General features: G+C 42.1%; 1 long non-coding RNA gene across 1 annotated transcript; it reads left to right on the forward strand.

Annotated features, from left to right (window-relative positions):
* Window positions 1-28,178: 28,178 nt before the first annotated feature.
* LOC119871639 lies at window positions 28,179-46,417 on the forward strand. Its single transcript, XR_005358355.1, has 3 exons — window positions 28,179-28,713; window positions 43,245-44,659; window positions 45,939-46,417. It is a non-coding gene; the product is annotated as an uncharacterized LOC119871639 (long non-coding RNA).
* Window positions 46,418-72,089: the final 25,672 nt, after the last annotated feature.

The following is a 72,089-nucleotide window of genomic DNA, read 5'->3' on the forward strand; positions in this document are numbered from 1 at the left end:
TCCTCTCAACGATCTCCTGCATGTAGTCGAATGAATAATTATACTTTACCTGCAAACACAGATTTTCCCTTTCAAAGTGCATTCACATTTGAGACGCTTTTTATATGTTCCCTGCAATTAGGCAGTCAGAGCAAGGACTGCATGATCGCCCCATTTTTATGTAAGAAAATCAACACCTGGGAATCCCAGAGTCCCCTGGGAGGTGAATGGCAGGGTAAGGACTGGAGATCCCATCTCCTCCCTCTGAGTCCTTTGCTCAAGTGAGTCTGTCTCTTCAACAGCATACTCAAAGAGGCCTCAAGGAAAGCAGATGGCCCCGGCTGCCCACGGCTCTGGGTTCTCGCCGGGCTGCTTCTGTAGGCACAGCGGAGAGCCCTTTGCGCCAGCCTGAGTCTTGCTTTTTGTCCACTCTCCCTCTCTGCACTCTCATTGTCTATATTCATTTTCATGTATTTTTTTTCTTTTTTAGGAGAAAGCAGAAGACAAATCAAGGGGCTAAAACCATAGTCACAAACTTGATCCTGTCCTGTTTCTCTCTAGCGGGCACAGGGGCACTGCCTCCCACATTCACTTCCCCTCTGTCCAAGGGGGTTGGGGGGTGACTGGAAGGAACAATAATTTCTGTAGTAACTCTTCTTTGTTGAGCACTGACTCTGTGTTAGGTGTGATGCTAGGTGTTTGACATACATTTTTTTCCCCGTACTCCCTTCAACTGCTGGAGAAAGAGGATTTCAGGTCCATGACTTCTTCCCTAAAACGCCTGAGGCCAGGTGTGTTTCAGAATTCAGAATGTTTTAGATGTTAGAAAGGTAATATGGTTCACCTGCTATATATTATCCATTCCCCCAATCCCCATCAGCAGGGTCTGTAGCAGCATCATATTATCAAACACATCCATATTTTTGTAATGAAAAGAGAAACAGTCACAAGGGAGGGATAACATAAAGGCTATAAATAGCTTCATGTATAGATCAGCTTTTGCTGCCATGTCAATGTGTGCCAACCTTGGTAAAGAAACTTGGGGTTTTCAGAGCTCTTTGGGTTGTAGAATCACAGACAAGGCATGGTGGGTCTGTATTATTCTGCTCACTTTACAGATCCAGATACAGAGGTTCAGATAACTTCTGTGACTTGTCTAAACCACAGGGCTGCTGAGTGCCAGAGCTCGGATACAAACCCAGGCCTCCTGATTCTGGCACCTGCTGCATCAACCACAGGCTGCCATAGTACGTTTGTCTCTGGAGGCACCAGACATGATATTTCTATTAACAGGCAGCTATAGCTTCCAGGGGCAGCAGAACTTTCGGAATCTCTCAATCCAGTTTTAAGAAGATGCACAGTTGGCCACGCCTGGACACTGTTTGCTCTAAATCCTTGCTACTAAAGGATGGCCCAAGAACCAGCAACATCGGCATCACCTGGGAGCTTATTTGAAATGCAGGACTCAGGTCTCACCCAAGTCACCTGAAGCAGAAATGCATGCTAACAAGCTCCCTCAGTAGTTTTTGGCACAATCTAGTTTGAGCAGCTGTGGCCTGAAGCTCTTCTGTTGCCTAATTTAATTGACCCCAACCCTCACAACAACTCTGGGAGGTAGGTACTGCTGTCTTCCATCTCAGCTAAGAAAAGTGAGGTCCAGAGAGCGTAAAGAATTTGCCCAAGGTCACACAATGAGTAGGTTCCAGACATGAGCAAGGGTTGGCCTGATTCCAGGGCTCTGGTTGTTCATTACTACACTGTCCTTTTCCTTGGCAGCAGGAAAGGAAGGAGAAGATACTGTCAGGGTGTTGGGTGGGCCTGCTTCTCTTGATCGGCAAGGAGAGGGATGAAACCCAAATTGCAGAGTGGTGGTTTGGAAGGAGCCTTGCCCTCCACCATCTCCGGCCCACCATCCCTCAGCAACTCTATCTGACTATAGCAGTCAGCAGACTTGTTTACACCTGTTCTCACTCTCCTCTTCCTGGACACATAGTATAATTTCACTTCTTTTTTGTTTTTGTCTCTGTTTTTGTGGAACACAAGCAGGTCACATGCCTCACACTGGCCAGTGAAACATGAGCGAAAGTGCTTGCATCATCTCTGGCTGATGTATTCAATTCTCGGTGCCAGACAGAGCAGCACCCCCTAGTCCTGGGCATCGTGCTCCTAGAAGCACACATGGCGAAGGAGCCCCTGTCGGCCTGGAGCCCTTAGTGATTACAAGGAGCAGAGCCCCCACTAAACACACATTGGACAGATAACACAATGAGAAACCACCTTGGTGTGGTTAAGTCTCTGAAGTCTGGGGGGTTATTTGTTACCCTGGCGTAACCTAGCTTATCCCGGCTGACTCTCTGACTCATCTTCCTTTGCTCCGGAGGGACTGATTTACACTGCAGGAATGCCAGCCAGCAGCTCCGTGGGTGGGAAAAATGTACCTGCTTTTATGTACCCAAGCTAATAGCCGCTCTCTCTCTACTGCCTGTGAGAGTTTGTCTCTTTCTCCTGCTTTCTTTCTCGGTGCCAAATTTATTTCTGATTTGTTTTCCTTGTTGAACCTCTACAACTCCTTATTTTCCAAGGCTATTTTTAGTGGCTCTATTCTACCCTGAAGGAAATAGTTCACATCTTGGTGCCCAGGGCTTTTTTAGCTCCTTTTAATGGAAGAGGATAGCACATATCAACAATTCTTTTAGCCACCGAGTCATTTCCCCAAGAGGCTCAGAGAAAAACAAAATGTTTCCATCAAATGAGTTTTGGATGTTAGTCTCCAACCTCCTCATTGTGCATGATCCTTCCCGGTGTGAGCAAGATCTTAACTTTCCATTGCTTCCTTCCTTCTGGAAGTTAAAGCCTGGGTTCCTTAAGTCTGATGATTTTCCAGGCCGACTAGATCAGTCTTTAGGAGCGGGGCTCAAAAACCTATGTCTTTTTTTATAAGGTTTTTGAGTGATTCTCTATAGACAATTTGATGACAATTTGGGAAGTCTTGGGTTGGCTATGCATCCTACGTACGGAGCCACATGTATTTGTTGTAACTCATCCCTCTTGTTCATCAAGAAGTCATCATTGATAAAAAATATATATAATTAAAAACAACATTCCCTACAGATATTTATAGCTATTTTATTTATAATTGCCAAGCTTGGAAATAACTAAGATGTCCTTCAGTGGGTGAATGATTCTATGAACTGTGCTATATGCAGATGATGGAATATTATTCAGTGCTCAAAAGAAGTGAGCTACAAGCCTAGAAAGACACAGAGAACCTTAAATGCATATTATTAAGTAAAAGAAGCCAATATGAAGATGCTACATACTGTATGATTCCAACTGTATGGTATTTTGAAAAAGTCAAAACTATGGAGAGAGTGAAAGGGTCAGCATGTTCCAGGGGTTGGGGTGAGAGAGGGATGAAGAAGCAGAGCACAAAGGATTTTTTGAGCATTGTAACTATTCCACAAGGTAATATAATGACGGATGCACGGTAGTACACACGTCAAACCCCACAGAATGTACAGTGTCGAGAATGTGAACTGTAGACTTTGGTGATAATGATGTGTCCATGTAGGTTCATGGTCTGTAACAGATGAACCACTCTGGTCGGAGATGTTGACAGTGGTGAGGATGGCACAAGAACGGGGGTTGCAGGGGTCTAAGGGAACTTTTTGTAGTTTCTATTCAATTGTGTTGTGACCCAAAACCTGCTCTAAAAAATAAAGTCTACTGAAATGACAACAACATTCTCCTCCATGCTTCTGGAGGAAATGATGTCTTCTCGAGAGTAAGGCTGAGGGGGAAGCTGAACCACACTAGTTCTTTCATGGCTCTGCTATGTGCCCTTCATCTCGCCAGGAAGGCCGGTCAGGATAAAAAGAAGGGTCAGAGTGTAGGAAGCACATAGGCCGTGGACTGGAACAATGAGGATGAGCAGGAAGGCCGTGTTTGAGGGCAGGTTGTGACCCATTTCTTGTCCAGCAATCTGCAGCCAGGCTGCTCCACTCTGTCATCTCAAGGGATGTCAGGGAAGCAATGGTTTTGTATTTTTTCTATTTGTTCTGCAGGGGCCATGATCATTACAGCTTATGGAGACCAGGAAGGAAGTGAGGGATAATCAGGCTAAAGGGCAGTGTGTACCACAGAAGCATCTGGACCAGTCCAAACAGAACATAGACAAGGAGTTAAGAAGTATACAGAATTCAAAAGGGAGGAGATCAGAAGCCAGGTGAAGAGACTGAGTCATGGGCAGGACGCTGGAACACTGGACCAGTGAGAAAGCCTCTTAGCAACTTTCTTTTGTAGGGGGAGCCTGCAGTGTGCACTGAGATGCTAGGGTCTGGAGGTGACCGTGACAGTGAAAAACAAGTGGGGGTAACCTCCCAGGAGGAGGAGAGAGGTGAGGTGTTCAGAGTAAGGATGCTACTGGCTTATCATTGCAACATGTGAGCAAGAGTGAACCAGTTTTCAGCTGCCAAAGCAAGGCTCTCTCATGCCTGGGAAGGAGAAGAAAATAGTCAAAAGACAGGGAACTGAGGGTCTCTATTAGGCCCCAATGCTGTCTCGTGGTTATTACCTGCAAGAAATCCTTTCCTCTTAGTCTTAGTTAGGTTGATCTATCTGTCTGTCTGTCCATCTCTCTATTTGTTTTTAGTCCCAGTTCTCTTTACATTTACTAGCCCTTGAAACCTTTCCCTTTGATACAGCTGGGGAATATTCTAAGAGAGTATCTGTCAATACTGAGAATAAATAAAAATAAAAGGATCAGCCTCATTTGTGAATAGCTGTGAAAACATAAGAGTCTGCCTGTCACAAAGGAAGCAGAAGTCTGCTGGCTTAGTGTTTGGATTGTAGAAACACACTAATGGTAATAGTAGTACTCTCATCGTGATCATAGTGAATAACAATAACAATAATAGTACTTAATGACTGTGGAATCTAACGCCCATGTTTAAAGATTTGCTGCTGGACAGGCCTGGCACGGGGTGAAGTTTCTGGACTGTCCTGTGGTGCTCCAGGTTGACTCTGCATGGTAAATGCACTTTCAGCACAGGTATAAGTCACATTACAGTGTGAACAAATGTGGATGTCAGTGCAATGCCTGTTTTAGGGGAAGTGCTCTGTAAATCGTATTTTAATGGCAGAATGAGAGTTAAATTTGCTGATGCCAGACTTTAAGGTGGAGGGAGTGGGGTGAGGGGTGGTATTTGGGGACGTGCAGTGCAGACTGTGTGATGTTGGGGCTTATGAGTGGCTCCTCTGCAGCCCTTGAAATCCTACTTTAACAAATGAAAACCTTTGCAAGGTATAAAGGACTCTCAGATACCAAACAAATTACTTTTCTTATTACAGGTGACCAAGAGCAGATGCTTATGCCAAAGAAAGACCAGAGGGAGCTGGAGGAGTAAAGGCTGAAAGGTGAGTTATTAACAATTTCCAAGTACATGAAGTGCCAGAGAGCAGAAGTTGAGACCCAGCTGTTCTCAACAACCACCAAAGCCAGAAAAAGTAAACACTAATGACAGCAGGAGGAGGAAGTTAAAAAAGACATAGAACAATATTAAGTATGGGAGGAGGTGGGAAATAGTAACCAATCACGCAGTCATTCAGCAAACCTTTCTTGAGCACCTACCAGGCAGTGAGCACTAGGCTAGGTCTTGGGAGTGTACAGGTAAGACCCAAACCCTCTGTTCCCAAGTGGTTCATGGAATCATGAGCGCAGGAGCACCTCAACCCAGTCACTACCTCCTCCCCAGCTATGTGCCTTCCTCCCTGTCAACGCCTCATAGATATTCATGGCACGAATGGTTGAAACAAGACTGAACCAGTAGGAAAGACAAAGAAGTCCTCAGGTATCACGGATCCTTTTCTCCAGCCTGGAGTTGATGGACTTCTTTCCCGAGGCGGGAGGGTGGGGGACAGAGGTCTGTGTTTAGTTGAGGATGCCCTTCTCTCTAGGCCTCAAGTGCTGTTTTTGGAGAAAGTTGTCCAATTTTTTGAGGAAGGCCAAGCTTAACAAGTCAGACCAGAAACTTCACCAACCTTCCAAGTCAAGTTCACGGGCTGAGCATTTTTATTTAATTAAATATTGTCACCAGGCATCTGCTGCTCCAAGAACGCAGAACACTACTTTCAAAGCGGATACCGTTTTTGGAGCTGTGCATTCCAAATCTTGACAACTGGAGTCAAAACAGCGCCTGGCAGTATGACTGACAACCACACATCGGCGAGCGGCTCCAGTCACTCAACGCAGAAAGAGCTGGAAGGCTTCCACCTCCCTGCCTGCCTCCGCCACGAAGCGCCTCGCACACCATGTGCATCTGGCTGGCCGTCCACTGGGCAGAGGTGGCGGCCTGTGGTCGTGTGAAGCCCAGCCTTCTTTCTGTGCCTGCAAAGCTGTCCCGTTCCCTTGAAGCTCCCCGGACCACACCCACACAAAGCCCTTTCCACCCACCGGGGCTCCTTCCTGTTGCTGTGCCTTGCTTTTTTCTTTCTTCACAGCTCGATAAACCCTTCTCATCTCATATTTATCAAATGCGATCACAAAGGGACCACTTAATTAACAGGCTGCCATTGTGTGGAAGATGATTTGGAAGCTTACAGCCATTTAAGAAACCTCACACTGTTCCAGACGACAAAAACAGTAGGATGCACCATCTGGGAGGGAGCTTCTGCCGAAACAGACGCCAGTGTTTCCATGATTAAGAACCTAATATTATAACATCATAGTATGCTGTGCCATTCGGTTAGCAGAGGCAGCCTTCCGAGCAAGTGTTCTCAGGTCTCGCCTGCTTGGATGCAGCCAAATCCCTCAATATCAAAATATTTGCTCTGGCAAGGGGCCCTGGTTTATATGGCTCTTGTATCTATTCCCCCCTCGAGCCTATGCAGGGTGGACACGTTGAAAGAGCTTAATTAGAACTTGCGGAGGAATTTGTTGGCTGTGATAATGCGTAGGGTGAGGGGGGCGGTCACTGTGGGTTATGAAGGCAACCTCAAGTGCATTCACAGTTCCAAGGGTTTGTTTTAAGACTGACTGATGTTTGATGTGTGGATCTGAACTTCGTTTCAAAGCAAAACGCCAGAATTGGCCTTTCGCCAGCCTGTCTTACCTTAACGCTCATCTCCAACTACTTCATCCTTTGATTTTTTTTTTTTTACTGAGCACCTACTATGTGCCAGGCATCGTGCTGGGCTTCATTGAAGGATGGAAAAATTAATAGGATGTAAATATTGCCTGCAGGAACTGAAAAAGTTTACCTGATCCCCCTAAAATATAACTGCTACTCTCTCTTCTATTTATACAAGAAACAGCTATTCATTACAGGAAATTTAGAAAACAGAGTCAAGCAAAAATTTAAACATAAAAATTACCCATAATCCTCAGAGATAAGCCTCTGAGAGCATTCTTTTTTTGTATTTCCTTCCGGTCTTTTTTTCCTTGCTGTTTCTGCATTATATTCTGTGTAGGCAGTTCCTGCCTTCTTTCTGAGGCTGTTGTTATGTCTACATTTCTGGTGACTACTTGCCCATGGTAAAAGTCTCTTTTCCTCCTTTCTGGCTAACCAAATCTTACTTTGCACTAACTTCTGGCTCTACTTGCTTCTGGGAGGTTAATCTCACCCCCAAAGAAAAATCATGGGATTACAGAGCTTGTCATTTGGATCCTGTTTTTTTTTTCCCCCTGAACAAGCTGTGGACATGGGCAAATTGCTTATCTTCTCTGAGCCTCAGGTGTCTCTTCATGATGATGGAGATGAGAACCTTGCAGAGTTTTGGTGAGAGTTAAGTGAGGCGAAGTGAGTCAAGAGCAAGGTCAGTAAATGGGGAATCTGTTTCTTCCCTGGCTCTCTGCACATCCAGAGCGCCTGGAGTGTGCTGCTCCCAATTCTGCCCCAGTTATAGATACCCCAATGTCTTCCACGGTTTCTAGGACACAATCCCCAATTGCCACGGTGGTTTATAAGACCTGTTGACCAGCCTCATTTTGGAGCAAGCTCCCCTTCATTCACTATGCCAGTCACCTGACCTTCTCCCCCGAGAGGGGTTTGCATGCGCTGGTCCCTCTGCCTGGAACACTCTTCCGTTCCATCTCCACCTTCTTATCTACTTCACATCTTTCACATCCAGGCTCAGTTGTCACATTATTAATGATTCTTGCCCAGGCTATCCAGAGTAGACCAATCCTCTGCTCCCTTCTCATAGTGCCACATGCCTGTGCCTGGGTATTTATTTATTTATTTATTTATTTATTTATTTATTTATTTATTGTCTTAAAAACAATTAGCATTTTCCTTCCCAGAATTAGTCTCCATGAGAGTGAGCATCATGTCTGTTTTTGTTCTCCAGTGGATTTCTGGTGCCCGTCACAGCACAGAACATGTAGGCGCTCTATGCATATTGTTGAAGAATTAGGCGATACTGTTTTCCTGTTGCTGGCACCAATGAATGGCAGCCTCTTAAGGACCAGGGCTGTGGCTTCTGCTCCCATGGTGCTCGCAGTGGACCACTTGATCCCACCCTGGGCCTCAAAAATGAGGCTACCTTAGCATTGGTCTTGTGAGCAACTCCCTGACTTTTCAAGAGCGTCTATAAAAGAGTCTGGATGAATTTCTATGCCATGCATGCCACTTCCCAGACTATTCCTTTTTCTCTCTCTCCTTTTCCTTACAACAGAAAATCTATCAACCAGGCCCAGCTTAAATACTGCCACCACTGTGAAGCCTTCACTGGTGTCCCCTTCCTACAAATGTGGCATCTGTTCTGCCCTCTTTGGTGCAAATAGAAAGGACTTCACTCTGCTCCTTGTGAATGCAGCTGGCCGTGTGCTGAGTTGTTAGCTGGTCTACCCTCTGGCTGAGCCGCAAGTCCTTAACACGTTTCCCTCCGGATCTGGCTCCCACTTCCTGTTCCTCCCCAGTCTTCCCTTCTCCTTTGCCCCCATGATAGCAGGTCTATGTAATGTTTCTCAGTTCTTCAAACCTACCATGATCTCATGCTTTGGGGCTTAGGCAGATGCCGTTCTCAGACTGAAATGCTCTTCCTTCCTCCTCTCCATATGCTTAACGTCTCATTGTCCTCTACACCATGGCGCCAAGGCTGCTTGCATTGGGAAGCCTTCCTCGGTTGTCTGGGTTGCCTCGGTTGCCTTGGATGCCTGGGTGCTCCCTCTCCATATTGTGTCTCTTGAGCACTTCTCACTCCTGGGTTTTCTGCCTCCCTGCAGCGCATGTGCTCCATGAAGGCCCGGCCTAGTCAGGGTTACTTTGCTTACCCAGCAGTTATTAGGTGCTTAGTAACTACTTGGTGGATAAATGAATTAAATCTGCCTTGTCACCTTTGTAGCCTTCATTCTGCCCCCTTGTCACTATTCTCTGCCCAAAGTAGGGCTGAGAAATGTTTGGGGGGGAGGGGAAAGGAGGGACCTGAGGACACTCCAGTAAATACTCCTGGAAGCGGCATGGAAAGGACTCATGCCAGCGCAGACCACTCTCCTGCGTCTCTGTGTCACTAGCACAAGGCCCAGGCACGGAGTAGGGGTTCTAGAGTGTCCGTCAAATTACAATTGTATTGAATATATTGACAGACTTGGTTGTACCAGCTGGGGCACCTCCGGCAAGTCCCTTTCTCTCTCTGGCTTCAGTTTCCGGATCTGCAGAGTGGGATTTTAAGGGCCAAGGGAATTAAGATCCATAGAGTGTTAGGACATAGAGCCGAGCACCGAGTGGGAGCCACCGGCCACTGGGCCACCTGTGACGACGCAGAGTTCTTCATCCTGACAAGGCTGGCTCTGAGCTCTGAGCGGTAGGACCCAGGCCTGGTGGCCCTGGGGACTCCGGGCTCCTCCACCTGCAGCCCCACCCCCCCACCCCTGCCCGGCCCAGCCGCGGCTCAGCGCCCGGTCCTCGCCGTTTTGCTTTCGAGACACACCTGGCCGCCGCCCGGCCCCGCCCCGCCCTCGCCCCCGCCCCCGCCCGCACAGCCCGAGCTCCTGGAAGTTTCCGCGCCGCAGTGAGTCACCGCCCTTTTTTTAGCATCCGCGTCGGCTGTGCGGCGTCACTCGGCGGCTCCCGAGAGCCCGGCGGCTGGCGCTGCCCGCGTCAGTGCAGGGGAGCAGGGCGCCGCGGGGCGCGGGGGGCGCGGGGGGCGCGGCGGGGCGGGGACGCTCATCCCTGCGGGGGCGCCGGCCCTGGACCGGTGATGGAGCGGGAGGAAACCCGGGAAGCAGCCATCCGTGCCTCTGTGGAACTGTTCTCAGCCCCTCAGGCCTCTGGCCACCTACCATCCACCCATCCAGGCATCCGTGCACATCCTAGGTCACTGAAGATCCTTTCTTCCTCCCATCCATCCATCCATCCATCCATCCGTCATCCATCCATCCACCCAGCCCACCGCATCGTTCATCCATCCGTCTGCCCCTCCACCTAACCACCAGCCTTCCCATCCGTTCAAGCTTTTACTCACAACTAAGTCACTTAAGACCCTCTCTTCCTCCCATCCATCCATCCATCCATCCACCTACCCATCCACCCATTCCATCGTTCGTCTACCCTTCTGCTACTCCACTCAACCACCTGCTTTCCCATCCAGGCATTTGACATACTAAGTCACTTACGGTCCTTCCCCCTCACATCCACCCATGAGTAATGCACTCATTTATTTACCTCCCACCTATCTATTTGTCCATCCTTCCGTCCCCCTATTCATCTACCTACTCATCCATTCAAATTGGCATCCGCTATGCTGGATGCTGACAACACAAAGATGATTAGGGCAGCATCCCCACCCTTGCAGAACTCAGAATCGGCATGATTTAATGTGTTCCAGGAAAAAAATCTTTGTTCCTAGTCCTCTCCAAATTAAAGAAATATATGTAATAGAGTCCTATTACAGTGGGATAATAATAATAATAATAATAATAATAATAATAATAACAGCTGCTAATATTTACTGAGCATGATTTGCCAAGCTTTTCACGTGCAATAACTCACTGGATCCTCATACCAACCCAGGAGGCAGGTACTATTATGATGCTCAATATTCAGATGGAAGAAACAGAGACTCACAAAATTTAAGAAACTCCTATGGAGCTATTAATGACCAAACAGGATTAAAGACCGTACTCTGACTTCAAAACCAGTACTTCTAGTTGCTTTACTGGCATTTGTTACTAGAGAGAGGTAACACATTAAAAAGATTTAAGTGATCAACCAGAGAGAGCTTATATCCTCTCTCTAGGTCTCAGTTTTCTTTTCTGAAAAAGTAGGGAGAGATAATGTATATACAGAAATAATGTATATGCTCAGCCTAGCAACCATTTGCAAGGACTAAGGTGACTGATGAGCTTATTACTGACCAATATTAGAAAATCAGAATGGGGTCCAGAGGAAATGAGACATATCTCTTACTATCATCCATGTTCATTACAGAGCAATTAAAAGTAATAAAAAAATCCTCTCATGATTCTATTATCTAGAAATAACAGCTGCTAACATTCGGTTTATGTTCTTTAAAATGTTTACTACCCATATTTATGGACTATACAAGTTTTTAAAAAAAATGTAATAGGCCATGGACATCTTTCTATTGCCTTACCACACTTTTAAGAAATCTATAAAAAGAAAATAAGCTGCCATCTTGGTTGCTGCTCCTCTTTTGCTTATTTCCCTCCTCCCCTCTTACAGTTTCTTCCTTTCCTCCTTCCTCATTTTGGCCAAAAGTCCTAATTGCAGACAACAGAATCCACTCTAGTTAGTTTACACAGAAAGCAGTTTACTAATAGATAGATCAACGGTGTTTATTACTATTTTTGTTGTTCGAGGATTATTATCAAATAATTCATACAGTTGTTGGGTGGGCTGGATACACAGTCTGGGATGAGCTTCAAGGAAGACAGTAGCTCTGCAAATGACAAGATAGAACCAGGCCACCAACAGAGCCTCACAATGAGGAAATAGCTGCCATGGCCACTGACTTAGAATCATGTCCCCTCTGCCACCACCCACTGGCAAAATGCATGTCCCCCACTCTGCCATCTCTTCTGGATTCAGTTCCAAATAAAAGTCCTGTACACATACATCTAAGTGGCAGAACTTAAATCACAATGGAACCCTAGGAATTCCCTAGGAATCTGGAAAATACAGATTTTTTTACTTTCTAGCTTTTGTACACTAGAGTGGGATTGAAGAGGGCTTCAAGCATGCCAGTCCATAGGACCAGCTCCTGGTTATTATACTAGAGAAGTTTGTGAAGTTTATCTTGTTGAGTGTTCTCATTTTACCAAGAGGGAAACTGAAGCCTATAGGTGGGCCTTTCCAAGGCTACCTTATAAGTTTATGTTGAAAGAGAATTAGAACTCAAGGTGAAGCAGGACAGAGTAGGACCTCTAGGACACTGGGGATGACAGGGTTTCCCTGTGCCAGATTTAGAACTTCACAGAATTAGATCTAGTCTGGTGGGTAGCCTACAAACTCACAAATGTAAGAAACATCACTGTCTTGGCTTCCTATAAATCAATCTAATTCTGAGCCTGAAGTCCTGAGGCTGACAGGAAATTCTATCCCGGGAGAGGTCCCCTCCCTTCTCAGGGTTGTCAGAATCAGAGAAGCTCACATGGTAGATGATTGTCATAATCGCTAATATCCTCTTTTCCCATCCTCTTTGTTTCCCTGCCAGGCTGGGAGCATGGGAGGTCCATCTGCACCACAGCCCCATGAAGTTGGTACTATCCTCCCTATTTTAAAGATAGGGAAACTGAGGCTTGGAAAAGTGATTTGATTCCTCCAGGGTAAAACCACTAATGAGCAGCTGAGTTAAGGGTAAACCCCAGCTGTGGTAACAGCTGCTTCCCATGAAGCTCTACTCCAGTTAAACACATTTATCTACCAGACTCATTCCCAACCCCATGCCTGTGTGCATGCCATCTCCTGTGGTCATACAAACTATTCCCTACATCTGAATCGAGCCTGTTCTCTTTCTCTTTGGGGTTGAGGGGGTGGGAGGAGAGCTTAATTATTTTGAATGATAAACAAAAGCACCTAGGAGTTGCAACTGCCAACTACAGTGAGATGAAAAGAGACTGTTATTGTTGATTTGTTTATTTATTCATCAGATGTTAACTGAGGGTCTTCTGTGTTTCAGCTACTATAGGCTATACACGGAGATACAAGGTGAAAGACGAATTAGACACAGACTATGATCTCATGGACTGTGTGGGCCAGTAGGAAAGACAGACAGTAACCAGACAGCTGGAATACAGTGAGACACCTGCTGAGCTATGACAGAGTACATCAAGTTTGACATGAGAAAGGAGCACCCGACTCAGTCTGGAGGTCAGATTTATCAGTTATGTATTAGCAAACTAAATCTGCATCACAAATCACCCCCAAACTTGGTGGCTTAAACAAGCATTCATTTAGCTCATGAGTCTGGGTAAGCTGGTTGGTTCTTCTGGTCTCACTTAGGCTTACTCACATATCTGCACTCAGCTGCAGGCCAGCAAGTTGGCCCTGCTGGTCTTGGATGGGCTTGCTCATATATTTGGGCATGAGTTGGATTTTGGTTGGTTAATGATGGCCTTGGCTGAGGTCTGCTCTGCTTCACATACCTCACCCTCCAGCAGGTTCACTGGGGCAGGTCCTCATGGTGAAAGAAGAGGAGATAAAATGAAGTGCAAGCGCTCTCTTCAAGCCTCTCTTTGTGTGACGGCTGTTAAAACTACATTGGCCAAAGCCAGCCACATGGTCAAACTCAGAAGCAAGCTGTGTGGAGATTCTACTTCTTAACCAGGAGAGCTGTTAAGCTGTCTCACCAAGGGTGGACATACAGGTAGGAGGGGAAGAATTCAGGCCAGTTTTGCTATCATATTAGGGAAGATTTTCTGGGGGAGGTTAACTGGGAATTTGTAGTTGTTCCATGTGGCTAAAGGCCAGGAGAGAAGAGGAGGGTAGCAGAAGTGGAAAGGTAAGCAGAGACAGACCATGAGGGGCCTTGTAGTTACAGTAAAGGGCGTGGATCTTATCCTGGTAATAGTGGGGTTGGGAGTAGATGGGAACTTTATGAGTTTCAAGAAGATTAATGTTTGTGTTATCAAAAGAATACTCTGTGGACAACAGTTGGAGGCAAGAACAGCAGCGAAGAGCTTTTGATAATAATCCAGATTAGAAGTGACGGTGGTTCAAACCAAGGTACTAGTAGTAGGGGTGGAGAGAAGTGAATGTAGGTGGGAGATAGGACTAGCTTATTAACTGGCTGTAAGGATGAGAGAAAAGGAGTCAAAGATGAGGACACTTTTCTGGCTGGCTCTACAGAACGGATGGTGGTTGATCATTAAGACAGCAGCATGTTGGTGTGCAAGAGGTTTGGACATGCTGAGTTTGAGGAGTGTGACAGCTGGCATAATGGCTGTCCAAAGATGTCCACATCCTAACTTCTAGAACCTGTGAGTACGTTACATTACATGGCAAAGAGACTTTGTAGATGTGACTAATTGAAGAATTTTGAGGTGGGGACATTATCCTGGATTATTTAGGTGGAACAGTGCAATCACAGGAGGGAGGCCAGAGGGTCAAAGGCAGGAGTAGGAGATGTGACCAAAAAGCAGAAGTTGGAGTGGTGTCAAGCCAGGAGCTAAGGAATTTGGTGAGCTCTAGGAGCTGAAAAGGACAAGACAGTGGATTCCTTCCCGAAGCCTCTAGAAGGGACACAGCCCTGTTGATTCTTGATTTTAGCCCACTAAGACTGATTTCATATAATAAACTCGTGATATTTTAAGCTGTTATGTTTGTGGAAATAGAAAACCAATGCCAGAGGCGAGTGGGCTATCCAGGGGGGATGTGCTGGAGCCAAGGAGAAAACATCCAGGATGTAGACATGGACTGCATGGAGAGCTGCTGGTACAGGGACTGGATGATCCCATGGGATATTGCAGAGAATGTGGAGTGGGAAGGGAGGACAGTCTGAAGCAAGCTCAATATAGGGGGGACCTTCAAAGGAAAATGAGAAGGTGGACCTGGAGAAATACAAGGAAGTCTAGTGGCGGGAAATCCAAGGGTAGATTTTAAAGAAGGAAACTGTCTCTGTGCACCCCCACAGAGTGATCCCAAAGGTGATGGAAAGTGTCTGTTGGATTTGATGGTCAAGAGCATATGTGGTCTTGGCGATAGCAGTTTCAGAGGCCAAGCAGGACTGAACCAGCCTGTCTGCAGGGAGACATAAGTGGGAGGGGAGGATCTGGAGATACAGAGAGGACTACTCTCTTAGATCATCAGCTTTGATGGGGAAAGATAGGGGATCAAAGGAGGACTTTTTTTTTTTTTTTTAACATGAGAGAGAGAGAGAGACATGAATAAGTTTAGTTGCTTCTGGAAGGAGCCAAACCAGAGGCTGGGGGGCAGTCAAAGATGAAGGATGGATGGAGAGTCTATGATAAGATTGGGTCTCTTAGGGGGCATGTGTTGGTGGTGGATCCAAAGTGCCAGTGGGGATCAGCCTCGGATTCGGGAGGATGATCTTTCTGTCAGGCATAATGGGAAGGAAGCAGAGACAGGTGTGTAAGTAGGAATGGGTGTGGAGGACAACTTTGAACATACTGGTTAAAGTGTTTAGACATTTTAGGACAATTCCTTTCTGCCTCGCTATAGTAAATTGCCACTGAAACTTCACTGCTTGGATCAAGAAAATAGAGACAACAAAGAGACTGGGTGAGTGGTCAGTGGATCAGCATAGAAACCAGGGCCAGAGCTGAAAAAAATATTTCTTAGGAATCACAAGAACATAAAATATGGGAATTGCCATACTGGGACAGACCCATGGTCCATGCAGGCTGATGCTCTGCTGCCAACAGAGGTCCCATGGGATGGGCACCAAGAGGACATAGTCCTGCTGTACCCACCCTTGTTCTTGGTTTAGAGACAGAGAACCATGTCCCCCTGACGTCAACCATAAAGGTTAGGTACATCCCAGCACCCATTTATGGCTCTGTCATATATAAATATATCCAACTCCTCTCCAATTCCCTGCACCATCCCCCTGGGGGTTATGTGTTTCATTAGTTTATTTCCCACTGTGTGACACAGAAGTTTAACATCTCTATTTCCATCTTACTTTGTCTGAGATTCAAAGAGTGATCATATATCCCAGGAGGCATCAAATGCAATAATGCAAATGAAGCACATTGAGCACATAGTAAACCCTGACACGTCATAGGCAACTCATAAAGGCTAGTGATGAGGAGGAGGAGGAGAAAGACAAGGAGGAGGATAAAGATGTTGGTTCAGTCCTCACAAACCATTATACATTATCTTTCCCATTTTATAGAAGGGCAAGGTAAGTTTGCATCATTGATAAAGAAGATCAGAGGAGAAAAAAATTGGGGTTCATTGAAAAGTTGAAACTTAGGGCATGGGCTAGAAGCTGAAGACACTGTGGCTTAGGAACATGCTCTGCCCACCTCCCGTAACCATACCCCCACCCCCACCCCAGGCCCCGGGTTGTACCTGTTGGCCGCTTCCGTGGCAACAGGTGCAGGGGCTGAACCCAACTCAGCTGAGCCCCGGGGCCAACCAGCCTGACATGGATCCTTCAGGTTCAGAGCTCAAAAGGATCCATTTTATTTATTCTACCCTCATGATGGAAATGGCCCAAAAAATGTCCTTGTGCTTACTAAGCTATTTCCCAGCCAAAGCCAGCCAGAGAATGTTAATTATCTCATCCTTTTTCCCCCTCCATGATGAATTATTGACTTCCAGTTCATGCTATCTTTAATTGCGAAGTATTCCAGAATGAGCAGGTTATCAAAAATGTGCAAGGGGGAGAGATTTGGTTCAGCACTGGGAGGATGAGGTGGGAAAATTTATCCTTATTTATTTACATGGTAATGGGATGAGATTTTGCCAGCTTGCTAATGGGTTCTTAAAGAGAAACAGGCTTCCTGTGGCCTAGTTAGAACGATTGGTTGCTCTGCTGCCACATAAAACACCAAATCAGGAAGGCAATGGATCCCTTTTTCTAGATTATTTTTCTGTGTGGGCAAAGATCTGCATTATTTGCATGGCTCGAGGGATTTTGTAATTTATTGTGGGAGGCGAGGTGGTAGGGTGGACGCAGCTGCTGTCTGGTTTAGAGAGACCAGCCCCTAACTCTGCCACCAACCAGTTCTCTCAGCCTCAGATGGTACATTTAATTGCTCCTAAGTGTCAGTTTTTCTATCAGTCACATGGAGATGGTTATGCTTTGCCCTAAAGCAACTTAGCAAGTTCATTGTAAAGACAAGATTAAAAAGTTGATTTTAAGAGCGCTTAACGATTATGAGGATCTTGTATCTCTGAGGAGCACACGTGACTTTTCCGGAAAGCAAGAGACAGGTCCTAATCACATTTAAAAATAAACCCTAGCATTTTCCAAGTGCTTGTCCAATTACTCCAAATAACGTTCATTCCAGGGGCTGCTAGTGGGGTGAGTCACGTGATGAATGTATTAGATTGTGGAGCAGCCAGAGACAGGCTGCCATGTCTCCTTCCCAGATGGAGGGGGAGGCAGCCAGGTCCACAGATAACCCCGAATCTCTCCCTGTAGCCATTGGTTTCTCTTCCCTAGAGGTGCCGGGAAATCTCTCCGGGTCTTTCCTACTTCATCTTCTTTATCCTTTTGCTCTTCTCATTTATTAAACAAGTGTTTGTGGAGTGTCCCTCCTATATGCCAGGCACTGGGTAGACACATCATCTGGGAGGAGGAATGAAGTTAAAGTAACATAAAAATAAATATGCCATTACGGATGGAGGGAAGACAGGGGCTTTGAAAGAGAGGTACGGGGTGTGGGGTGGGGTGGTGGCATCAGTGTACATCAGAGGGTCAGGCCTCTCAGAGGATATCCAATTGGAACTGAGGCCCAAAAATGTACTGTTCAGATAGGACAGTAGAGGTACTGTTCAGTAGAGAGCACTCCAGTCAGAGGGAGCAGCATATATGAAGACAGTGAGCAGCGAAGGGTTTGGTGTGTTGGAGGACTGAGAGGGCTGGGGTGTGTGTGAGTGTGTGTGAGAGCGTGCACACACATATGCAGGGATGGATCATGCAGAGAGAGTTGAGGTTGGGGGAAGGTGAAGTAGGTCTGCGTTTGAACCCTGCCTTTGCTACCCGTATTCAGAATAATCCTGGGCCAGTCCTATCACCTCTGAGCTTCCGTTCTCTCCTTTGTAAAAAAAGAACAGATGGCAGGTAGCTCATGAGGCAAACTGAGGCTCAGAGTTGACCACAATAAAACCAAACAAAACAAAGTTCACCACACTAGCCCCTGAGGCTCTCTTAATCTGGTTCATGTTACCTCTTAGAATTTCTCTCTGATTGGTCTTTCCCTCTCTCCCTTAGTTCCAGCCAACTGGCCTCTTTGCTGTTTCTCACACACACTAGATATATTCTACCTCAGGGCCTTTGCACTTGCTGTTTTCTCTGCTGGCAATGCTTTTCACCTGGAAGTCTTACATCTCATTTTCTTCAGTCTTCATTCAGACATTGTGTTCTTAGCAAGGCCTTCCCGACCACTTTATTTAAGATTATTACCTCCATTCTATTCTAAGCATCCATCCTTGCTCCTGGCTTTATTTTTCTCCATAATTCTTAGCACCATCCAGCCCACTAAGCATGTATTTTGTGCATTACCTGCCATCACAACCAGAAAGGGAGAGTTCATGGCAGTATCCCTCGCACCTAAGGAATGTGCCTGGCATATATTAGGTCCTCAATTAATAATGTTGAATGTTTGCAAAGATATTTAATAAGTAGAACAATGCTTCACACCTGTTAAACAGATGCATCACTTTTAGCTGATTTTTCTTCCTAATCAGAAAGTGCTGTGCCATTTGGACTCATAGAAGCTGGACTTTTCTGCTGCATTTGAGTAAATGCCAGCTTTGCCAACTCTGTGCCTATACCAAATACCCCCTTTCCATGAGGTCTCATGTGAGTCTCATTTCCTTCACAAATCCTTCCCTAACTTACTTTCCCAGGCTGCAGGGATCTTGCCCACCTCTGACCACTTCTGTCATTGTCATGATTATTTCTTACACGAGTCTTATTATTGAATATTCTTATGACATCTCCTGCTCTCTCATTTAACCTTGTGATGACTGTGTTTTCCAACCAAAGCTTAGAACCATGGATTTATAGAATTTTAGAGTAGAGAGGGATCTCAGTGATGCTTTTCTTCAGTTTTACATGGCAGGGCACTTTCTGTAAGCCTCTGGAGCTTATGTTCAATTTATTTTAACTCCCTTATTAGGTTGTTCGGGAAATGTTTATGGAATGCTGCTATGTGCCAAGTCATGGATTGGGAACTATGTTATGATGGTGAACTTGACATAGTTTGAGGTCTCAATTTCTGACATGCTGGTGCTTTCAACACAATAGATGCTGAATAAATTTGTGCCAAAGGAATGAATGAATGAGTATTCATGACCGATTTGAAGTTGATTACAGTAAACAGACTTAAAAATAATGAGGTTACCTTTATCAACTATACATTGTCAGTCTTTTTGGAATAATAAATACAATTCCATGGAGATATGGGATGGATAGTGTGGAGGGTACTTGAGTGAAATGGAGAGATGCTAAGAGGCCCAGACGAGGGAGTTGCATTACCGTCCCCACAGGAGACTCATCAAACTTTATTGGAAGGGCAAGGGTGGAGTGGGGGGTGGTTACTGTTGGCTCAGAGGCGAATCAATTCTCAGTGTCAGGGAGGTGAAAAATGCTGCGCTCTGGCATCTCAGATCTACTCGGGAAAACCCTGAGATCCACCAGGAGGTTATAATCTTCTTGCTTGGGACCCCTTCTCTCGTTGACAGAATTCTCTTACTGTCTTGCAAGTGATTGCTTATGGGAAACAGTTTTTTGCTTGGCAACTGCACACACTGTCAAATTCATTTATTTAGCTTCCAGTTTGCTCCCCGAGGGGGACATTGTACTGCCAAGTGGCTCTGCCTATGTGCCAGGCTCCAGTGGCTTCCAGCACCTGGGGGTCTGATTTCCAGCGATGCTATACTCCATCACTCAGCTTGAGAACATCTTAATTTAGCACAAAGTGTGACTGCCAGGCTGAAAGCTGTTAAGGGCAAAGAGTTTTCAGTGGTGGTCACTGCTAGCTGCAAATGTGGTCAATCTCTGGATCTTGGTTCCTTAGAGACTGTGACCCATTTGGAGTTGTTCCTCATTCCGATGTGATAGCTTCACCATCATTGTCATCATCACTACCACCACCACCATCACCAATTACCACTACAGTTTAAGCCCCATCAGATAAGTTTGTAATTATCCCTTAACAGGGGCAATTTTCTGGGTGGAGAAGCCCTGATCAACAAAATATTGGTCCTGTAGCAACCTCTGTAAGATTTTTCAACAAGGAAGATGTTTCTATTCCACCAAAATCAAACCAAGAATCCAAAATCTGTAAACAATGCTACAAAACTGGCAGATGCAGAAATAAAGGTGGGAGAAAACTTGGGGAAGTGTGAGTATTTAACAAATGAACCTGGGCTATGAATCAGAAGACCTGGGCTCTAGTCCAGGGAGTTTTGTTTTCATTTGGAGACTCTGCTGGGAGTATCAGTAACTTGGCCTCTTTGGGCTAAAGTCAATGCTTCTATCAATCGGAATCAATAATGCTTGCCCTATCCTACCTCAGAAAAAAGGCGGTGAGAATTGAGTAAGTTAGTGAATGGGCAAGCTTAGGAAGAACAAATAAAAGGAGGAAATGTGAGATGTTCTATGATAAGTGTGTTAGATTTTATATTCAAGATGTTATATTGAAGTGAGGCTAAGGACTTTAGCACTAAGGATTCTCGATTATAAGTGACAGAAACTCAACTTGCAATGGATTAAGCAAGAAGAAAAGGGACTAGATTGGCATATATAATCGAAAAGTCCAATGTTGAATCTTGCTTCAGGCACAGCTGGATTCAGTACAAAAAGATGCAGTGAGGACCCTGACTCTGGACCCCACAATCCTCTTCTCTGTGTGGTATGCCCATTCTTAGGCTTTGCACGATGGCAAGGGAGCCAGAACAATAAAGCCTCTCAAGTACAAGCCTGGTGGTAAAGTGTGAATGCCTCCTTCCTCGGCCTTGCAAGTGAAGTCTCCCAATTAACTTTAATTGAACCCAGTCAATTTGATATGAGTCACATGGCTATCCTGAACTAGTCACTGTGACCAAGGAATGGAACTGGTTTAAACCTAGGTGTCAGGACCAAGTTCTATCCCTGGAATACAAAGGTGGGAGCCCCATATACATCACCACATGGAAATCGAGGGAATGTAGTGATGAAGTGTCAGAACACAGCAGATATCCACCAGAAAGACTTAACCAGTGAGAAACACTTTAGTGGAAAAAAAATCTAAATCATTCATTACCAGTAGCAAACAACAATCTGTTTAAATAAGTAGACTAAATAAACTCTCTTTATTACCCTACTGTTTCTCACAGGTATGTGCTTACATCTCACTGATAAATGTTATGCATGTCACATCTTATATTTTCTAGAAAGGACTCAAGCTCACCAATCGTTTTCTTCAAATGGCAGGAGTGATGAAGGCTGGAACAAATATCTTCATGCTCTCTACCTCACTCTAATTCAAAGTGCTTATTTGTTGATTAACCATGCAGTGATTATGCTATGGTTTGCATTTATATTTGTATTGTTATTTTAACTCATATAATTAAAAAAATTTTTTTACTGAGTTCCTGGGTTGTCTTCCCATCCAGTTAGTGATTCCTTGAAGGCAGAGACTATATTTCATGCTTCTTTGCCTAATGCTCTATGCGCAAAAAGTATTTGTTGGTTTTCTTTAAATTAAATATTCTAATCAAATATTCTTCATCTGAGCTACAAACTCTAATAAACAAAAATACCATGTAAAGGAAATGTAAATACCACTAGGATTTTAGGCTAACAAATTTATTTTCACATTAAAAGCATAACCATGGAAGCTTATTTGGTGACTGCAGGATGGGATTGTAGCTATTTAAATACCTTTGATAAGATGGCAAAATTATGATACAAGTGTTACTCATTTTTCCAGGTCCATGGGAGCCAAAACTAATCAATCATACTACTCTTTTCTATGAATCTGGATGTAGCTTTAGAATTTGTCTCCATATAGCACTTTAGGAGGGCATTACTAACTGATTAAGGTGTTGGCCCAAGAATGGGTCCCATTTGTCATTCTGCAAGTCATATTTTATTCCTTGAGTGGTTGCTCTCTTTGACCAAATTGAGAGCTTTAGGGGGTGCACATGTGGAGCTAGATAGAATTAAAGGGACATTTGCTCAGCTAGCCAGAGCAATCAATTCAATCCAGCAACCTGAGATGACAGAAGACAGTGGCAAAGCACCCTCACAGTTGACATTAAACTATATACTCTTTATTACCACTATTACCACTTACTCCTGAGTGCTCAAACCAAGTCTCTAGTAGTTACTAGTATATCAAATTCTCTTTGATGTTTAAGAGTCAGATAAGATAGATTCACTTATATGAATTTGTCTTAGAAAACTCACTCGCTCTTTGGCAAATCTGAAGTAGAAACTACTATGTACCACGTTATGCAGGGAAAACTTTTGGAGGGACTCAGGAGAGCTTTTATAGAAGACATGGCATTTCAACTGGTCTTTGCAGACTGTGTAAAACTTGTCCTGGGAAACAAAGTGTATATGTAGGGAAGGGGGGAGGGGTAAGACTGTTGGGTTAGAGAAGAAAGCAACATTTTTTGCAATATTTGTCAAGGAAATACATGAGTATGACAAATAAAGTATAGTTTGTGATTCAGGAATAATGAGTCATCCATTGTGGCTATAATGCCTACATTATATGTGTATGTGAACAATATGTGTCAGGAGGTCAAGGTGAAAGAATAAAGTGAGATCACATTTTGAAGAGCCTTGAATATCATATTAAGGAGTTTGGGTTTAGCTAATGAAGAACAGGAACCAACTGTATTATATATAGGAGAGAGGTTAATTGGAAATGAATAGATTGCCTTGGTTGCAGCATAGAGTATGGCCAGGAGGGAGATGGGTGGAGGGAGGACTCCACCCCCATCGCTGTCCTTTCCCACCCATCTTCCTGGGCCCCAGGTGCTCTCCCACCCTCCCTGGGTTCAGGCGGGTGCAGGAGCTATTCTGTATCCCCTTGTCTGCCTTAGACCCACAATCTCCCCTCTCTTTTACCTGCTCCTGTAAATATTCCCCTTCCCCCAATAAAACTTGGTGTGCGTTCTCCATTTAAAAAAAAAAAAAAAAAGAAAGAAAAAAAAAAAAAGGTAGGGAGATTGGCAGAGGGAAGCCACTACACCTGTCCAGATAAGCAGTGATGAGAATCTGAAGTAGGACAGTGATCATGGTATGGGGAGGTAGAATAAAGAAGGTCATCAAGTTGATGTGATGTTGAAGGGTGGGAATCAATGAAATTTTTGAGATTCCTGGCCATCAAGATCAAATTGAAAGAGGGACAAGTTGCTAGGGCTGTCAGAATAAGTAAAAATACAGAGCACCCAGTTAACTTTGCATTTCAGATAAGCAACAAGTTTTTTTAGTATATATAAGTGACCCAAATACTAGATTTAACTGGGAATTTTGTATTTTATGTGTCAACCCAACAAGTTGACCAAAGATTGACCAGAATTCATTAGCTCTGACAATCAGAGAGTCACTGATATACTCTTCATAGGCAGTTTCATTACAGCAGTGTGAGCAGAATCTGGGAGTTGGTGGGTGGATGAGTGAGCTGGTGACAAGGAAACAAAGATGGTGAGGAAGTGAGGGCAGTGAGGAAGTGAGATTAGTGAGGGAGCCAATTCTGTGCAGGATTTTGGTGGCAAAGGAAGGTGAGAAATAGAAAAGTAGCCTGAGAAGAAGAGAAGATCAGGGAAGATTCTTTGTTTTGTTTTAGAAAAAGAGGGAGACTTTTATGTTTGTAGGCTGCCAGGGGAAAAAAATGCAAAGAGGGAAATCAATGAGAGAAACAAGAAGGAGGAGATCATCCCTGGAGTGGAGTTCTGGAGGAGGATTAAGAGAACAGTGGAGACAGGTCAGCCTTGGACAGGAAATGGAATAGTCGAGCTGGGAGGCAAGGAGAAAGGATGAGCCATGGTATAAATAATCTGGAAATGTAGGAGAGAAATTGAAGGAGAGCATGCATGACAGCCTTTTTTCCTTTGTGATCTAGGAAGGTTCATCATTTGATGAGAGCTGGTGGCAGAGTTTCTGCGAGAGCAGGTTTTTTAATCTAAGGAACATGGTAAAAGGAAATGTCTCAAGTACTAGAAAAGGGAGGGCTGAAAAACATGGATCCAAAAAATCAGTACCTACTGCCTGAGGCCAGAAAAGATTGGCATGGATAGATAGGAATGTGTGGTGGAAAAAAGGGCATTCAGTTTGGAGGTAGACAGGCCTGGGTATGGGTTCTGGTTCTATATGTATTTAGTAGCTTTTTCTAGGTCATTCTGTGTAACATACAACCCCCAGGTCTCAATGGCTTACAAAAACATCTTCCTCTCTCTTTCTTCGCTTCCTCCTTCCTCCTTTCCTCCCTCCCTTCCTTCCTCATGTTACATGGTAGTAACTGTAGGTGAGTTGTTATACCTTTTATGCAGAGAGTGATAGGGTTCAGTCCATTTCTTATTCCAGGACTTGGACTTGCAGATCAGAAGCTTTTGGGGCGTGACTCCTCATGACAGAGGATACAGGAACAAGAAACCAAATTGAACCAGGCAGTCATATCTTTTTTTCTTGGATGACTTATGCCATGTTTGCTCATGTTCCATTGGCCAAAGCAAGTCAAATGGCCAAGTCCAACATCTATGGTGTAGGGACATGGACTTCACTACAGGGAGAGAGAAGTGAATATTTACAAATAACAATATAGTCTACTATGTAATCTGAAGATTTTGTAATTATGGACAAGTTACTTCAGTTCTCTGGGCTTCAATTTCCCCATGTGTCACACAGTGATATTAGCATCTGTTTTCTAAGATTTGGGGGAGGATTAAATAAGATTAACGTGTGTATAAAACCTACTACAGTGACTAGCACATAACAGATGCTATAAATATATATGAGATTGCCTTGCCTTGGTGTTGAAATTAAATAGCTCCATAATCATAGGAAATTAAAATAAATTTTCTGCTCTACATTTTCCTTCTTTCAAATGACTGGATGGCCTGTAGGACCCTTGTTGGCTCTAAAATTTTCTCTTTTTAAAAATCTTGTACCAAATAATCCAACAGTCCCTTATCTCAAAAGAACCCTCTGGCTTAAGAGGAAACTACAAGTTCATCAGTGGTTTCATTTGGTCTCTATCTCCTTGGCCTAGCCAACTAGCAAGGGCAGAGAGAAGACTTGTTCACATAAACCTTAGAAATCTGGGGATCCCTGGGTGGCTCAGCAGTTTAGCGCAAGGTGTGATCCTGGAGTCCCAGGATCCTGCATCGGGCTCCCTGCACGGAGCCTGCTCCTCCCTCTGCCTGTGTCTCTGCCTCTCTCTCTTCTCTCTATGTATCTCTCATGAATAAATAAATAAAATCTTAAAAAAAAATAGAAATCTATGGGAACCAAAGGGCATGGGACATCATCTCATCATCCATTAGCAACATTGCTTACGCTTACAGAAAGGGTGTTGCTTCACAGAAAAAGGTCAAGATATTCTCACTTCACCTGGAGGAGTTTAGGCACCTTGAATAATAAGCGCTGTTGGTGAGATGTGAAATCTGACAGCCAGGGAAGAAATAGTTGAAGAGGAGGCATTGAAAATGCCCAGAGTCTTCCCAGGTGTCACCTGCTGCCTTGTAAATGTGAGAAAGCCTTGAAATAGTGTCTGGCAGAGCTCCGGAAACTACCCACCATATGTCACGGACTGTTCCTCAGAGTGGGAGCAGATAGAGGCATGTCTGAACAATGTTCAAGTGACCAATGATATCAATTAGGATTGTGAGTGGCCACAAGGTACAGAGACCAGACCACAATGGCTTACACAGAACAGAGGTTTATTTTCCCAGGTTGCCTTACTCTGGGAAGTAGATAGACAACTGTTTCGTGATGACATCAATGTCATGGGAATTTCTGGTGCACATCAGTCTAGAAGAAGGTTGTAGTAGAAAGTTTTAGTAAGTGGCAGACTGGAATTTAAGCATAAGCCCAAGGATCTCAGAGGTGCATTCCAAGTTTAATGTAGAGCCTAAGGGTGTTGATTAATGCTACTTTAAATACCTAGCTTTAAAACCAAGTAGAGTTAATTGGTCAAATATATAATTCCCTAGAATAGTTTCTATTCTAGTTTGGGTTTGTAAGTAATAGAATAAAACACAAGATTCGGTTCAAGTTTAAAGGTAAATAGACTTTAGGGTGCCGGGATGGCTTAGTCAGTTAAGTGTCTGCCTTCAGCTCAGGTCATGATCCCAGAATCCTGGGATGGAGCACCACATCCGGCTCCCTGCTCAGTGGGGAGCCTACTTTTCTGCCCCTCCCTTCCAACCCGTGCTCTCTCTCTCCGCATTCTCTCTCTCTCTCAAATATATATATATATATATATATTTTTTTTTAAGTAAACAGACTTAATATATAGGGGAAAGGGATGATCACATGCAGGGAAAATCTGGTTAAAAAAAAATCATGATAACCTAAAGGGGAGGTGAGGTGAGGAATGGGCAAAATAGGGGCAGGGGAGTGGGAGGTATGGGCTTCCAATTATGGAATGAATGTCACAGGGATGAAAGGCACAGCATAGGGAACATAGTCAGTGATGCTATAGCTGAGTGGTACTCCCCGTGACAGATGGGAGCTACACTTGTGAGCACAGCATAAAGTATAGAGAAGTTGAATCACTGTGTTATATACCTGAAACTAATGTTACATCGTGTGTCAACTATACCACACACAATAAAAAAGAAATCATGACAACCATTCTCCCATCTTTGTCTAAATCTCTATTGTTTCTAGTGGGATAGCCATCACTCCCATCTCTCCAGTTAATCTAGTCTTGGTGTGCAGCAGTCAAAGGAATCTTTCACGAACATTAATCAGATATCACTGCTATGCTTAAAATCCTCCCACACTTCACTTGCATTTACAGCAAAATCCAAACTCTTCACTGTGGCCAAGTTGGTAAGCCAGCCCTTCTTCTCCAATCCCATCCGGCACAGCTGTCCTTTCATCTTCCATGTTCTAGCCACACTGCTCACAAGGCTAGTTTCTGCCTCAGGACTTTTGCTTTTGTGGGGATATCCTTCCTCCAGGCCACTCTTCCCTCAGAGGAAAGGTTTGAATCATTTTCTTTTCTTTTTTTAAAAGATTTTATTTATTTACTCATGAAAGACACACACACACACACACACACACAGAAAGAGAGAGAGAGAAAGAGAGAGAGAGAGAGAGAGAGGCAGAGACACAGGCAGAGGGAGAAACAGGCTCCTTGCAGGGAGCCAGATGCGGGACTCAATCCCAAGACCCCAGGATCACGACCTGAGCCAAAGGCAGACGCTCAACCACTAAACCACCCAAGTACCTGGGTTGAATCCTTTCAATGCAAATGTCACCTTCTTAGGGATCTCCCCCCAGCCCCAACACCCTATCTGAAGTAGCCCTCCCTACTCTCTTATTCATTCTATCCCATTATCCTACTTTAAACATTCTTCTTATTACTACCTGGCTTTATAGCATTTCATTGTTTGTGCTTTGCCATCTCCAGTAGACTGTAAGCTTTCTGAGGGCAGACCATAGCACATGTATACACTCAGGAGTATGTGCTAAATAATTTCCTATCAAGTTTTTCAGACTCTCTAATCATTCTGAAAAGAAAGATATTATCATGAACCCTGAATCAAGGACTCAGGACTCCACTCTTCCTGGAGGAGAGGGGGATGGTTGAATTTGGAAGAAAGAGAAGGATCAAGGGATTGAAGGACCTGGATCAACGGTGCCCAGGTAAAGCCACAGGTAAGGTTTGGGTGCCTTAGCTGGTGTTCATTCCTCTTCCAAACTGACGGCAAACACAGCCCACATCTCTGCCCCTGGCAGAACACAGATGGAACGACCTTCCTTTAAAAAAGTATTATCAAGGGCATGGAAGTAAAATACTCTGATGACTTCATCAAAGAAAACATGTGACTCTTGCATAGACCAAAATAAATTCCCAGACCGAAGGGGTGTGGCCGAGGGACAGTTCCCGGGCTGAAGAGAAAATGCAGGACCTTCCAAGACATTCTGTGAAAAATGCTCTTTGGATAAAACTGCAACTTAAAAATAACCTCCGTTGGGTGTGGAGAGGAGAACAACTGAAATATTGGGGCCAGAGACCCAGAGTGAAGGCCAAATTTGAGATAAGAAAATGCTAGATTCTTAAGATCTTTGGAAAGCACCCTCCCCCATTTATTTACAACAAAGTTTCTTAGAAACAAATATGAGGAAATGGACAAGTTGTGATTTTTAAGGTGTTAAACCCCTATGCTAATAAACAGATCATCTTCCAGTGTGATGAAGGAAGAAAAAATTGGAGAAAGACAGATCTATGCTCCAAGATAAACAAATATGACACCACTACTAGAGAACAAGATAAAGTCCAAGTGAGGTGGTTCTGGTCTTTGGAGAGCAATAGGCATAAGGAAGCCAAACAAGAAAAATTGAGAACTGTCATGAGGAATGGGCTCACCTGGGGAAGAATCCAACTCTGCCACTCTTCCTGTGTGATCTTGGGTGAGTCCCTTCACTTCTCTGACCCTCAGTTTCTTCATCTGTAAAATGGGAAAATGTCTATTTACCTCTGAAGGATAGTGTGGAGATTAGAGGAAATACTGCATAAGAATTGCCTCACAGTTGCCTAACCTGAATGTTAGAAAGCTTTAAAAAACTTTGGTATGTTATTTCTCTCCCTTCCCCTTGGAGGGTTGGGGAAATTGGAGAGCTTCAGAATTATGATGAATAAGATATAAAACAAGATGTTTGCTTTCCTATTTGGGGAGTATAATACTTATCTATTGCCATAATAATGATGTGGAACAAACCATTAGAAAACTCAGTGGCTTAAAGCAGTCAACATGCATTTAACTCACAAATCTGTAAGTTGGCAGGTTAGTTGGGACTTAGCTGGGCAGTTCTTCTGATTTAGGCTGTATATCTGGGGGATGACTGACTACTGGCGGGTCTAGAGTGGCCTCAGCTGCAGTGACTGGCCAGCTTGGCTTTCTTCCAGCAAGCTAGCCTGGGCATGCTCTCATGGTAAAGGTAAAGGAGCGAGCATGAGCACACCCAATTGTGCAAGTCCTTTTCAAGCCTCTGTTTGGTTCACATCTGCTGGCATACCATTGGCCAGAGCAAGTCACATGGTCAAATCCAGAGCCAGAATGAGAGGCCACTACAAAGTTGCGTGACAAAGGACATGGTTACAGGAGGGATAAAAAAACCATGAATGCAGTGAATCTACTTCAGGGAAGCTAGACACACATACATACATACATATATAAATTAATTTTATATAAATACAAAATAAACATACATATATAATTAACATGAGATGAAAGATGATAATTATAATCCCATAGCATTTCACTGGTTCTAAAGAACTTTCCCTCAAAATCTAGCTTAATCACCCCATGTGAACAGGGAGCAGACATCACTATCCGCATTTATAGATAAGGAAAATCACGCAGTAACGAGTGAAGCATGAACTTGAACTTCTGATGACAAGCTTCCCCTTCCTCCCATGACCTCTAGATCAAGAGCCACATGAGTGGAGCATGCACAAAAGGGCAGGGACTACCATGAACCCAGGCAGTCAAGGAGCGGTTGTAGAGACCAGACTCACTTGGGACATTGATAAATGCCTAATGATGAGTTCTCAATCTTTAAATGAACCAAATCCCATTGCGTCTGGACAATTTTATATAGAAATTACCAACTCTATAAATTGATAAAAGAAGTATTTAATCGGAATACATTTATTGCCAGTTTCAAATGTACAATATTCATTTGATTATTGAATCAAATAATTTTGGTAAGTCAATCTTTAAGAACCAAATCAATCTTTAAGAACAATGAGGCCATTGTCGGGAACTCTGGGGCTTGAAATCAGTGACTGATATCAAACGGGGGGCCAGTGCAGTCTTGGGGTCAAGTGTGTTCCTATAGTTTGTTTAGCCTGCCTAGTACCATGAACTTCTGTTATTCTTCTACCCAGTCGTTTCCTCCCACTTTCCATCTCCCAGTCCTGGTCTCATGGCTCTGGAAGAGTTGGTCCCACTCCCCGCTACAGAGGTAGGTCTGGGAGCCAGGGCCGGGGTGCCTGAGGACATAGAAGTTCTTCCTGCTTCCTGGGAGAATTCCAGCTCCTCTGGAGCTGCTGGGGGCTAGTGCACCACCACACAGACAACCCTCCCAGAGAAGACAACCCAGTGGAAAGCCTTGCCAAGAGAAGGAGGGCCTTGGAAGGTGATGCCACCACAGAAGTGTCTAGATCTAGCTAGAACTTAATCCAGCCCAACCCCTGGACTTTTCTGTTATGTGGTCCAGTAATATTTGTCTTTCAGACCAGTTTGACTTGGATTTCTGTTTCTTGCAACCAAAATATTTCTGACTAATATACCCTAGTAATAAGGAAATCTGATTCAAACAGATAAGTAGTTGCAAATAATAATAGTTTTGAAAGCAATTCATCTTGCAATGTCAGGAAATTCTTAAAAAACTAGAAGTTTTACTCCAAATCTATACACATTTACACATGAAAGCTTAACCTGACAGCACAACTTAATATATATGGTAGATTCTGATTTAGTAAACAGCACATTTATGGAGATGTTTGTTTATTATAGATCTTAAAGTTGTTATATGTATTTAAAAGTGAAATTTGAAGAATACTTTTTAGGAGTCCTGAGGTGTCCTTTAGATCTCTTCAGTTCCCAGAATATGGTTGATAAACTGTTGACGGAGCAGAAGAGAAAGGGATCCAAGAGAATATTCCAGGAATGTGGCATCTGTCTTTTAGCATCAGAACAAAATGAACAGTGTCACTAAGAAAATTAATTCATTGCCAAGCTCCACTTAGTTGTTCTGATTGAAGCCAGAGCATTCCCTAATCATCCGGTGCACTGGCTGTGGGGCAGTGGTGGTGGTGTGAGGGAGGTGGGGGGGGGGGGGGAAGAAGGGGGTGAAAGCACACTACTGACTATTGCCTCCGTCTTTCATTTCATGAGCTCTCATCTCCCATCCTAGGATGACACACTCTTTCATCCGCTAGGGGCTTTGTAGCAGCAAGAGCAAGAGATTAACCAGTATGGCTCTGACCCTAAACTTTGTGAATTATGGTGTTTATTGCACTCCAATCAACTACAGAGTGAAAAGGACGAAATCTCTAGGGACAGGAACAATCTCATAATCTGTGAGATTTCCCAAAGTGTCCAATAGTAATTGGGGTCAGGAAACCAGAAGAGAAAGCCTAGAGCTGGTCTAAGCTTCTTCTATATGATTAAATTCCACTGGAGGCAGGTGGTGCATCCACCTTGCTCTCACAAGGGAAAGCCAGAACTCACTCTTCTCTCTCCTCCCCCTTGGACATGCTCTCTCTGCACCTCTTTTGTGCACACACTCTGGCTCCCCTATTCTTCCTGCCTCATTCTCTTCTCTTCATATAGCCTTCCTGTTGCATGATGTTGTCCCAGCCTGGATCTGCCTGCTGCCCTTCTGACCCATGGATCCTTCCTTATTGCTTTTTCTTTACTGGAACTCAACTCCTCTGTGTCCCATGCCCTCCAGATCTTACTAGGTGCGAGACGCTAATTCAGAGTGCTTTCATATACAGTATGCCATCTGATCCGCACACTGACCCTGGGGCAGGTCAGGCAGCTATGATGGTTTTTCTCTCCATCTCAGAGATGAGGAAATTGAGATGTAGACTTAAGCCACAGAGCAAGGAAGTGACAGAGCTGACTCAAATTCCAAGTAGGTATTTCCCCTCAGTATAGATAAGAAGACACTAATTACAATCAGTTAGGATTTTTTCAGAATAGCTTTTCATAGTGTAGGAATGGTATACAGTTGGTAGTGAATAAATATTTCTTGATTGATTCAAAAGGTCAGCCCTGTCCTGACCAAATCAACTTATAAATTTGGTCACTTAACAAACTTTTATGGAGCATTTATAATATTTTAGTCATGGTGATAAGTGCTGGAGAATTCAAAACATGGTCCATCTTTACCAGCCTTAATCTGGTGGGGAGAATAGAATGGAGTGATTCCCTATAAGAAAGAGGAAGTAGCGGTGGAACTCCAGGAGAGAAGAAATGTACCCTATTCCTCCATGGCCAGGGAGGGCATTGGAGGCAAAGATGTAGGGAAAGAATTCATGGAAAGATAACTCATAAATTATGTTTGGAAGAATTTTCTGGAAGCAACAAGGAGAATCTCTGGCACAGGGCACAACTTGAGTAAAGGCATGAAGGTATGAAAGTACATGCAGACTCTAGGGATGCAAGTAGCTCAGAGTGGCTATGGGACCATGTGTATGGGAGTGAGAGTATGGTGAGGGGTAGGCAATGAGGTTCGAATAAGAGGGAAACTGAAGGCATGTTAATGAAACTTGACCTCCTGGGCAATGAGATCATTAAAGATTTGCTTATGGTTTGCTTTTTAGAAGTAGAAAGTGGGCATGATCCTATTTGTGTTAGAAAGAAAGAAAGAAAGAAAGAAAGAAAGAAAGAAAGAAAGAAAGAAAGAAGATGAAGAAAGAAAGAACAGAAAGAAGAAAGAGAAGAAAGGAAAAAAGAAAAAGAAGAAAGAAGAAAGAAGAAAAAGAAAGAAAGAAAGAAAGAAGGAAAAGAAAGGAAGGAGGAAGGAAGGAAGGAAGGAAGGAAGAAGGAGGGAGGCAAGGAAGAAAGGAAGAAAAAAATTGTTCAGGGGGCAATTTGACGATTGTATGAAATACATAGTAGGTGGAAAGGAGGCACATGTAGGGAGAGGGATTCAATATACCGCAAGTCATGTATGCAGTTTTTGTTTTTTTTTTCCTACTGACCAGACAGCAAAGTGAGTTTAGAAGTGGTTGGAAGGCATTGGTTGGAAGTAACTGTTGTTGGAAGTAACTGTGTGGTTAGATGTGCTGTTAGCATTAGACCAGGAGCTCAGACATACCATCCCTCATATACTTAAAGGTCTAGATTAAGTGGAAAACTCATGTACTGTTTAATTATTAACTGGTCTTGTGTCCAACACCCCTGTGTAGACTCTTGACAAATTGGGCTGGAACACTGAGCTAAGGCTCAACACCAAAGCTTTCTCGGTACACACACAATGACCTTACCCACTATTGGGACACAATTAGCATCCTCAAGTGGTGTCTATCAGATAATTCTTTCCTGGAGAAAGGTTGAAAGGGAGAGGTTAGGAGAGAAGGGCTAAGACCTACTCCTTCCCTTCCCACCCCCAACTGCTGTAACACCAGGGCTCTAAAATGATTTGACTTTATTTTTGCAAAATATAGCTGGAAGAGGTATTCATAAGAACAGCAACAAAACTTTATTGTAAAAGCTTATTTTTCTCTAAAAAAATAAATATACAGAAGTTTCTTTCTATTAATTGAAGTAGCAAAAAGAATGAGAAATTTTATCCTTGAGCCAAATATGATTTGGGAGGGTTCCTTAAGAATATGAGATGAAATATAAAAGCATGGCAACCCATGCTGTTGACTCAGGCCATGAGTTCACGGAAGATGCACACAAAGCTTACCACTTTGAATAGTGCCTAATTCAGTCAAGCAAAAATGGAACTTTTATGAAAGCATTTGCATGCCTGAAATGATGAAAATGGGAGTAGAGGATTCTGATCTTGTTCTGGCGACCTCTGGAAACCTCAAATTCAAAAGCGTGAAGGTCTAACCCCCAGGGACACTTTGTGCTATCTCAAGATAAGATTAATTAAAAGAGGCTGGGGATGTTTGGGGAATTCTCCCTGAACTGTCAGATCGCAAGATTTTTAAGTCTGCACTCCAACTCCCTCTCACTACAGGATTCTTTGATCTCTTCTCAGGTCTGTTCATCGCTAAATGGTTTTTTTTTTTTTTTAAGATTTTATGTTTATGTTTATTTAAGATAGAGGGTGCAAGTAGGGGGAGGAACAGAGAGGGAAAAACAGAGGGGAGGAAGGATCCCAAGTAGACTCTGCACATGTTGAGTGCAGAGCCTAAAATCCTCCCTTCTTCCCCAAATCCTGAGGCAATGACCTGAGCTGAAACCAAGAGTCAGATGCTCAACTGACTGAGCCACCTGGGTGCCCCATTGCTAAATGTTTTAAAATGATCTCTTATGTTGGAGTAAACTCTGTTGTAAAGGAAGGTAGACCAGTCTTTCCAGAACATATAGACTGTTGCCATTGCCAGATACAGAAAGTCAAATGGGTGGGTCATGAGGCAGGCCTTTGTGGGGTACATCTGGGTCTTCTGCGCCCAAGGGAGAAGCTGGGTCTGAATAGGATCCCATAATCACAGAAGGACTCAGAGTTTTAGGGGATTTTGGAAGATGAGAATGGTGATAGATCCATTTTTTGAATTTACTCCAATCTCCACATGCCAACAAATAGAGCATGATTCACATGGTATCAATGCCTGTGTGTGAAGAAGGAAGAAGCCATGGAGTAATCTGTAGGCCTAGGAACAGGGAAATCTTAGTGAAGGCAGCAGATACTTACTGAAAAACACAAATCAATCTGAGAGTGACAGCTGAAGTGGGGGGCATTCTGCCCCAGAAGTAGTGGGGCCTGTCAGGGGTCTGGAGACAGGGTGAAGGAGCTGCAGCAGTCTGGTTCCTATGCTAGGGACTCCCCAAACTGACCACCTAGGTGCTCCTTCCTGTACTGGGGAAAACTTTTGGGAACAGAATAAAGCTGAACAGACCATAGAGATGAAGGAAGAGAAGTTCAGGTAAAAGTTGGGGAGTGTGGTGAGGGGACAGTCAGAAAATCCTAGAAAGCAAACCAGAAAAATTGTAAGAGAAAGAAAGAACTGGGAGTGGGGTACCTCCTCCCCCATAATTCATATGTTGAAATCCTAACCCCCAATGTAATAATATGAGAAGATGAGGCTTTGAGAGATGATTAGGGCGTGAAGGTGGAGCCCTCATGAACAAGGTCGGTGCCCTTATGAAAGGAATCCCAGAGAACTCTCTCGCCCTCTTTCTACCATGTAAGGATACAAAAAGTCAGCAGTTTGCAACCTGGAAGAGAGTCCTCTCCAGAACCCAACCATGCTTGCACCCAAATCTCAGACTTCCAACCTCTAGAACTGTGAGAAATAAATTTCGTTATTTACAAGGCATCCAGTCTATGACGCTTTGTTCTAGCAGCCTGGACTGACTAAGACAGTTATTCCCCCAAAAGTCAAGATCATGGCTACTTTGGGTGGATGGCTGTGATTGAATCCAGCCCGTGGGTGGGCTTCTGAGATTTGTGTGGCTTTCTATAACTGTGCTTTATTTTATCATGAAAGAGTAATTATAGGAGAGAGGAATCAAGGGGACATTGGGTCCCAACTAATATTGCGTACTAATACTCACATCTTTTGAACATGTATCCTATGCAATTTCCGTGCTAAGCACTTCTCCACAGTGGTCATTTGCTGGGAGTCAAGAGTCAACTGGCTTGATTGGGCTGCTTTACTAGCTGTGTGACTTTGGGTAACCAATTCTTTTTGAGCCTCTGTATGCTCATCTATAAAACAGAGTAATACTAGTATATCTTTCCTAAGGCTGTTGGAGTAAGTGAGGTTTGTGTATAAAGCCCTTAACACAACGCCCAACTCATAGTCCATGCCCAATCAGTCGGAAGCATGGCCACATCCCTGTGAGGTGGCTGTGATTACTCTCATAGTTTAGGTGAAAACATTTAAGGTTCTGAGACGTTAGGTCGTGGAATTATTCAGTGGTGAAACTAGGCTTGCAACCTTTCAGTTCTGCTTTCCCAACCCATTAACTTCCTTCCAGTGAAAGGCGGTGACATGGCACGTGACAGTGACCCGGCCTGGCTCCACAGCTCTGTTTTGAAGGATAGCTGGGGTCTTGCTCTCTCCTTTGCCTCAACACACGATGTTGTAATTTCACTACCAAAAAGCGAATCCAGCAGCATCGTCCAAAGCTCGGCTCCCTGAAGCATTCTTGGAAAAGGGAGTAAGGGCAGGAAGGACGCGTGGCTGTGCCCGGGGCCCCTTCAGCAGAGGCATAAACAAGCCTCCACCCCCGGAGCGGGCCAGGGAGCCCAGCGAGGCAGCTGGTTGGATGCATTACCCACGTCGTGCTGAGAGAGAAAATAAGTAGCATTCCTCTGCTGAAGTTGAGGCGTAAACAAGGAGCAAGTACTTTTAAGGATAATTACCAAATATTAGAAATGTATTGTTCCTTCCCCACTCCCAAGACACTTCTAGGAGCTCCAGCTGTGCTAATAATGTTTTGTGCACCACTTCCAGGGCCAGAGGTATTGTTCCAAGACAAAGGTTCCTCATCTGTGTTTGTTCTTGTTTCCATCAACACTTGAAACCTAGTTCACCTACGTTTTCTTGGGGCTCCTTGTTTTGTTTGGAAGCTGAGAAGAATAAAAAAAAAAAAACAAACAAAAAAAAAAACAAAACTAGCATTTGGAGTTAAGATCTTAGATGGGTCTTAATTTCTCTGCTCCCCGACAATCAAAAAGCAAGTAATACTTACCTCATAATAGAACCGAGGTGAAGATGACTGAGGGAACATATGTGAAAAGCCTAGCATAGAGCTTGGCACACAGTAAGCAACATAAACGAAGGTGCCTCCCTCCCCACCTCCCAACATACCATGAACATGAGAGTCAAGATGGCAGATACATAGCCTGTAAGCTTCTTTCCTCCATGGTATCCACAGTAGACATTATTAATTAATCACAGTATTCTTTCCTGTTTGGATTTGTTTGCAGCCATACCAAACAAATCACCACAAATTTAGTACATTAAAACAACACAATTTTATTATCTCATAGTTCTGTGGGTTTGAAGTCCAACACCAGTCTCTTTGGGCTGAAATCGAGGTTTTGGCAGGGTTCCTTTCCTTTTTGGAAACTCAAGAGTAAAATCCAATTTCTTGCCTTCTCCAGCTTCTAGAGACCTCTCTCTCCAGTCCATGAACATACCCCCCTATGTTTCAGAACCAGCAACACAACACAGCACTGAATCCTTTTCATACAGCTCTTACTCTTTGACCATAACCAGAAAATGTTCTCCACTTTTCAGAGCTCATGTTCTGGGCCCACAGGATAATCCAGGATTATCTCCCCATCCCAAGATCCTTAACCTTAATCAATCTGCAAAGTCCCTTTTGTTGTGTGAGGTAAAACATTCTCATGTTCTGGGGATTATGATGTGGACATCTTTGAGGGCCATTATTCTACCTACCTTACTTCTTGGTGCAGTACTCAAGGCAGCCACTACCAGTGGATCACAGTTTGACCTGCGAGATCAAATCTATTTGGCCTGTGAAATAAAAGCTATCCCTACTTTGAAGACTCATCAGGAAAGGAGGAGAAAAAAAAAAAAAAAAAAAGCAAAGCTGGTCAGGGGATAATTGAAATCAAAAGAAAACATTTAACCGCATGCTAAACACTTTTTGTTTTTGTTTTTTTAAAAAATCTGTTTGCCAGGATTCTCTTATTGCCACAGCAGAAGTAGCAACAGAAATGTCTGGTCCTCCAGCAGCTATGGAAGGGAATATCCTTTTCAGGTTGTCTTTCTATCCATGGGCTCCCAGGGTTCCAAAACCCCCAGGGCCTCTCACCTGCAGTGCTCTCACATGGAGTCATGTGCAATCACACACCAGCCTAAACCCTTTAAAAAAACAAAACAAAACAACTTAATTGAGATATAATTGACCTATAATACTCTGTCCATGTTCAAAGTGTACAATGTGGCAGGCTTTGACATATGTATATGCCTCTGAAACTATTACCTCAATTCAGATTATGATCACATTTGTCCCCAACCAAAAGTCTACTTGTGCCTCTTCGTCATGCTCTTTTATTCCCTGTCCATTCCCAGATTACCACTGATCTGCTATTGTCACACTAGTTTTCATTTTCTTGAATTTCGTATAAATGGAATCATATGCTAAGTATACTTTTTTGTCTGGTTTCTTTCAGTGGAATGATTTTGAGATTTACAGCCATGTTTTATGTATCAGTAGTTCATAGATTTCATTGCTGAGTAACACTTCACTGTAAACCACAGTTTTGTTTATCTTTTTACCTGTCAAGGGGAATTTCAGTTTTTGGCTGTTACAAATAAAACCCCTATAAATATTTATGTACAAGTCATGTGTGGGCATATGCCTTTCTTTGTCTTGCATAAACACCTATGAGGGTAATGGCTAGGGCATGTGGCAGGCGTATGTTTAACTTTCTAAGAAACTGCCAAATTGTTTTCCAAAGTGGTTGTACCATTTTACATCCTTACCAACAGTGTATGAGAGCTTCTGTACCTCTGTGTTCTTGGCAATTGTTAGTATGGTTAGTCTTTTTAATTTTAGCTATTCTCACAGATGGGTAGTGGTATTTCATTGTTTTACTTGCATTTTGCATTAATGATAATAATGTTGAGTATCTTTGTAACTTGCTGGTTCGCCACGCAGGTTGCTTCTTCAGTGAAATTTAAGTTCAAATCTTTTATCCATTTTTTAAAAGTTGGATTATTTTATTATCAGATTTTAGAGTTCTTTAAATATTCTGAATACAATTTTCTTGTCAGATACATGATTTACAAATACTTTCCCTCATTATGTAAGCCATCTTTTCATTCTCTTAACAGTGTAATTCAAAGAGCACAAGTTCTTAATTTTGATGTAGTATGCTGTATCAATTGTGATTTTGATGTTATATCTAAGAAATCATAAAGATTTCCTCTGTTTTCTTCTATGAACTTTATAGTTTTCGGTTTCACATTTAGGTCTATGATATATTTTGAGTTGATTTTTGTATATCATGTGTGGTATAGATTAAAGTTCTATTCCTCTTCCCTTGCCCCGTATCGATGTTCAATTATTCTATCACTATTTGATGAAAAGACATCTTTTTCCACTGAACTACCTTTGTCCTGTTACTGAAAATCAATTGTCCATATATCTGTGGGTCTATTTCCGAAATCTTTATTCTGATCCATGTATCTATTTATCTATCGTGACACTAACTGACAGTTACTGCATCTTTATAGTAAGCCTTAAAATCAGGTAGTGTTAACTTTCCAACTTTTAAAATTGTTTTTAAAGCTATTTTGGCTGCCCAAGGTCCTTTGTATTTCCATATCAATTTTAAAATTAGCTTGTCAATTTCTATGGTAAACTCTGCTAAGATTTTGGTTGAAATTGTTTTGCAGCTATAGGCTAATTTGAGGAATATTTGACATTTTAACAATATTGAGTCTTCTGATCTATGATCCATTTACTTAGATCTTCCTTATTTTTTTTTAAGCAATGTTTTGTAGTTTTCAGGCTACCGATCTTACAAGCATTTTATTGGAAATAACCTCTAACTGTATTTGTTAATGCTATTTTAAATGACATTATTTTATAAATTTTAGTTTCTGATCATTCATTGCATATATATATATATATATATATAATCTTTATATTGATTTCGTATCTTGAAAACTTGATAAACTTATTTACAAGTTCCAGTAGTTTTTTGTTTTTGTTGATTTGATGGGGTTTTCTACATAGATGAATGCGTCATCTGTCAGTAAAGACAGGTTTAGTCCTTCGTTTCTAATATCCATACAATTTACTTCTTTTTCTTGACTTATTGCATTAGCTAGACCATCAGTACAGACTTGAACGGAAGTAGTGAGAATAGACATCTTTTTCTTCTTTCTGATCTTAAGGCGAAATCATTCAATCTTTCATTTCATTTTATCAATAAGCATGATGTAAGGTTTTTATAGATGCCTTTTATCAAGTTAAGGAAGTCCCCCCATTCTTAGTTTGCAGAGATATATTTTTTCTTTCAAAAATGGATATTGTATTTTGTCAAATGCTTTTCTACCTCTATTTTGAAGATTATATGTGTTTTTCTATTTCAGACTATTGGTATGGTGAATCACATCAATTTGTTAAATGTTCAAACTTTGGATTTCTGGGATAAAATCCCAAACAATGCCATTTACTTGGTCATGATATATTATCCTTCTTACATGTTTTTAGATTTGATTTACTTTTTAGTTGGCACTTTTTGCCGCATATTTATGAGGAATATTGGTCTGAAATTTTCTTATCTACATGCCTTAATGTTGTTATCTGTAATTGTGGGCTTAAAGAATGAATCCATAAGTATTCCGTCCTCTTCAATTTTCTCAAAGAGTTTGTGTATTTTTTTTCTTGAATGCTTGATAGATGTCCCCAAGGAAGCTATCCAGTCTTTTGAGTTTGTTTTCTTCTGAGAAAGTTGTTAACTACAAATTCAGGTTATTTCTTCTTGAATGAACTTTGGTAGATTACATCTTTCAAGGACTTTGTCCATTTAAGTTGTCTCCCTTAGAGGAATTTGTTATTTATTTTATAAACATAAAATTGTTCATAATATCTTCTTACTGCTTTAATATCTTTAGAATCTGTAGTATTGTCACTTTCCTCATTCTGAATATTTGGTAACATGTGTCTTCTCTTTTTTTCTCGTCAGTTTGGTTAGAGGTTTATAAATTTTATTGATTTCCAAAAATAAACTTTTGATTTTAATGAATTTCTCCATTGTTTTTCTATTTCCTGTTTCATTCTTTGTTCATTGATTTTGATTTATTATTTTCTTTCTTCTGCTTACTTGGCTTTAACTTACTTTTCTTTTCCTAGTTTCCTAAGGTGGGAGCTTAGGATTTGAGACCTACTTTTCTTTCTTTTCTTTTCTTTTCTTTTCTTTTCTTTTCTTTTCTTTTCTTTTCTTTTCTTCTTTTTTTAGCATAGGCATTTCAGTGCTATAAATTTCCCCATAAGCACTGCTTTAGCAGCATGCTGTAGATTCTGAAATGTGTTTTCATTTCCATTCACTTAAAAATACTTTCCTCTTTCCTTTTAGCTTCCAAATATTGGAGGATTTTATAAAGAGCTGTCTCTTACTAATCTCTAATTTCATCTTCTCTAGAAAATATATTTTGTATGACTTGAATTCTTTTAAATGTATTAAGACTTATTTAGGTCTCAGAATCTAGTCTATTTTGGTAAGTGATCCAAATAGTGTTAAGCACTTTAAATATCTTTTATATTTAAACTTTACAACAATGCTTACTATTATCCCCATTTTAATGAAGAGGAAATAAGTGATACTGTATGCCCATTTTAAGGAGAAAGGGATGAGGATCAATCAATATGAGTAACTATTGAATGCCAGACAGCTATTAAGTAGCAGAACTAGGGTGCAATTCCAGGTCTGATGGCAGAGCCAAGCTATTAACCACCCTTCCACAATTCCTCCACAGCCATTTCTCATCCCGATAAGCAGGAGGTGGCGGGTGGGGGGGGGACCACTTCTGCTCAAGAGAGTATGTTCAGAGGTTAATTCCCTCTCTCTGTAAGTGCTGGGATCTATCTCCTAAATTGCTCTTTCCTAGCATAAACACAATTGCTTCAGTTGTTGCAGACATAAAGGTGAATTCTGTGTGAAGGTAAGAGATGCCTTAACCCTCAATTGCTAATTTGAATCAGAACCTTGCTTCTGAGCCCTGCTGTCGTCTGATGCTCAATTACTAGGTTAATCTGATCACACCCAAGAACAAAGACTGACACAAGGTGCTTTTTGCCTCTTCCCTGCAGGTAGCAGGGCATGGCTAATTGCCCCTCAGAGCCCAATAATACTTAGGGAAACTCTGGACTAACAGACTCTGTTTGTATGTTCCTTGAATTTGCATAATAGCTTTCAAGTCAATGTGCATTGAAATGACTCTTTCCTTACTCTTTTCTTGAATTTAACTGTCAGGTATTAAAAGTATGATCTTATTGCTAGTAAACATGGTTACAGTCCTTGTTCACTGGGACTGATGCCAATCTGGGAGCCTATTAGTCCAATTCAACAAAAGAATTTTTGATCATCTGCAGATCCGATTATCCAAGTGATCCAGCCTCTTTCATACTCCTATTACCACAGTAATTTGACTTGGCTGTTAATGATCTTTCTGGCTGCAACCCGCACAATGGGTTCATTTGAATAGATGTCTTTCAGGGGCATGTTCCACTTATATACAAAGTCAATTTAACTTCTACAGCTATTTGCAGGCACCCAAATTGTTCATAATTGACTGCTTCCTAATGCCACTTAGCCTAAAATCTGAAAGGAAAGGAGTGTGCTGCCTAAGTGAGCTGCTCATTTCACACACCATTTCTGTACCACTTGAAATGCTAAATGGCCAGTACCAAAGAAAGGAAGAGAACTCCTGGGGATCTTCTTTGAGCCCCTAAACCTCTAAACTTTCACTGAGGTAGACTGGCTTTTACATGCTAATTATTAGCCTGCAGATTGCTAAAAAGTTAAAACTCTTTGGTAAGACTATGTAGTCCCCAGAAGTTACTCTGTGGTATGTAGCATCTGATTTAAATTTCTCCTGAGGAATGATGGAAAGGATGTGGGATAGGGGAGTTCTGTAGTAAAACCAAAGTACAAAGAAGCCATTATTCTAGTTGATAGATAATTGCTTAGGTCTTTGCTTTCTCCTAAATAGACACGATGAGGTTGAAATAACCTTTCCTTTAAGATTCTGCAAATTTTTGACAAGCCACTAGATAGCAATGGCAAATCAGTTTTGTCTTATGTCAGTGGATTGGTTTGCATTAAATTCTTGGGGTTCTGTCTTTGAGAATGATTCTGAGGCCATATTCTTGATCAATGGGGAAGAGTAAGGTGGACAATTAGTGATGTCTCCCATGAACACAGTAATAAGGAATAACAGCACACCCAGAGTGCTAGGCTTTACACCAGCCACTTGGAACATAGGAGTGAACAAGACAGATGCAGCTGATGAACTCAGAAAACTCTCAGGGTGGGAATGATTACTAAGGTCACTTTTTATTTTGTTATTCTAAATTTTTATGGTCCTTGTTCTGCCTACCAGTCTAACTATTAATGAATTATTGTAAAATAACCACAATGTCTCCATTAAGACCATTCAGTATAGTTACCTAGCAGGAAAACCCAATAAGAGGAAAGGTGTTTATTATATCAACTAGGATTTATCTTATAGTTGTTGTGTTCTTTTTATCTTTAAGAGCACACTGGCCAAGAAGACCTTCATCTTGAAGAAGGTGCTCCTTACCAAACCAGTACATTTCTCCATGGTGCTAGGTGGCTGCAATCCTGACCAGAGTCAACTCTTGTTTATGGAGAATGGAAATCAGTCGACAGAAGAAGATTATCTATGGAGATGGAATGGTGGATTACTGTCTTTCCTGAGGCCACATGAGACAGCAATTCCTGAGAGAGCAATTGGACCAGGATAAAGTACATTCACTTTATTGTTAACTGACCAACAGCTGTTTCCAGATGTTCCCAGCGCTGGTTATGTAGTTCATGCTCACTCACATGCAAAGGCCCTCTCCATGTAGATCACTGGATGTCAACAACAGTCTGGTAGGGACAGGCTCTGTGAGTCTTGTAACTGCAACTTTGCAATGCTGGCACCAGAGTCAGAGTCTAGAGCTCACTGCAAAAGGCACCCCCTCTGTGCACAGATGATGCAATGGATCAGTGTCTTTCTCACCATGGTGACAGCAGTTGACATGGAAACAGTTGTTCCCGCTTATACACATAATCATTGTCCCTCACTCAGGCTTGCCAAATGTCAAAAATATTTGCCTGCCCAGCATCCATTTCTCCCATCTCTAGGAAATGCAGTAAGATTATCTTTTGGGAAATCATCTTTATTGAACACCCAAAGCAGTTGTTTTGGATATTACCTGTCCAAGCTCAGTATATAACCAATACCTGGTCAAAAACTAAATCACAGGAATGTGTAACCCATTCTGAGTCCATGAGTGTCAGCTCCAGATTCTGCTAAAATGATTGGGAAAGTGGTAGGGTTTTGCCTGCTATTATCAAGCTGATGGACTATAAGCCTGAAGCTGCTGGCAGCTGTTTGTACCACCAGCTGTGTAGAACATGCTTGAAAATAAAGAAAATTTAGAGAAAAAACAGAGTTAAGGAACTAAGAGAGACAATTTGAGCACCTGTGTCCAGCCTGACCTGAACTTAAATACACCTTTTGACTTTTCAGTTATACAAACCAATTTTTGCCTTTTCTTGCTTAAGGAAGTTCTCATTTAGGTTTCTATCACTTGCCGCCCCCAAAGTCCTGATGAATAGATAGGTTTTCTCCCTTTGTGGAGATTTTCATAGGAATGGAGTAGAACTAGAGATCTAATTGAAACTCTGAAAGCTTCAGCATTTGAACAATCTGTATCTTTCTATAAGCAAAGCTTATATATCAGTTCATTGGCACATGACTAGTTAGCAATTGCAACCTGCCAAGCATTGTGTTGGATACACAGTGAGGAAGGAAGTGAGGGAGGAAGATGCCAGCCAGGATCTCTGTCCTCCCGGAGTTTACAATCTAGCCAGGAAAGCAGAAGTAATACAAGTTAAAACTTAGAGCAGAAGTTCTCACCTTCAGGACGACAGTGCACTGGTGAGTCATCATATATTACGAAGTACGCTGCAAAGAATCTGTGACTCATGAAGCTAAAGTACCAATGTTGGCAGATGATTTAAAAAATAAACATGAATTAGAGTAGATTCAAGGTTATCACAATAATAATGTCATATTCATTCATTTGGTTCTCCAGAATTATTTCCTGAGTGGGGAGAAATGATTGACATAATAGCACACACCCACGTACCTGTGTCTACAGTAGTGTACTGTTCTCAAGGATGCTCTCCACCATATGTCCCCAAACAATGGCAATAATATCAATGTGCAGGAGGAGAAAGAGTAGCAGCAACCAGAGAATTGCCAACATTGTTTGTGTACTGTTCAGGTACCAGGTACTGTGCGGAGAGCATGTTTCATTTACTATACATGAGAAACCTCTGAGTAATTATCCTCCCTGTCTGGCAGATTAAAGACCAACTTAGTGTTAAACAGTGTGACTCAGGCTCAACTAGTGTTCAGAGGAAGGAGAGATCAGCATAGGCTGGATTTATTGGAAAAGGTCCCAAGGAGGGTGTAAGCCTTAAACAGGACCATGAATGACAAGCAGAATCTGCACAAGCAGGGAAGAAGAGAGGCATGCAGACTCTGAGATTAGTGAGACAAATGCAGTACATTGGTGCCATTCTCACCCTCTGGGCACCTTTACAGCTAGGACCAAGGCATTGTGGGACAAGTGGGACAGCCTAGCACCTGCTTGGCTGTTGCGTGCCTTCCTTGCCTTCTCCAAACCTTTGTCCATGCTGCTCATTCTACCCTTGCCTCCTTCAGTTAAGTAGCTCCTGAGAGACCCTGGACACTTAGATCCTTCTCTACCATCTCTTGAGAAGTGGAGCTGCCCCCTGGGGATAACTGAAACAAACTACTTTTTCCTTGGCTGCTGACAAACTTCAGTGTCCCTTCAGGCTGCCAGTTCTCTGGACTCCCCACTGCAGTGCTTCCCCTGGGCTCAACCCCAGCTGTAGACTTGTCCCCACTTTTCATCTCATCATGCCCCAAACTCTAGAGCAGCCCCTCCCGTGCGCCCAAATGTAGCTGCCCTGTACCCCCTCTTTCTTTCACTCAGCCAGGTAGCCTGTTTGATAGCCATGAGCTAGCATCCTAAAAAAAACCCAATGAACCAACCAACTAACCATCCAACCAAACCCAAATCTGCTCCCTTCCCTTGCTAAACCTTTATGATTAATAGTAAGCATCTAGTGCCTGCTTGGTATGTGCCTGGCACCATCCTAAACAGTTGTATGCATTTCTTTATCAGATCTTCCCCAGGAGACAGCGAAATGGGGCTGGTGCCACCTACACTTTATAGACCAGGAAGTTGTGGCTAAGTAACCTACTGATTTGCCAAGTGAAGTCAGCAGCGTGATGACACACAGACTGGTGCTCTTCAGCATTGCTCTCCTATATCAGTGGTGGCCTCTGGGATCAAACCCCACAGCCTTGGGCTCCCCATCCAGGACCTCAACCATCTAGACTTGGGTCAGTTCTCTAGTCTTTTTTTTTTTTTTTTTTAATTTTTTTTAGTTCTCTAGTCTTGACTTCCCTCACAACACATTCTGACCACCAGACCAGACAATGGGCAGTGGCCGGGTCTACTCTGCCTTCCCCCACTACCAAGCTGTGGCTTAGGCTGGGTCCTTTACCTGAAATGCCAGCCCTCACCACCTCCACTCGTCAATCCACCCTTTAAAAACTGCCTGTTCCTCAAGGTTTATCAATATACCACGTCACCTCATTGCCATCAGAATTAATTTCTGTCTTTCCCAGGTACGTCTGTCATCTCTTTCACAATACGTCTCTCTTGGTTTGCTGTTATTTGGGTGTAGTTATTTTATCATGAATCCCTGACAGGCAGGAAGGAGGTTTTGTTCTTAGTGTGTTCCACACAGGCATTTAGATCAGTGCCCTGCATGTGGGAGCTGCTCGAGAAACGTCAGCACAGTTAAGCTGAATGGCCGCCAGCTCTACCTTCTCCAAATACCTTTCCACTGTGGCCCACTCAGATTGCTTGGAATGTGCACCAGTAGAGTCATTCCTTTGATATAAAACTTTGATTCCAGAAGATCTCTGCTGAAATGTGAGGGGTAATGGATTAACTTACTTATTAATACTTCGGGTTATTAGTGACTCAACCACTAGAGTTAAATCATGAAGTGGTCTAGAAAGAATGGACATATTTTCCAAGGTAACTGATGCCTCATTTCTCAGTGTGGACACACTTGAGGATATGTTCAAACCTACCTCTTTTACCAGTGAAATGATTTCCCAGTGGTTATGGGCTTCTAGACCATTTCCTGTGATTATTCAATAGCTCTGTACAAAGAGACAGCATGATCTTTCTTGTTCTTGAGGTGATGTGGGTGCAACAGGGAGCACAACACTGCCCCAGTTTTGATCACGAAGCTTGCTGTATCCCATTCAAAGGCCTTTGTGCAGAAACTCCGACAATGGAGGAATGGGCAACAGGAACTCTAGTGAGCTGAATATTGTCTCCCAAATTGATGTCCACTTAGAACCTCAGAACATGACCTTATCTGGAAACAGGTTCTTTGTGGATATAATTAAGTTAAGATGAGGTCACATTGCATTAGAGTGGCCTCAAATCCAGTGACTGGTGTCCTTAAGAGAAGAGGACACATAGAACCACAGAGTAGAACATGTGGAGCTAGGGGCAGAAATTGGAAGGGACACAGCTATAAGCCAAGGAATGCCAAGGTGGCCCACAACTACCAGAAGCCAGGGGAGAATCATGGGATAGATTCTCTCTCAGAGACTCCAGGAGGAACCAAACCCTACCAATACCTTGATTTGAGGTGTCTAGCCTCCTGAACTGTGAAAGAGTAGATGCCTGCTGGTTTAAGCCGTCAAATTTTATGGCAGCCAGTACAGGAATCAACATACACAGATGGCCTAACCTGTACCAGGTACTTTACTTCTGCTATGACACAACCCTCAAGAAAGAAATTATGACCCCCTTGTTATAGATGGGAAAGACTGAGACACAGAGGCTAAGAACTTGTCCATCACAAACCTGGAAAAGTGGAAAAGCTGGGTCTTGAGTCTTTGAAGCAGTATTAGGCTATAGGTGATTTTCTTCCATCCTTGACACTCTCTCAATTTTCTTTCCCTGGGGGCTGTCTAGGTACCAGGAACTGTGGCAAAAAGTCTGTATGCTGGCTCCTAGGGCAGTAATCTTGGTTCCCAGATGTCTCCCAAATGCACATGGTACCTCCTGGTACATAATAGTTGCTCAATAAATATTGCCAAATAAATTAATCCTCCCCCAAATTTCATGAGATAGACATGATCATTATACTCATTTTACAGAAGAGGAAAATGAGGCACAGACAAAGTCAGTAACATGCCCAGAGTCCTGACTGCTGGTATCAGATCACAGGATATGATCTGTTCTCTCACACACATGCCAAGTGACACTGACACTTGTGAACCCAGTTCCTTAGAATTACTTGCTCTTCATCATCTTCTCCGTATCACCATATCCACTAACATTTATTGAGCATTGCTCAGTGTTAGTGCTGGGCAAGGTGTTTTGCAAACAGTCTTACCTTTAACTCTTATTGTACACCTATGGGCCAGTTGCTACTAGTATCTGCTTTAACATCCTGGGAACTGAAGCTCAGTGAAATAAAGTAATGATTCCAGTGTCACAGAGCTGGTAAGCACCAGGATCAGGGTTCAAGTTCAAGTCTCTCGTATTCCAAACCTTGTGCTTATAGCCACTAAGTGGGTTGTCTCTCTTAGCAGAAGCTACACCAAAAGAATAGAAGTTACCCTGCCCTCCCTGCCTTTTTTTTTCCCCAGGCTCCCTCCTCCAGATCCACAGATAGGACTTCTATCTCTGCCTAACCCTGGGTTGTCTGTGTTAACTCAGCTTATCTTGGGTTGGTTCTCTTTGCCCTCTGCTAGAAAGTATAAAGTTCTTCTCAGGACTCCTCTCTACTTTTCTTCATCCAAAGCCGGGGTTGGTTCATTCACTTGTCTGTCAAACAGAGACGGGCTTAAAGATAGAAGAGGACCATGCATATACCAGGGATGTAGCAGTGAAAAGATAAATGCTGTTTCTCCTCCCAGGAGACTTCATCTAATGTTTTCACCCTGCTAGTTCCCAAAAGTCCTATCTTATTTATTTCCCTAGGCAACTGCCAGCTTCACACCATAGTGAACATTTTTTATGCAATCCCAAGATGCATTTCTATCCTGAGCTAAGGATACTTAAAGATTCAATAATGATACTGCACTTTAACAGGGATTCCGTTGTCCAAAATAATGATCAATGGGAGAGTTTCTGGCATCAGAAAAGAGAGGGCTTCCCACCCCAGGACTTGCACCATAGAGATGGGTGTCCATCATGCTTGTGAGAAAGCCTGGTTTTGCCTAGAGAGGCCCCTACGTTCTCCTTGGTCTGAGTATCTAAGAAGATCCTTTAAATATGACAGTGGGAACAATAAGGAAACCCAGAGAACATCTTGACCATCCTTCCCTGTTCACTAGGGAGAAAATGGGACTCTCCAAAGGAAGTCACTTTCTAAGCTGACAAGCACTGGCTTCAGAATCCCAGTACCTTCCCATACATGCTATTGGGTCACCAAATCAGTGGTCTTTCTGGATGTCCTTGAGAAGGGAAGCAAAGAGGGTTCATCCAGGGCCTCTCCTGGAACTTGCCATTTATAATCATGTCAAGGTGACCTACCATGGAGTTGGCTCTGGAGCCCAGGAATAAAAATGTGAAGAGGAAGGAGAGGCTGAGAAGGGCCTTGATGCAGAGCAGGCAAAGGCAGCGAAGGTGGTGCTGAGTGGAACCAGGGCTTGAGGATTTATCTCACCAGGCAGAAAACAGATTCGGCAGATGGGCCTCAGCAGTCCTGCAAAGCTGGGGGCCCTCAGAACAGGCTTTTTTCACTGAATTGTGCATTCTCCGGAAAGGACAATCCAGCTTAAGAATAAAGCCAAGTGTGCACTTAGTCCAGAGCCACATGTAGGAGGAGGGGGCCCTCCTCATCTTCTGTCATGACCCCATTTTGGACTGGAAATTCTAGAACCTTCTATCTGCATCCCTATATCTAGGGTGCAGTAGCAGCTGCTCAATCAATATTTATTGAGTGAATGAGTCTCCTGGGAGGGGTATGTGTTAACATATTATCTGCTGCTATAATAGCTTTGTGCAAATTAGCTTAAAATTAAAATGAACACTTCTTTAGTACTTTGCATCTTATTAATGCAGCGTATGCAGAATGCCATTTAATTTTCACAGCATTCTTGGACAGGGTATATTTGTGACCTTGGGTAAATTATTTAAACTTTCTATGCCTTGGTTTCTCCATCTATAAAATGGAACTAATAACACCTATCTCATAGAGGTAGAATTAATGGGATAATAAATGTAAAGTATTAGAGAATCTTTTCATAGGAACTGTGACCTCTATATTGTGGCCTGTTTCTCCATTCCTGGAAGACAGGCTAATAAGTGGTGGCTTAGGATATGGAGACAGAACTGTAGCTGATGTCAACACGTCCTCAGTCACCATCTTGGATTTCAATTTAGCTGGCAAACAGTCTCCCCCAAGACAGAATGTGGGCTGGTATCCACTTCTGCCCTCACAACTTTAGCCCAGAATTTCACTTTGGAAGGCATTAGAGATTCTTTTTCCTCGGTTGTTTACTTGTTCTCAGGTCATGTGGAAAGCCCTCTAGACACTTCTGACAGTGTTATCATGGGCCAGAGAACTGGTGAGGGAGGAGCTGGGAGGAAAGTGTGAGAAGGGCCCAGGGGTTGCTGCCATCTTGCTTTGATGTTTATCCTCCACATTTTTCTAAGCTGGATCTTCACAAGTGTCCCAGTGCCAAGCTGAGTACCCTCCCTGGACTCTCTCTGTCCCCTTCTGCCTCACATCCTCCGGTCTGAGCTTGGCACTCTTCCTGGCTGCACCTTCCGTCTTCCCTCTATGACTGCTGCCTTGCAAGGGAATGGGTCTGTGAATATCAGGGGCAAAGAGGAGAAGAGCTTCAAGGCACAGAGAGAGTGAAAGGAAGACAGGACAGGAACTTACCAAAAAAGCAAAGCAGTGGATGCTGGGCGTGGGTGGTGGAGGGTGACAGTTAGTCAGAAGATGAGTACCCAGAAGGTGGAGTGGGTTCAGCCGTTGATGAGGACTTGAAACTTGGGACATTTCACATCAGTGGTGGCAAGTGGCCAGCCTATGGGCTGAATCCTTCCAAATACTAATTTGGGGGCCCATACAGTGTTTTAAAACTTAGGAAACTTCTCATAAAAAACAAAATATCTAGCTTGGAAAATCTGGTCAGGCAGTGTTCGCATTTCATCATGGCAACAGTGGACTGGAACTGGATAGCCCACCTCTCTGGTTGGGGCAAAAGCCATTTCTAGTTTACAGCAGATCTTACCACTCTCTATTGCACTCTCTACTGCATGACATGCAGCCTGGTTCTCTTACTTAAATTATCTTCCTAGTCCCTGTAGGTACCTGGGTTTAAGAGACTTAAACTGATATGTAGTGTATACGTATCATTTTTAGCACCGGTTGGGGAACCCATCTTTTCCTTAAGCAGCCACCCCCACAGTACAGACCTGAATGCACAGGCAACCACCGTGAGATGACGGTTTTGAAAGGAAGAGTAGAGAAGGATGGAGGGAGAAGCAGGAATGCAAAGGAAGAGAAAAGCAGAAAGTAAGAAAGGAAAAAATCCAGGACAAGGGAAAGGGAGGGTAGACAATTGAGGAGAGAAAGTCAGACTTCTCCTTACCCAGCTGGCTCCCTGGCTCCCTGAATTTCCTTAAACAAGGCGTGTGATCTTTGAGGGTCAGTGACTTTCCTCATTAGTATCAGGTTACACGATGTGCTCATGGTCAAATAGCGAACTTTCCATGGGAATCCTCTGAGAGTAAATCAAATGGAGATTCTCAAATAAATTAATCAATGACAACACGCTGTTTATATTAGCTTTCCTGGGTGATTGATTTAATATTTATTGAGTCTAGAATTTGTGCTACCGTATAAATGACACCATTACTACCTTCTTCCAGCTTGAATTAATTTCTCAAGATAAGGCATTTGGTCACAAGTGTTTCTAGGTGAAAGCTTCCATAAAGGGTGGTGGGGTTCTGTGGGCGAGGTAAGGACAAAGAGAGAGGTGAGGTTTGTTGTCAATTGTTTCATTAAAACCTCAATCTTAACCACCCTTTAAAACGGTCCTCATTTCTCTGACTACCTGATGTTTGCCAATACTGCAGCTGATTTACTGTAAAAAAGCTGAAAATGGATGCTATTTCTGAAAGAAAGAGCTCTTATGCTAAAGAGGTTTAAGGACTTCCTGTTTGTTCAGGTCTATGAGGATTAGCTCTCTCTGATCGGCTTTTCCTAACGCAGTCACCAAATTAGTCTAGAAATTATACATTTCAGTTATTCAGTGAATAATTCCTGAGCACCTACTATATACCAGACACTCTTCCAGGCGCAGGAACAGAAAGGAAAGTCCTTTTCTTTCTCGAAGTCCCCAGCCTAGAGGGTGGAGACAGGTATTAAATTAACTCACATAGCCATTCCCAGTGGTTGGGAGTGAAGTAATTTAAATGAAGCCCTGTAGGGGGAAGTGAAGGGGAGAGGGCTTTTTTAGAAAGATGCTCACTGAGAAGCAACCCTGCCCTGGCTGCTGAATGATAGATAGGATGGATCCATCTCTCTGAAGATCTGGGGAAGGGTGCTCCTGGCAGAGGGAACAGCAATTGCAAAGTCTTGGAGGCAGATAGGAGCTTGCTTTATGCAGGCCTCTGAAGGAATGGCAGTTTTGGAGCTGGGACACTCGTGCTTGCTTAGAACTAGTGAGACAATCAGTTACAAAATATTTTAGGGATGTGCAGTTTTGTTACTTTTAAGCACCAATACTAATTGGAAGCAAGCTAATAAATAACTGTACTGTGGAAACCCTTAGGGAACCTACTTTGATGAATAGAGAAGAAGTATTTGTAATTATCATAACAGGATTGTCTGTAAATAAATGCCTCTAAAAATGCCTAATTTGACATTTTAAAAACAATTTGTCCTCTTAAAGCGGTTTAAACACACTGTCTCTTGAATGCTGTTAAGACCTTTCATTTGCATTCTAAATCTCCCATCTCTTCTTTCCTCTTCCCCTCTAATAAGTTCTAAACAGCTCTTAAGAGCTTGGAGTTCTTCGTAGATTTTTTTTTTTTTTAATTTTTATTCATGATAGTCACAGAGAGAGAGAGAGAGAGAGGCAGAGACATAGGCAGAGGGAGAAGCAGGCTCCATGCACCGGGAGCCCGACGTGGGATTCGATCCTGGGTCTCCAGGATTGCGCCCTGGGCCAAAGGCAGGCGCCAAACCGCTGCGCCACCCAGGGATCCCTTCTTCGTAGATTTTGAAAGGGTCAACATTGGCCAAGCTCTTGCCTGAATTATCACAAATTCTTAATTAATAGAGTCTAGATTTTGAAGGCATTCCTAGAATAATAATAATTGATAGCTATTATATTAGTTACATACGTTTATCAATTTTTGGTATGAGTCCCTTCGTAATGCTATACTGCAACTGAAAAAAATGAGGCTCAGAGAGGTTATGTAACTTGATCAAGCTTGCATGACAAGGAAACAGGAGTCAAGATTTGAACCCAGGTCCCCTGAGCACACTAGTGCTAGTACTAGTGAGTACACTAGTAAGTGTGGTAAGTACAGTATTAGAAGTTAAGCGGCCTAGTTTCTAGTCTCTGATTCACCATAAACTAACTCTGGACCCTGGCAGTGTTTAATCTCCCTAGACCTTAGTTGCCTCATCATTAAAAATCCTCCTCGTGGGGAATCCCTGGATGGCTCAGCGGTTTAGTGCCTGCCTTCGGCCCGGGGCATGGTCCTGGAGTCCCGAGATCGAGTTCCATGTTGGGCTCCCTGCATGGAGCCTGCTTCTCCTTCTGCCTGTGTCTCTGCCCCCCTCTCTCTTTGTCTCTGTGTCTCTCATGAATAAATAAATAAAATCTTTTAAAAAAATCCTCCTCATAATACCTGCTTAGTTGAACCAGAATGTATCCATTCCTAAATATCAGCTGCAAACGTGCCAAAAAGTATGTGGGGTGGGGTGGGGGCTTCAGACATGACGATGCAGGAGCTGGCTGCATGAAGTTTACCATCGTATGAAAGGAACAGAGATTATTTTCACAAATAAGAGTAAAATTACAATGGGCACAGGTGTTCTGAGTCTTTACATAGCTGGGCCTGGGCTAGCTTGAGAGTCCAGGGAAGGCAACTTGAGTGACTTCTGAACTAAGAGCAAAATGTCAAGTGACGTTAGCTCCGTGAAGGGAAGAGGGTGTCAGTGGTGTGATGGAACATCTTCCAGGAGCAAGGCCAGTCTGTGCAAAGGCCCTCTGGAGGGAGGAAACTTGGTTCTGAAATGAAGGCCAGTGTGATTAGGATGTGAAGGGATGTGAAGGAGGAAGAAGTTGGAAAATTAGAGATCAACCAGACAGGGTCATGTCAGGGTCCTAAGGGATCTAGCATTTTCTAGATTTTATGACTTTTTTTGTGTTGATTCCTACCTTTCTTTTGCTGTCCCAAGAACCTATTCCCCTAACCCTGCTACCTTGTTTTCTTTTCTCTTTTCTTTTTTTAAAGATTTATTTCTTTATTTGAGAGAGAGAGAAAGAGAGAACATGGGTGCATGAGCAGCAGAAGGGGCAGACGGAGAGGGAGAGGGTCCTCAAGCAGACTTCCCAGTGAGTGTGGAGTCTTCCCTGGGGCTTGATCCCAAGACCCCAAGACCATGACCTGAGTCAAAACAAAGAGTTGACCATTTAACTGAGTAAACCACCCAAGCAGCCCCCTTCTTTTCTTTCAGAAGAACGGGAAGGCTTGCCTAAGCGGGTACAGTGCCCAGGGCCTTGGCACTGCTTCTGGCCAGTCTTCATTATGACTCTTCAGCAGTCAGCACAGTGGGGCTCCAGCCTGGCATTTGGGGCCCAGGAGCCTGCTGCAGGCCAGTGAGACAGCACATTTCTGTCTGAGACAAGAAAGACCCTGACATCTGTTCCTTGGCAAAAGAGCCAGACCTGCCAGGAAAGCCCAGTGGCTGAAGAAGCCTCGAATGCTGGAAAGGAAGTTACCTTCGGCAAAAACACGGGGATGAATGTCAGGCCCTTTCCTCCTGCTTCAGGAGCTGGTGACAGCGGACTCCTGGAGACAAAGGGATCCTTAGGCGCTCTGTGTTCTGGTCTGCACCCCCGCCCCACCCCCAAACTTTTTTCATTTCTAATGGTGACGACAGAGTTGGGCTGCTGGGCCCCTGCCTTAATCACTTTCATTCCACTGTGTCAGGGAGGGCTTTTTTCTGGAGTCTCTGAGGAAATAAAGATGATGAATAGAGGGAAATCACATTCTTTATTAGCACGGATGGGCACACAGATCCCAGTAGTAATTAATCCCAGGATGTTTACAAATTTTTTCTTCTTTGTCAACCAAGAGTTGGGGTTTGCAGTCATTGCCATAAAGGAAGAATGGAAGCTGAGCAGCCATGTTAGAAATAGAGATGGCAAAAAATTGATTAATCATCCCGTAATGCTAGGCAACAAGCAGTGTCCTTAGATGTCAAGATCCTAGGGCCCTAAGGATGAAAAAGTTACAAGACATACAGGACCTTCTTAGGAAAACTTAGATAATCCTGTGGCTTAAGCCTGAGTCAGCAAAGCCCTTTTCTTTCTTTCCTTTTTTTTTTTTTTTTTTTAAAGGGAAAAGGAGAATATCAATATAAAACAACTATAAGCGCCTATGGAAATTAGATTGTTTTGGAACTTTCGTAATTAAGGGTCAGACAGAAAATCCTTTGTTCCAATCCTGGGATTGTTCAGCATCTTTCCAGAACATCTGAGTTCTCTTTCTTGCCTAGTAAGGACTGGAGAATAGCTAAGGTCAGTCATTCTGGGACAGTCATTCTGACATGATTTGAGTTGTTTTGAGTTTTGGGGACACTATTATGAGCATCAAACTTTTTATGCTCTAACTCAAGAACAGGAAATTCAAATTTTGGTCCAGGCTCCATGAAGCATGAGTTGTGTGGCCTTGGGTAAGTCACTATACTGCTCAGAACTTCAGTTTGCTTGTCATAAAATCAAGGGATTATGGCCTGATAGAGTTTGAAATTTCCATGGGGCTAAATTTAAAAGTCTACACTTACAGCAATTTTAGGGTATTGGGTTGAGTATGTAATCAAAGCACGATAGATAGCCCTCATGGTTCTAAAGTGTATCTTGGTTGAGGGTGGTATATTTTTGGAATGGAGGTGGTGGGAAGGGATTTACTATTTCTTCTTTAAGATTTTTGAGAAGTGTTAAGGGGTACCAGGTGGCTCAGTCGGTTAAGCAGCCATCTCTTGGTTTCAGCTCAGGTCATGATCTCAGGGTCGTGAGATCGAGCCTTGCATCAAGCTCCTGGTTCAGCATGGAGTGTGCTTAGGAGTCTCCCTCCTGCTCCCTCTCCCTCCAGCTCATGCACTTTCTCTCTCTTTCTCAAATAAATAAAATATTTTAAAAAAATATTTTTGAGAAATGTTAAAAATAAACACTTAAGAATTATTTGTAATTTGTTCACTGAATACATAAATGTTTCTAAAGAGTTCTACAGTGCTTAAAGCAGCTTGTTCTCTCACGCACTTTCATTATACTCTTCAAAGGTTTTGTTTTTTTGCATATATTCTCACTTTGGTTTCAGCTACTTTACTCTTAAAACATGGGAAGATCAGTCAGCTTCAGTTAATAGTTTGAAAATTTGTACTGTCTGGGGCTCCTGGGTGGCTCAGTCAGTTAAGCATCTGCCTTCAGCTCAGTTTGTGATCCCAGGGTCCTGGGATAGAGCCCCACATCAGGCTCCCTGCTCAGCAGGGAGTCTGCTTCTCCCTCTCCCGCTGCTTGTGCTCTCTCTCTCTCTCTCAAATAAATAAAATCTTAAAAAAAAAAAAAAGGAAATTTGTACTGTTTGAATTAAAGAAAATTTCTTATGCTTTCTGGAGCTCTGATCATCTCATCTTGAATCTTCTGAGTTCTGGGAAGCTCTAAATCCATTTACTGGGGCAAGAAGAAAAAAATTCTTGGAGGTTATCCAAAAGAGAATTAGACTACATTCCCAATGGTCTTCTGGTCAACTGTACCCTTTTTGACTTGACACTGGTCCTGCCCATCACACTCTGCTCATGAGAAAATAGCCACAAGTTTTAAGCAAACAAACTACTTCACTGGAGATGTGTTATCATGCATGAGACCACTGGGCAAAGCTAATATTGCCAAATGATAAATAAATAAAGGGAAACACAAGGTTTGTGTAAAGATGCAAAGTGGGAAACAATATCATTTTCTCTCTAGGGATTCAACATCCACTATACCCCAAAAACTGGAGTTCACCACACTAATACTCTGAACTTATTTAACCAGATCGAAATCTCTATATCTAAATATGCTGCCAGCTGACCTTGAACAGCACCAATATTTCATTTGGTTCAAATCCATATTATTTTCTTTTGCTCCCAGAATTACCTATGTGATTTGGTAACCAGCACTTCTCATTTGAAGAGGTTTTAGATATGGGGTGTGTGTTTGTGTGTGTCTGTGTGTGTGTTGTGCCGTGTGGCAGTGATCAAGATTAGTGCTTTTAAGTTTAGGATTTTTTTTTTACATGAAATATTTATTTCTGATGCTGTCATTCAGGCCCTTCATGTCTTTGGTATGCAATAAAACACAATTTTGTGGATTTGAGAGTTTTCTTTCTTTCCTTGTGCTGTCTTTCCTTTTTTGTTACAAAAACCAACACAGCTGCAAGAACTTTCACATCCAATAACCCGAGATAGTTCCTGTTTGCCCAGTTCCCAGATAAAAGAAAAACAAAACGAGTGTGGGGTGTTTTATCGTTTTTTGAAACAAGATACATTTTTCCCATGTTCAGATCTGAAAATACTTGGCTGTAATTTAATCTACCTTTATTAGATTACCCGGTTATGTCCACAAAATTGTGGAAACCATCCTAAATTAGTAAGGTCAGGAAGAACTGGGTTGGATGTGAGAATTCCTGCAGTTCCTGCCGGACATGTCTTCTGAATGGAGATCAAATCGTGAGCAAAACATTGGCTTCACCAGGGACAGAGGAGCTCATCACCCTTTCGAGTGTCCCCAGTGGGAAGTCTACCTTCTACTTCTTCCATGATGATTTCAGAGTAACCCCTTATTCAAGGAGTATGTTGGAAAGCTGTAGAATAGGCAAGAAATGGCCAGGTCATCCAAAAGTTATCCTTTACTGGTCCAAAAATGGTTTAAGCCTAGAGCGCCCTACATAAGATTGTCAGATACAATAGAGGACATTCAATTAAACTTGTATTTCAAATAAAAGATTATTTTTTGTCTGAGTATGTCCTCAATATTGCATGGAATGTAATAATACTAAAAATTATTTATTGTTTATCTAAAATACACATTTAACTAGAAACCCAGGGTTTTTTTATTTGCTAAATCCAGCAACAAACTTCAAATCATGGAAAAAGGCCACAATACCATTTGTAATAGCAAAAATAAAATAAAATGAAATCAGTAGACATATAGCAGGTCTGAATCTTAGGTCATAAATAGAGGTGTGCAAGATATTTAAATTTTTAAAGAGAAATCTGTTTTGCCTCTTATGCCCAAGTCAGCAGAAAATTCAGCCTCTGTCAACATGGGACCCTGCCGCTTCCTATAGCAATCCAGGATCTTAGATAGTGTCCAGAGAGTGGAGTTAGAGATCCAAACTCCAAGCCGTCATGGTGGCCAGTGACATCCTCCTGGCTTGGAGTTCAGTGGTTTAGGTATGGGGGCTCTATTTTGAGCCCTGTGGGACTAGGGGAACTTTTTTTTTTTTTTTTTTTTTTTTTTTGAGGCAAAGCAGCTCTGTACTTAGAAGCCGTGTTTGGCCATGATCTCTTCATTCTAACACTGACTTTAAATTCTGTGAACTCTCTTTCTTTCTCCTCTGGCTAATTTTAAAGACACTTTCTGACTTCTGGTTGATCTCAAAAGTATACTTTACTAATTTAGGAGATTTCATAAAAAACAGGAAGAATTTCTGTCTTCAAGTAATGCTACTACCCTATGCTTCTCACATACAAAATAATCCCTAAGGAAGTAATTCTTCATGGGTCTGAATATCTCCTTGAAATAGAAGAAGGTAAAAACAAGAAGACCGTAGATGAGATTTTTCTTCAGTGTATATTCTCTTATCCCTCCACAGGAGGAAACTTCTTTCCTTACCCATTGATGTTGGGATTTGTCATGTGACTTGCTTTGCCCAATATGATGCTAATGGACATAATCAGGCTAGGGCTTGAAATGTGCTTTTGTTGGATGCACCCTCTTGTACTCTGCCATCATCATTGCCACATGTCCTAGGAGAATAGGAGATATATAGGGCAGATGTAGACCAATTTACAGTCTAGAGCCACACCAAGTGAAGTATGCCTTAGATCACTGGAATCTCAGCCAAATTACAGGCACATGAACAAGAAATAAATATTGATTATTGTATGCTACTGAGTTTTGGGGTGATTTGTTATGCAAAATAACTAACATATTCAGGTACAAATGAAAATTCACATTTTAATAGATGAGTAAATTATCTTGGCATACTTAATGCTCCGCTATGATATTAAAATATTTATTGCATCCAAAATCCCAGGCAGATGCCTGGGATCTTATGACACTCTCTTTCTTTCTCTGTCTTCATAGTATTTTATATCATTCTCTAAGCTACTTATTCCTTCCTAAGCTTATCGTCATTTAAAGCCTTGCAGTTTACAAAGTGCCCTTACATCCTTTACTCCATTAGATCTTTTTAACAATTCAATGGTCAGGGGAGGTTGGTATTACTAGTTCCATTTGAGAGACAGAAAACCGCTAGAGAAAGAGGTCAAAGGTTTGCCACAGGGAACAAAGGCAGTTCAGGTTCCCATCAGAGCTGGGACTCAAACCAGATCTTCTCATTCCTCCTGCAAGGGCTTTTCCCACCATACCATGGTTGCCCCTAGAACACCCAGCACAGGGCTGATCACATTGTAGTGCTTAGTAAATACCTGAGGAATGATGCGGAGCTCAAATCTTTTGGTCAGAGATGTAAGTGTAAAGTCAAAGCTGCCAGAAAACATTTCACTAGAGTTTCTCTATGCATAGCCTCTATTAATGATTCCCAAAATATGTGTTAATAGGAGTTGGGGAATGGGTGTGTAAAGGGATGGAGGTGGAGAAGCTTAGATGCTATGTAATATGTTTTAGAAATTCCGGTTTAGGGACACCTGGATGGCTCAATGGTTGAGCGTCTACCTTTGGCCCAGGGCGTGATTCTGGGATTGAGTCCCACATCGGGACTCCCTGCAAGGAACCTGCTTCTCTCTCTGCCTATGTCTCTGCCTCTCTCTCTCTCTCTCTCTCTCTGTGTTTTTCTCATGAATAAATAAATAAAATCTTTTTTAAAAAATTCCGGTTTAGTAAATTAAATGTCTTTTCTGCTGTGCTTTTAAGTGAATTTGAAGGGCTTATTTGCTTCACTTTCTAGAGGATAATACCTTTCTCTAAGTTATTTGACTATGGAAACTTTCCATGAGAAATCATCTTCCTGGATTAGGGTTGTGTGGAACCCACTTTGGGAAACACCAGCTCAAGCCATTGAACTGCCCTAGTTCTGTTCTTTGCCCTGGTTCTGTCCCTTTTGTATCTTCCAGAGCTGTTTGTGCAGCAGGCACCCTCTGGGCTTTTTGAGCTTTTGTTAATGACTCAGTTCTAATTCCAAGAAGCTTTTAACTTAATGGGATGATAACTTGGTTTATTAATTAAGGTTCTTTTAGTTGCAAACATAAAAAGCAACTCTGGCTAACTTCTTTGAAGATATTAGAAAAACTCACAAAATCATAAAAGTTGCCGAACAACTTTTGAAAAGGATTTGAAAAGAATAGGAACCAGGGCATTTTGGGGAATTTCAGCCCTGGGAATCCCTGGAGTTACCACTCAAGTAATTCTGATGCAGAGACAACCCTGTCCGCATCTGTCTGCTGTGGATTTAGGCTCCTGGGAGGGTGAATCTGATCTTACTGGCTTGGGCCACACATCTCTGTCCCAGGATCATTCAGTCATGAGAGAGAAGACAGAAGGTGCCACTGAGGAAATCTTCATGATCTGGTTGGTGGTTTAGTCCCATTTCTCAGGGTCAATGGTTGGAAGTGGATGTGTATAGCTCTAACAACCTTTGGAAAGTCCATTAAATTTTTCTCAAGAGGTGGAAGACATTGCTGATTTTTCCTTTGATTACCAAATAAAGAAGTTTTGAGACCATATACTAAAAAATCCAGATTTCTTTTTTTAGATTTTATATATTTATTTGACAGAGAGAGAGAGAGAACAAGCACAGCAGAAAAATTCAGATTTCTAAAACCAAAACTCATACTTCGTCTAGAGAGGCGCTTTTGCAATTAGACTATCTCCTGAAACCGACACACAGTTGATCAGGGGCAGGTGGAATGCTGTTTGGTTGAACTTGCCCATAATTTCCATATCTTCCAAATCTTCCCTTCCTCTCTCCTCTTTAACTAAATGCAGGCAGTTGAATTCATGGAATTCTTTTTTTTTTTTTTTTAAGATTTTCTTTATTTATTCATGAGAGACAGAGAGAGAGAGGCAGAGACACAGAGGGAGAAGACAGAGGCTCCATGCAGGGAGCCCTATGCAGAACTTGATCCTGGGTTCCGGGATTGCGCCCTGAGCCAAAGGCAGATGCTCAACCGTTGAGCCACCCAAGCGTCTCTCATGGAATTCAAAGTGTGTATGATGCAACTCCACTGACACACAGAGATGGATTAATACAATAACCCTAACAAACCTTAGAAGTAAGAGGTTAATATCCTCCTTGTTCATTACTAAAAAAATGAATGAAGTCATCAAGGATGTCCTGGAGGAGGCAGAGAGCCTTGGGGGTGGGGTGGGGCACCTGTTTTGTATTGATTCAAAAGCAATCTAAACTACTTTTGAAACAAGTCAAACTGAGGTTTTCTTCTGCCTTCTGAAATTTCAAATTCAGAAGCAAATGAGGCATTTAAAAAAACAATAATAAGCCTCCAAGGACACCACCACCTACTACTACGCTATACTGTGGGGCTTTATTTGAATATATTTTGCTTTTATTGCTTTGTTCTCTTGCCTCACTATGATTTACAAAGCAGTGTGGGAAAATGGTTAACACAAAATAAAAGTTAAAATTAAAACCACTTTTTCCACCATGGTGCTGTCTGCTTCCCACCCCCTCATCCCTGGAGGCCTGTTCAACTGAGTTTAGTAGCACAAAGGCTACTGAGTTCCAGAACTATATTCATAATCTACCTAAGTTGGATTGATGTCCTAGCTCCAGAACAAGATAAATGATTAGTTGGCTTTGTTGATAATATGGTGAGAGTTGATAAATAATGGAATAAGCTCATTTTAAGATGTCTGTAAAAGTCTAGAAATTTGTGGGGTTTATTCAACTATTCAGGTTAGCTCAAATAACTTTGTTTGGAAATGAGCCTGCTTTGGGGCCCAAATAGTTCCCAAGGAGAACGATTACTGTTTACAGCCTTGTCAAATCAAACTTGTTAGAATGAGCAGGGATCGCATTTCCCGTTTCTCTCTGTCTCTCTGAGTCTTTTCACCCTGAGGAGAAGGACTTTGTCAGAGAGGTATCCCCCACCTCAACCAGTGTCCCAGCCCAAGCTCTAACAATCACCCAAATCTTTGTCAAATCCTTATTTTGTGGTAGGCATAGTATTGGCCACTTTTACATTTTACCATACAACATTTTACAGACCATGTTTAAATCCCATTTTACCTGTGAGACTATTGAGACTCACAATGATTAAGACTCTTTCCTTGGTCAGGCAGCTCTAGTCCCAGTGATAATAATAATCCAACTAGATAGAACAGAAGGCTCACTTAGACTATGGGATCAACATGGAAGACTGAACCGGTACACACAAAATAAATAAATACAATAACCAACAGTATATCTAAGTTATGGTGCTTAGTGTCTTTAAGTACCATCCTTATTTTATCATCACATCAAGACCATGAAGTAGGTAGTAAAAGAGATGGGAAAATAGAGGTCTAAGGGAAGTTAAGAAAATCACCAGTAACTGAGCGTCGCATGGTAATTCCTACAGGCAGGGCTTATGTAATAGAGCAGGAGACCTTGAGATAAGTCAGGACAGCTTCAAGGTGCAAGTAATGACAATGACAATGAAGACTCCAAGTGCCTGTATATTTGCCTTCCACTCAAGCAAATATACAGGTTGTAACCACATAGCTCAAAAGTTAGGGGATGTGAATAGAAAGGTGTCTCAAAGTCACAACTCAGGTGGGTATCAAGGAAGAGAGGCTGATGGGTTGGCATCAATCTGGGAGCTTCTCTAGGAGAAATGACTTACACTCTTCTCTGCCCTCTAGGCACGAAAGGCACTTGGGTAGGGCTTCTTAGAGCCAACCGCACTGCAGTGTTTCCATGGGGAAGTCAGGCTCCAAGGAATGTTTTGATGATGAATAAGTCACCATTATACGACCTTTTTCTCCACCACTACCTTCTGGCAAACAGAGATTCTATTTTTAAGTGAAATTATGCATTGAGTATCTCTGTGAAACACAAGCGTGTTGAATGTTTAAAGGGATCAAAAGATTAAAATTAAACAGTGAACTTAATGAGTCAGTTAGCAGAGTGGCAGGGATCAAGGAAAGGTACAGTGAGATTTGGATAACAATGTCTCCTCAAGGTGTTAGAAAATACTGAACAGACAAATAAAATGATAGGAGACCCAGGATTTGCTTTAAAATATTCTTGGGGTGTGGAGGATGGTGATAGATGAAAGTAGTTGAGAGCATTGATAAAATCAAATGAACCAAAGGTTGATTGTTGTTGAAACTCTGTGATGAGTATGTTGAATGTTCATTATATTCTTCTAGTTTATATATATTTGAAACTTTCTATGATAATTTTTTAAAGAAAATAGTAGCTATGGTCTAGCGTTCCATTCCTTTTTTTTTTTTTTTTTTTTTTTTTTTTTAGCGTTCCATTCCATAGAAAGTTTCATCTCACTTAGATTTTCTGCACAAAGCTGTGGGCACCCCTTACATCCAATCTCTACGTCCTATCCCTTCAGCCTTTAAATGTTATCTCAAGTCTATCCATTTGTCTGTCTCTTCCACTGTAACAACCCTAGTCCTAGCCACTGCCAGTATTGAATCTTACTTAGATACAGCAAGTAGGGAAGTAGATTCCTACTTTCCCTTCCTAATTCCTGCAGGAATATCCATTTCCAATCTTCTCTTCCTACCAGGGATGGGGGATCTGTTCAAAATGCTAATCTGACATTTTCATGAGAAAAAAGCAAGATGCAGAACATTAGACATAATTTTTTACAAGAAAGAGGAAAGAACATACTTATACACGCCCACATATTTATATGCTATTTGCTTATATCTGCAAAGAGAAACCCTGGAAAGAGAAACCAAAAAACAAAATAAATATAAAAGGGGAAGAAGTTTACAATGGAGGACATAGGTTGGCAACAAAACTTTTCTAAATATGTCATTTTACAAATCTTGACTTTGGATTCATCTAAGTGCTTGCACGTTCAAAAAATAACATTAAGTAAAAGTAAAATAAAATAAGAGATTTCCAAAAACTGAAACCAAATTGAAATAGAAAAAATAGAATTGTTTATCAAATTGGTAGCATTAACCACAGAAAGTAATTATTTCAAATAACTTTTATAAAAAGTATTTTGATTTACATTCTTGTGAAACATGTCTTAAGAACTAAATAAAAGTTGCAAATAAGTCTTAGATTTCATTCAGTACTCTTAAAGTTAATATTTGGTTGAACTACATGAAACTGCCTATATTTGACCATATTTGACCTATTAAAGTGACAATTTCTTATGTTGCAAGCAAATATAGTAATATATTATTATAATACAAATATGGTAACACTATTTTATATTATAAATATAATATGTTTGTATGTAATATAAATATAATATAAATGTAATATAACATATAAATATAGCAATGTTGGTATTATTTTTGGAAATATTTTGTATATATATATAGAATAAAACAAATAAATAATTATGTTAATATTAAGACAAAGGTTTTCAGCAAAACGAAATAATACACCTATTATTTAGAAATTAATAAAAACATTAATTTTTTAAAACTGAAATCAACATAAATTGTATTCGTATGAGGTGTGTGATGTGTTGGTTTGATACATTTATATATTGCAATATGATTACTACAATAGTGTTAGCTAACACCTTTATCATTTCACATAATTATCTTTTTTTTTGTATTGAGAATAATAAAGATCTAGTCTCCTAACAACTGTGACATTTATAATACATTATTGTTGACTGTAATCACTATGTTGTACAACAGATCTCTGGAACTTGTTTATCTACTAGTTGCAAGTTTATATGTTTAAATATGTCCCCAGGTCCCCTGGTCCCTGGTTACTGCAACTGTAACCATTTGTTACAAGTTCAGCTTTTTTAGATTCCACATATTAGTGGAATAAAGTAAAGTGGCATGAAGTGTAAATGGCATAAAGTATTGTCTTTCTCTTTCTGACTTATTTCACTTAGCATAATGCCCTCAAATTGAATTGCAAATATTAGGATGAACTCATGATTCTTTCTCAAAAACCCTCCTTTCCTAACTGTCCACTCAAAAGGCCTAGAAGCTGTGGCAACTCAGAAACAATGAATAAATTAGAACCCACATTGTGGTCTCTAAATATCTTCCCACTAAAAGAAAGTAGAGACTCTTGCAGAAATAGCAGAAAGTAGAACAGTTAAGTTGGGGATATGTTGTTGTGAAAGGAAGCAAGGAAATTATCAAAGAGTAATGAGGTCCAGTTAAAAAGATGAAGATTTGACTAGAGGGACTTCCTTTGGCTAAAGGCAGGCCGATTTATACATCAATAGAATGAGGAGTAAAGCTGATCAAAACACACCAAATACTTAAAAACCACAAATTCGTAATGATAATGAAAAAAAGATCAGTGCACAAGAGTTCTTTATCCTTCAAAGCCTAGCTCAGAGGTGGTTTCTGTAAAGAATTTCCTGCTTCCAGTGTTACTCTCTCCCTCCTCTGTACCATTATTGTACCTTACATACACATTTTATAATTTCATTTACATTACACCATTTGTCTCCCCAGCCAACCTGTGAACTTTGCAAAGCTGGGACTGTGTTTCATTCATCTCTATTATTAAAAAGAAAGACATAAGGCCCAAGGTGGAGTCACTTACCCCCAGAGCAGCAAACCTAAACTTAATTGCAGTTTCAACCTCTCCAGGAGTGGAGTTTTAAGCCAATCATTCTGGAATTTTCTGGCTAGCACCAGTGAAGTTATCTGTCACTCCACTCTGTCCATCCTCCAGAGGAAGATGAAAGAGTTCGCCTAATAACCCTCCTGCCCTTCCCCCTAAGGGAAAGTGACCTTGCCTGAGACAATCTTCTTTTGCAAAAATCCTCTTGTTCCACCCTCCTTCCTTTAAAAACCTTTCATTTTGTGCAACTCCTTGGGGTCCCCTTCTACTTGCTAGATGGGATATTATTGACTGATTCAATTAATGAAGCCAATCAGATCTTCAGATTTACTCAGGTAAATTTTCTATTGTTGAACAGTATCTTACTGACACTGAGCATCAGACTTTGCCCAGAGTAGGGCTCAGGACATTTCTGTTCAAATGCAAAACCATCCAGACTGTTCAAAATTATCAAAGTGCACAATTATCAAGATATTCATGTATTGTCTGTAGTAGATATTACACATAAAGGAATATATTACAGTCTGGGTCTTCCATAAAAGATTTCTAATATGACTTCCTATGTGACTCAGGAAATGGGACTCCTTATCACCCCCATTCCAAGCCTTTGGTGCATTCTGTTACTTGCCTTTGAGACATGAGCTAGTCATTGTCATTTTGTATTTATGTTGCCTCTTCACCGTGAAGGTCGCCATATGCCACACAGCCATTAATTTATTTGTTATTTTTCAAAAGATCCCTGTGTGGGAAATCTGATTGCTGTAACTGAGCAGATAGAACTGGAGAAATGATGAAGCAAATGAGTGTGGTGTTGTGGGAAGCCTTGCAGCCTGTGTTTCCCTCCTTTGGGCCTCACTTGTAGAATCTGATCCCACCGGATGATCCCAGAAGCCTCTCCCACGATCCAGACTCTGTGATAACTTTGCCTCAAAGAACTCAAAGGTGACAATACCTCTTCTGTGGCAGGCTGACTGTGTGCCCCCAGGAAGTGTCTGTTTGACCAGGGTATCATTCCCTGGTAACAGAAAGAAAAAAATGAAACACTTATCTGGCTGGCCTAGGACCTAATGTTTTAACTTTTCTCATCTCAGGTTGGATGGGGAGTAGCCTGGAGGGATGATTCACTGCAGCCCTACCCAGGCCAAATAGAATACACAATGGGATCCAAAAAAATATGGGGCCTGCCCAGGAAGGACAGAGAGCAAAATAAGCAGTGTAATGGACCTTCACCCACTGCCCCTACTGTGACCACCTTTTTTTTTTTTTTTTTTTTTGTGACCACCTTTTTGACCCAGAATTCCAGATCAGCAAATCTGTAGCAGACAGTCCTCCCACTCCTGACTGCCTGTCTACCGCAGACATTGCTAACTGATGATGGCATAATTTTCTCCTAAAGGTAGACTAGAGATCTTTCTCCATGCAATGTGTTCCAAATATCAACAATTACTGGTGTTGGCATATTAGCTGAAATCTCTGTTCTATCCTGGGCTCAAATTTCTTCCTGATTCTAGCAAAGTACTGAGAAGAGGTTTATAATTTAAACAAGGTGAGGGACGTTGGTCAAGTTTCCTAGTTTGGGCAAGTTTCCTAGTTTGGGTGCCGATTAGTAAACAGAGAATGTCCTGGCCCCCCACTCTGTGTTTTATGGATTCTAGAATTCTTACCTCATTTTGGAAAATAGGGGGACTCTATGTGACACTGCTATCCCAAAACTCTGGCTTCTTCATGACATACTAGGAATTAGGCAACCCAGAGTGTATCTGGACACATCTGATATGATGAGTGTCAGGTGTCTGCAGAACTACAAGGACCATGAGTCATCTTTTGTTAACTCTCCTCAATTTCCAGAAAAGTTCTCTGGATCAAAGCCATCAGATTAAGCTGAAGTGAAGCTTGGCTGACATGTTGAAGAAAGCCCACAGGACTGGCATCTGTTAAACAGTTATTGCTAGCAATGACTAGAAGAGCTTACCTTCTTTGGTCAGAAACTACTTTTTCTTGTCTTGTTTCAGGCTTCAATTGCTTGTATTTGTCCTGGAGACTAGATCAATAATCTCAATCTCTCATTCTCTCTCTCCGCCAGTAGACCTGAAATAAATAACTTTGTATGGAGGGAAGAAAGTAGGACAAATGGCAGAGTAGCAGAGTATAGAAAGGGAGGTATGTAGGAATGCCAATGGAGGAATAATAGTATCTATTGAGCACTTTCTGTGTGTCATGCACTTATCACATTGACTCTTGACAGCCTATGAGATATGCACTATTTTTAATCTCCATTTTACACACGAGAAAATTCAGTCTCAGGGTATTCATTTTTTAGGGTCCAATAGTGAGTTTGTAGTAGAGGAAAACTGAGTCATCTCTGACTTCTTCCACCATACCACATCACCTCTCCCAACCCAAAGCTGAAGGATTTCCTTAAACCATATCAGGTGCATTCATCAAATTTCTTTCAGTATAAAGAACAGAATTCCCAAATTCAGGAAACCGTCCTTCTCCATTTGTTGACTTTGCTTTTGCTCTATTCTTAGGCAATCTATCCACTCATGGTAGCAAGATGGCCACTGTCAGTGCAAGACCTCACTATCTACTTTCAACAACCCCAGCAGAAGTGATTCTTTCTCCTTAGAGTTCTGGTAAAAACTGGGGAAATGTCTTTTTGGTCTCTCTGGCACCCAGAGCCTAACTCTGAGCCATCAGTATGGCCGCTGGAAAGAAATAAAAATTCACTGTCCGGACCTGGGTCAGCTACCACCCATCCCTGGAGCAAGGGTGAAGAACAAAGCCTTCCAAATGATAGGGGCTGAAAATCCAAAAGGGATATCCCCCTCAGCCAAATTCAAGTGCAGCATCTTGAAGAAACAGTGGATGGGTATTAGCAATTAGAACAACAGATGAACTTTTCTCTCTGCAACACCACAATATTCCCAAAGAACTGGATTTGTGGTCATGCTTTATGTAACAATTAGCTTTGTCTTGGTCAAATCCCAGAAGTTGCAAACCTTTCCCGGTACTAGAGCCTGGGCCCAGGTCTAGAGTATTAATATAGTGATGGTGGGCAGTCTCTCCGTTGTCCTTCCTTTGCCTCTCTAGCCAATGCTTCACAAAGGTCCCACAGCCTTTGTAGAAGCCTTGTGTAGGAGTAAGGATAGATTCCTCTCCTCATGTGGAAAAAGGCTACACTTTTGCCATAAGAAAGTTTTAAGTCCTGCCTTGTCACTAGGCTAGGTGGAGAGGGGACTCCAACCTCCCACTAGGTCACTTGCCTCTCAGATCAATTTCGTTGTTCCTTCAAACTCTATTTGTAATTCAAAGGCCAGGTTCTAATGCACCTTCTCCATGAAGTTTTTTCTTTCCTTTCTACTATAGCACTTACCCCGCATCTCTCACGATACAGGATTTTCTTTCTTTAAAAAGATGTTTTGTTTTAAATTTCAAAATGTTTGATGCATATAAAACAGTCCTTGTAATATATGTGTAACTTGTAAAGCATCATTATAAAACGAGTGCCCATGAACCTACCACCCGATATGAGAACTCTCTATATGTGTTTAGGAATGGTGTTTAGGAATGTGGTTGACTATTATATTTTAATCTCATGGCCAGCCACTTTCTTATTCAGTTGCTGATTCATTCTAATAATCGTTTCCTATAGATTCATTTAAGCTTTTTAGGGAATCATTTCATCTGTGAATAATGGCAATTTTTCTTTCTAATCCTATTAACTTTTTTTTTTTTTTTTTGGTCTTACTATATTGGTTAGACTTCCAAACAATATTACATAGAAATTGTGTTAATGGGCATAGGTGGGGGATGCTGTAGTGTACTACCCAGATCTGCCTTTCAGAATCAGATTCATTCTCTCAGCTGCAGGGATGCTGCTGAAGATGGTCCTCAGTTGTACTTCCTTTCTGAGGATCACCTTGACTGAAGAAAGCTGTCCTACTCAGGGTATGCTTCTTCTCAGGTCCTACCCTCATCCAAAGACTAACACCAGGATACAAAGCCTTAGCCTCTTTATCCCAATTGGGTACAGTTCTAAGGTGCCACTCACTTCCAGAACTCACTGTGGGTTTGGCAGAGGTCTTCATTGACACTGAGGGCAAGATAAAAAATACTTTCAGGTAAACTGAGGGAGTTTACCTCTAGCAGATCTTCATCAAAGAACTGTCACCTTTCAGCAGGAGAAAACTGACCCCATTCATATTAAAAAACCTTTTCAGCACAGGAGAGATAGAAGGAATTTCCTTAACCAAATACAGGCTATCTACAAAAACCTACTGCAACCTTATTCTTAGTGGCAATATAGTAACAAAGCTCTCTTGAAAGTGAAGACCCAGATAAGGAAGCTGTCACAGGCTGTGTTCCAAAGGAAGCAGCCCTAAGACCAAGGTCAGCATACAAAATGCTTACTGGGGAATGCCCCAGAGACCAACACGTAGGGAAAGGAGAGGAGGAAGCTGGCTTGGCCAGGGGAGAAAGCGAGCTAGGAAACAGTGCCAATCTAAGAGATTCAGGCTAGCCTGCTGGAGCGTGAGAAGTTTCAAGACCCAGAAGAGCTTCCCACTAAATGGAGCTAAATGAGTCCCGCAAATGATACCATGTACAGCAGAACTGCCCTACCCAGCCCAGCCGACCCATAGGACTATGACAAATGATAAATTGTGCTGTTTGAAGCTGCTAAATCCTGGAGTGGTATGTTATAAGGCCACTGAATACTGAGAATGGGGTCCTTCTGAGTATATTGTCCAAAACATTGCTGGAAGAAAAATGTCTATTTATACATTCTGCTTTAATTTATACTTTCATTCAGTTCATCTGTCCTTTTGGGCAGACTTGCATAGTGCTAAAGAGCATGGGCAGGCTTCCTGTCTTAGACTGACACTACCCAATTGTGTGACCTAAATTATATTATTTAGCCTTTCTGGCCTTCAACATTTTCATCTATAAAATAAGGATATTAGTAGTATCTACATCATAGTGTTGTTAAGTGGATTATATAATATACTTAAAGTAGTTAGCCAGAGCCCAGCCCATAGTTATAATATTATGATCTGAATGCTTGTGTCCCCTTTAAAGTTTGTGTATCAAAGCCCTAATCCTCAATGTGTTAGTATTTGGAGATGGGACCTTTAGAAGGTAATTAGGTTTAGATGAAGAATTGAAGGTAAAGCCACCATGATGGCATTAATAATTAGAGAGAGAGACTTGAGATCTCTCCTACAAGAGGAGGACGAGACATACACCAAGGAAAGGCCATGTGAGGACATAACCAGGAAGAGAGCCCTCACCAAGAACATAACCATGATCCTAAACCTGCCAGCTTCCAGAACTGTGAGAAACAACGTATAAGCCACTTAGTTTATAATATTTCATTACATCAGCCCAAACTAAGACATACATGCTCAAACAATGTTTCCTGTTGTTGTTTTCATCCATCTTGGTATTTGAAGCAATGTCAAACCTACTAGGTACTAAATAAACATTTTCTAAAATCAATGGATCGATGAAAGACTTTGTAGATGAATCTCTTTGCCTCCTCTTGCTTGGTTCTGCTTCAGCAATGATTTCTTGTCATTTCTTTCTGTGCTGGGTCTCACTCCTTCCCTGTTAAGAAGCTCCAGCATTCAGAATCAAGCCATCATTTGTTCCTTTTCACTGATCTTCACTAATTTCAGAGTAGACCATATTTTAATCAGGGATCAGATCAGTTCCTTGCAAAGAGGAATTTCTATCATCTTCTTTCAAATGTACATCCAAGGGCAGAGTTCACATAAAGATCCAGGCAAAAACCAAACAAAACAAAACCCAAAACCCAAACCAAAAACAAAAATAAAACAAACTCCTCTGGCTTCTTCCCAGGTCAGGAAGCTCATTCTGGGAAGACATTCATGTAAATCTGAAATCTGATGCTACTCATCAAAAAATGTCATATGAATCCAGCACTGCTTTAGCATGAGAGGTCTGCCGAATTGTTGATTTCACTGGCTGTCTGAACACTAGTTTTTA

Source organism: Canis lupus, chromosome 4, assembly GCF_011100685.1.
Source record: "Canis lupus familiaris isolate Mischka breed German Shepherd chromosome 4, alternate assembly UU_Cfam_GSD_1.0, whole genome shotgun sequence".
NCBI classification, from domain to species: Eukaryota; Metazoa; Chordata; class Mammalia; order Carnivora; family Canidae; genus Canis; species Canis lupus.